General features: G+C 32.3%; 4 protein-coding genes and 1 pseudogene across 4 annotated transcripts in view; 2 read left to right on the forward strand and 3 right to left on the reverse strand.

Moving 5' to 3' along the window:
• LOC137806719 (probable F-box protein At4g22030) overlaps nt 1-785 on the reverse strand; it is a 1542-nt gene extending 757 nt beyond the window's left edge. The window contains exon 1 of the mRNA XM_068606971.1: nt 1-785. This exon is cut by the window's left edge and continues 757 nt beyond it. Within this exon, the coding sequence (XP_068463072.1) occupies nt 1-662 (662 nt within the window). The 5' untranslated portion in view covers nt 663-785.
• Nucleotides 786-20902: 20117 nt separating this feature from the next.
• On the reverse strand, nt 20903-21008 carry LOC137808866 (small nucleolar RNA R71; annotated as a pseudogene).
• A 647-nt stretch (nt 21009-21655) lies between these two features.
• On the forward strand, nt 21656-22849 carry LOC137839140 (uncharacterized). Its single transcript, XM_068648266.1, has 2 exons — nt 21656-22459; nt 22529-22849. The coding sequence occupies exons 1-2, from the start codon at nt 21656-21658 to the stop codon at nt 22847-22849; spliced, it is 1125 nt and encodes a 374-aa protein (XP_068504367.1).
• Nucleotides 22850-31333: 8484 nt separating this feature from the next.
• Nucleotides 31334-33025, reverse strand: LOC137806720 (probable F-box protein At4g22030). The gene has a single exon (XM_068606972.1). It carries the CDS (start codon nt 32900-32902, stop codon nt 31643-31645), a length of 1260 nt encoding a protein of 419 aa, XP_068463073.1. The 5' UTR covers nt 32903-33025; the 3' UTR covers nt 31334-31642.
• A 19246-nt stretch (nt 33026-52271) lies between these two features.
• Nucleotides 52272-53826, forward strand: LOC137806721 (probable F-box protein At4g22030). Its single transcript, XM_068606973.1, has one exon. It carries the CDS (start codon nt 52395-52397, stop codon nt 53652-53654), a length of 1260 nt encoding a protein of 419 aa, XP_068463074.1. The 5' UTR covers nt 52272-52394; the 3' UTR covers nt 53655-53826.
• Nucleotides 53827-72089: the final 18263 nt, after the last annotated feature.

Here is a 72089-nt window from a genome sequence, read left to right on the forward strand (position 1 = left end):
ATGGCTCCCAACAAGGGAAGTGGGTAAGCTCTGTCGATTGCCAGCACCTTCTCCATTGAACTCTTCACATCTTTCTCTGTGGGATTTCCAAGAGCGATTATGGTTTGGATTTGGGTATGAAGCTGTTTGAAAAGCCTTGTAGCATTGCGTTGCTCCTCGGCGAGTTGTGAGGGCTGAATTTTGTTCATGATGAGTGACATTCCAGTGGCCGCAGAAAACAAGAGAGTGGATGATAGTTTCAAGGCCAAAAGAGGTGTCTCAGTGTCACCACTGGTGGCTGCAGCAACACCAGCCATGGCTGTGGCAGTGAGAGTGATCATGTTGACGGAGTTAAGAAGAAGAGTGTTCCAGTTGTTTCTTTGTTCGCCAATGTTTGTGTGCATTTGAATTCTGTCAGCGACTTCCTCTAGAATTGCGTAGAGTTGAACTGTGAGGTTATTAGATTTGTTGGTGGGACTGTATAAATCTTCATATATCTGTGTGGTAATCAGATTCTTCTCCAATGGAATAGTGTCTTTGGATCCATGAAGTTGATGAATCTTGAGTGTTCTTGATGGCAGTTTTGGAACGGAATAAGTGAGTGGTGAAGGGATAGAAGCGTTGACTTTTCTTACCGAAGAAGAGGATAAAGAGAGTATAGGTGTGGTTCGTAAAGAAGCCATGGGATGTGTCTCTACTGTTTGTGTTGATGAGATTGAGTTTGGAAGTATTGGAGATGAGAATGGAGATGGGAATGGAGATGAGATTGGAGATGAGAAGAATGGAGATGAGAAGGAGAGATAAGGGTAGGGTTGGCGTGTGTGTGTGTATATATATATATATATATATATATATTGAGAGAGAGAACAGATCCAAAGGAAAAAGTCACGTATAAGGAAAACGTTGACTAATGAATATTTAGGAAAAGAAAAGTAGAAGAATAGACTTGGCCTTGGTGTGATGGCGGACTCTTTCAGCTCTCAGATTTTGGTGAGTTCGAAATTTCAACATCTTGGCTTTCAATGTGAGACGCAGTAAAGCCACCAACAACGCCATCAATATTAGAATGTCAAATCAAACTATCTAATACTTCTTCATTCAGCACAGGGATGATTTTTTGTTTCCTTTACTTATTCTTAAATTCTTTCTTTTCATTTATCACTCAGTACTCTTCCATAATGACAAATGTTTATTGTCTTCATCAGAACCTATGGAATCAAAAAAACACTTACTTGAGCTACTCAATTAACTGTCAAGTCGTTTTCTCTCTGGAATTTCAATATTCTTTTATATTTCAAAACACATCTCTCTATATATTTATATTAAACACATCCATGAGGGCTATCTATATTTTACATCAAGAGGAAAGGTTGTTGAAATTAATTTCAACTTGCTCATATAATAAATTAAGATATTCAAATTATTTTATAATCAAAAAGTTATTATACTTAATTCTTAGAACTAAATATTATCGTTAGAACAATCGAAATAGAATATGTATCGATCGGTGAGGGCGGGAATAATTCTATAACTTTTGATATTGGATGTCGACCAACCGACTTGTATAAAATGCATTAAGATAAAAAAGATAATTAATACATGATAAATCAAGTATTACTCTTTTAATTATGATTATGTATATTAATTCCAATCAACATCATGATCCATTACAATGGTATAAATAGACACCACATAAAGGTACGTCAATATTATTACATCATTAATAATACCAAATATTTCTACAAATAGATACTCATTTCACATCATTAAAATATCTAGTTAGGTGAAAGGAATCATGACCAAGGTTATCAAGAGTTAATATAGATTCGTGAGATGTCTCTAAACTTGATTTGTAAATCTGACTTGTACACTAGTGTAAGAGTCTATTAATTATTGAAATATAAATATTTATGATACTAATTCTATAATATTGAAATAAAAATACTAGTTCTCAAAGTGATAATATTTTATCTCAATCTTATTTCATCCACACACTATGTAAAAAAAAAAAAAAAAAAAACCCGAGATAAGAATAACTTTAAAAATCAACCTCGGATAAGAATAACCTTAAAAATCAACCCAAAATAAGAATAAATTTAAAAATCAACCCCAAATAAGAATAACTTTAGAAATAATTCCTAAATTGTTATGTCAATAGACTATCCAATACCTATCAGACAACTCATGGTATAAGTGTTTATGTGTTTTGATGATAACATATACAATAGTATGTGTTGTTATATATAATCAATCTCACTCATGTACATAATCATTAAAAATTATATATCAAAAGATACATGTGATAGATGTTGCAAAAAAATACAAGTGCGGAAGAAGACTATATAGAAAGTGTACATTAGACGATGTACTAGGAAAGTGAAAGGTGATGACATTATCAAATAGTGTACACCTATGAAAAACGATGCAAATGATGCATGTGCTATATAGTGAGTACACATCAAATATTGTCGAAAGAAGAAAGATGATGTTACACAAAAAGTGAGACTATGACAGACGATCAACAGACAAGTTTGAAAAATTAATCGATTCAATTAATCAATTAAACCAACAATACAAATAAAAATAAAATATCATTCAATCTAATGTTTATCAAATCAATTCAATTAATTCCTAATTTGATTTCTAAAATTAGAAACATAAATTAAAATCATAAAGTGAAAATTCGATATATGCTCTCTAATATGAAGAAACATAGGCCTAAATGTGAGCTCTAATTAAGTCCACAAGTCAAATTAAGAGTTTAAACTAAAATAAGGAAAATAATAAAAAAAAAGCATAAAATTATAAATTCAACAAATCATATGCCCATTTTGAAGTCCCAGAAATGTAGAATCCAAGCTACTAATATTAGTCGAAAATAATATCTACAAAAAAATTGTGGCCAAAATAGTAAGTTAGGTTATGTTAGCTGAAAATGCAAGATTAAAGCAATTATGTACATTGAACCCAATTTATTACTTCTACAAGAAAATGATTTAGAAACTAAAAATAAAGCATATTGGAAGTGTAATATTTGTCATCAGGAAGATGACTACTTTTTTTATTATTTTATTATTCTCAAGTACTTTAACATTACAATACATTCTAAGAATGTTCCAAAAGTGCTAATAGGACAACGAAATCCTCCAGGCATAAGCAATTTTAGATGCAATATTGATGGGGCTACTCATGACAATCCTAGTGTAGTACCTTGTTGAGGTATTTCAAAGGTAGCAATAAAGAATATTTGGGAGGTTACACATCTTTTATTGGTAATGTTTTTGCCTTGAAGGAAAAGATTATGATCATGTTAACAATTGATTTTGTCATGGTGAAAAGTGGTCATCCATTTTAAATCGGCTAGGACTTTTTTCTTGGAACCAGGAGTTCCTTATGGTTGGGGTAAATTTATTTGGTCTTCAGATATCCCACCTTCCAAAACTTTTGTCCTTTGTAAAGTTTTTCATCGGCGGCTTCCTATAGATCAACATATTCAAAATAAAGGTCTCCATTTTTGTTCTATGTGTACACTTTGTGAAAAACATGAGGAATTTATTAATCATTTATTTTTTGAATGCCCTAATGCTTTGTATATTTGGAGTTGGGTTCGACGGATTTTTCCTACTTCTCATTTCTCTAATAAGGAGGATCTTCTTTCTTTTATTAAGAGTGATGGTAGTCCTTTGGTTAAATTGATTAAGCTTGTTGTGATAACTTTTTTTATTTGGATGTTATGGCGTATGACGAATTATGCTCGTTTTCAGGATAAGATTGAGGTTTCTAGGGCCATTTCAGTTATTAAAGATTTAACTTGTCTAGTGGGAAAGTCTTATAAAGCTTAAATGAATAATGATATGATGAATTTCAGTGTGATTAAGTTTTTTTGTATTAATACTTGTACTGGTAAAGTTCTTCGTCCTCTTCCTGTTAGATGAGAGTTTCCTTCACCAGGTTGGTTTAAAGTTAACACTGATGGGGCTACTAGGGGTTATCCAGGTTTTGCCACTTGTGGAGGTATTTTCCATGGAGTACGGGGGAGTTTATTGGAGCGTTCTCTGCGTTTCTTGACGTTCAGACTGCTTTGGTTGCTAAATTTTATGGAGTAATATATGCTTTGGAGGAAGCTCAAAAGTTGGGACTTACTAATGTCTGGCTGGAATGTGACTCTGCCTTCGTTTGTGCTGTGTTTACTGCTAGCACAAATGTTCCTTGGATGCTTCGTAATCGATGGAATACTTGTCTTAATTACTGTGGAAAAATCAGGTTAGGGTTACTCATATTTTTCGTGAAGGGAATACGTGTGCTGATAAGTTGGCTAATTTAGGATTTATTCACAGAGAATCATTTTATTGGTATAGTAGGCTTCCATATAGTCTGTTCTTAGAAGTCTTTATTAATAGGTATAGTCTACCTATGTATCGTTTTTGTTAACATATGGGTTTTGGTCTAGTCCTCCCATATTTTTGTATTTTCTTTCTTTTTCTTTTTTAATAATACTTTTTCATGTAATGGAAAATGATTGTTGTTACTTGAGGTGTCAGCCTAGTTTAGATGTCAAGTAGCATAGTGATGCCTAACATGAAAGCTTTTTATAAAAAAAAAATGGTCATCCATTTAATTGGAAAAATATTTTATGCTAGTGGTTGAAACCATTAAGAAACCTGCTATGCTTTTTTGACATATATTTTGTGCATACATTTATAGTTGTAGACTGAAATCAATTTTCCTATGTTTTATTTTTAATTTTAAACTTCTCTCCTTTTAGTAGTAATAAATTGGGTTCAATGTACATATTTGTTTTAATTTTGTATTTTTAGCTAATTTGACCTATGCTTACTATTTTGGCTATAATTTTTGTGTATATATTATTTTTAGTTGATTCCATTTGCATTGAATTCTAAATTTCTAAAACTTCAAAATAGATATATGTTTTCCTAGATTTTGAGTTATGTGCTATTTTCTATGGTATTTAGAAGTTGAGGCAGATTTGCCAAACTTTTGTAAACAAACTCATGAATTTTATTTTTTCTTAGACTTTTGTAGTTTAACTTATGAATCTAATTAGATCCCACACTTGGGCTTATTTTTACTTCAGATTATAGATCATATATATATAACTTAAATGTGCTCTAAACAAAGAAAGAAATCATTTGTTTAGTTTTCAATTTAAAAAATTGTCTTTTCATCTATTTTTCTCTTTAAGTTTTGAGATTTCCTCATCCTTGTCTCCTCTCATTTGCATTTTTTGTTTTTTTATCCATGAAGAACTAATTTTTGAAGATCAATTCACGGAATCAAAATCAAACAGTTCTAATTAAGATTTCCCCAATCATTTAATGTTGAGTTTTTCTTTCTCTCTCTAGTTTTGGATTTGACTTTATGATTATAATTTGCATTTCTGATTTTATAGTAGTCAAATTAGTCAAATTGGATACAAATTAAATTGAATGATATTCTGATTTAATTTTGTATGACGAACTTAATTGATTAATTGAATCAATTAATTGTTCTAATTTGAATATGAATGTTTGGAGAACTATGATAAGAGAATTTTTTTTGGTTCTTGAATATGTGAATTGACGTTTTGCCTTCTTATATTTTGTTTGTCATCTTTATTTCCATTTTTGTATTTAATTTAATTTCTATTTTACAATTTTTTTCAATACCTAAAATACAAAATTAATTTATATAGGAAAATATTAAAAATTAAATGCAATTAATATGTGCCTTTATGAATTTTCCTTGGTCGTGCCCTATATTGCAAAATTGTATATAAACATAGAATATTTGATTTCAAGAATGACATTGAATATCATGATTGTATCATGGATTTGGTCCTCCATGTTCATATTTGTTCCTATTTTTTTTTCTTTTTAATAATATCATTCTCTCTAAGGGAAAAATGATTGATGAACTTTGAGATGTCACAATTTCATAGTGATGCTTAGAAAATAATAACCTTTTTGGTAAAAAAAGATAGGGATTACTAAACTATATTTATAATTGACTTTTTTTTTTTAAATGCCAACAAATTTTGTCCAAAATCTTTGACATCTCTTCAAAGGAAAACATTATATTCAAGAAATTGATATAAAGTGTCAACATGTCTTCTCAATACTATTTTTAAGATCAATTTTTACTATCAAATTTTTTGGCCTTTTTAATTTATTACTATTATTGATAAAAAAAACCTATATCGAAAATATACATAAATGAAGATTAGTGCGAGAAAAATGTTAATGTTAGAGTAAAGTCCAACCATTCTTGTTTTGATTAAGTTTTTTTCTCAACAAATTATAAAACATGAACATGCTTCCTTTATAAGACAATGTGTAAAAATATACTAATGTATGAAATACTTTTTATATGATTAAAATAGAATTTTCATAACCGTTTTAGACCCCTCATAGATACCGACAACATAGAAAGTCTGCACTTTCTATGATGGTTAATCAACATATTGTAAAAGATCCGCCATAGTAAATATATTAAAATATGTCATATTCCTATATACGTGCCTATTTCCTATGACGATTACTTTTTATGACAAAACTGTCATAGAATTTGTTACTTTCTATGATGGTAAAAAGGAAACCACTTATAAAAAAATAAGACTGTGTATCAAAGGTTTAGCCATAATCATAATAAAAAATGTTTTTTTTTTTTACATATTCATTACCTACTTGCATAACATACTATACATAATAAACACAGTTCTTAAGCAAATATATTCAAGTAAAATCTTAACGATCAACATATATAATTATAAACATTACTAAAACTTAATATGTTCAAGTTGATACAAAATTGTTGACTAGTTCTAATATGATCATTTATAGTAAATGCCTAAAAAAAGTTATGCACACGGATCTCAAACATCTTGTAACACTTCCTCCTTCAATGGAGATGGATCCTTGAATATCTACATAATCCAATATTTAAGATGAAATTAACATTTAAAATATTTAACATATTTGAGTTAATTCTATATATATATATATATATATATATATTATCTCATTCCATTAGTCCTTAATGTTAGCGGATATAATGCATATGTTTCATCACATAATACCCGCACTCATAACATCCCATTTGATGTGAGCACTACAAGTTAAATACAAATATTATAATATAATAATTTATACATTGCAATTTAATAGTAGTAAAATGAATTACTTATGTTTGGTGCAATGTGAGGGAGTTTTTTTATACAAGGGTTGTCGTATCACTTAAATTTCTTATTTATTCATTTTATTATTTGTTGATAAAATAATATTTGGTGCAATTTTTTTGTAGCTTCTTTCTAGTAACATATGGAAGCCCCTGCAACCTTAAATGAACTTCCATAGCTCTATAAATAGTTACATATATTAAAATTTTATTAATTATGAAACCATATAACATAGGAAACAAAGTAATAGAAAACTTACACATTCTAATAGTCAAAATATTAATTTTCTTGTACAATGAACAAAAGAGAACATAAGATATTTTTTAGGAATAATTACTATCAATTTCTTGTGACCCCTATAAGATGAAATAATATTAGTAACAATTAAATTTTACATAGACGTGCATTAAATATAAAATGTATACTTATTGATGCAAGTAAGGTTCTAAGTACACCTCTTTCCTTTCACTTTGAAATGTGTCTATTAAATATATTTGCACCTCACCGAATTTATTCCCAACACACTAAATGGCAACATAGTTAAAGAATCCATATACGCCAACATTCGTTTTCTCAATGTAGAGATAGTGTAAATACCTTGAACATTGAAAAAAAATATTATTATAATAACATATTGAATATATTAAAACTTGTTAAAAGTTAAGATAGGAAGCCAACTTACATTAACAAAAGTTGTATTACTGATACACATATCATATCATTACTAGTGAGAATATAAAAAAAAACATCCCTTTGAGAAAGTTAGAGGAAGACATTACCTAAATTTCTGAAATTAAATCCTGAAGCTCTTGAAAATACAAGATGAATGGTGTGGACCACATTTAAGAAAAACATGCTACTTATAGGAATCATACTACCGTTTGGAAGAGCAAACGGTACGCAACCTCAACCGTTAGATCTTCTAACATCAAATGATTCAGATTTAAGACCTTTGAAGTCATGCTGAAAATGTATCATTAATGTGCACAAGGCTCGAGGATGAAAACGATTGCACGTGCAAAAAATCCTTATGTTCCAATAAAGCAAGTTCAAACGACTATTTTTATTTCTTATTTTCGGCTATCTATTTGTTAAGCATTATCATTTGTGTCAGAAACTTCGAAGTACTGTCAAGTCAAATCTAAGGATCTAGATCATAGAAACAAGCATTACAAATAAAATGACAATACCAATAATCAATTAAGAATAAAATATTATATTTAAATATCACCTCAATATATAAGAGTTTGAACAGATTACTCCCAATCCCAAAGGGTATAATTAGCCACTCATGTTGGCTATTACAAGCATGGAGAGCAAGATAAGAAGGACAAAGATGTTTCTCCTTGACGGTTGCCTCCTCTAGGGTTTCTAACATCTTCTATGCTCTCAATTGGATTCTAATCCACTCAATAATGTCTAGGGTTGTGCCTCATGCCTCATATTTAACCTAGTTAGGCTTGGGTAAAGTGACTTCTCGCCTAAGCGTTATTGGGCAGGCATGGACGAGTTGAACAAAAAAGAGGACCAATGTCACTGGAGTTATCTCGCCTGGGCGAGATTGGGCTCGCTTGGACGAGACATCTGGGGGCTTTTGGCTTGGGCGAGTTTGGGCGAGCTTGGGTGAGTGCTGGTGCGTTCCAACTTTCCCCTTTTAGCTTTTTATATTCTTCTTTTGCCCTTTCATCTCCATTCTTCCCTAGAATCCTAAAATTAAGACAAATTTGGGAATAAATAGTTCTTATTGAAATTATAATTACAAAATGTGCAAAAAGGTTTAAATTCATAAATTAGGGGTTATTTTATAGTTATTTTATCAATTAATATCCATAAGTATATGTATTTTAATATGAAATATTACTTAAATCTGGCACTTATCTAAGTACCAAACCTGCAAAAAATATTCCTTTTAAGAAATTTAATGAATGTCTTAGAATCCGCGTTTTATGCTGGAATTGCTTCAACCCATCTAGAGACATACTCAACTACCAATAATATATATTCATTTGAAAAAGATGGCAAAGGTCCTATAAAATCAATTCCCCAATAGTCAAAAACTTCAATTTGTTGAATGTTTTGTAATGGCATCTCATGTCTTCTAGAAATGCTTCTTGTTCTTTGGCACCTGTCACATCTTTGTACTAAAACATGTCTATATTTAAACAACGAAGGCCATAAAAAACCTGATTGAAGAATTTTTGCATTTGTCTTTTCCCCATTAAAATGTTCTCCATATGATGAATTATGGCATCACCATATAATTTTCTTAGCTTCACCTAGGGGCACACATCTTCTTAGCAAATTATCTGCACCAATTTTAAACAAATGAGGGTCATCCCAAACATAATGATTGGCATCTTAAAAAAAAATCTTCTTTGGTGCGAGTCCAAATTCTCATGGATTGCTCCAATAGCTTTCAAATTGGCCATGTTTACAAACCATGGCCTCTCCTTGATTACCAGTAGATTCTCATATGGAAATTCAGTAAGAACTTCAGGTTCTAATGTGGTTACCTCATCATTTTCTAATCTTGATAAATGATCACCTACATTGTTCTCACATCCCTTCTTATCTTTGATTTCTAAATCAAATTCCTGCAACAAAAGTATCTATCGTATCAGCCTTGACTTAGAATCTGATATATTTAATAAATATTTAATTGCAGCATGATCAGTAAAAGTAATAACTTAGAGCCTATTAAATAAGACCAAATATTTTCAAGTGAATACACTATAACAAGTAATTATTTTTCTATTGTAATGTAATTACTTTGAGTTTGATTTAAAACTTTACTTGCATAATGTATAACTTGAAAAATTCTTTCTTTCCCAATACAAGAAAAAATGGTTTTAATGGAGGTTTATTTTTACATTATTCAAGGTTAAAACCTCTATTAAGTCATTTATCTAGGGTTGCAGTTTCCCTCGCTAAACCATCCATGGGGTTTTTTTGAAACCTCAATAAAAGCTTTTAAGAACTCCTGTTAAATATCATGAGTTTAAGAACCTCAGTAAAATACTATGGGTTTCAAAACCTTCGTAAAATACCATGGATTTAAGAACCTTCGTAAAATACCATGGGTTTAAGAACCTCCGTAAAATACCATGGGTTTAAGAACCTCCGTAAAATACCATGGGTTTAAGAACCTTAGTAAAATACCACGAGTTTCAAAATTTACCTAAAATGACTTGCCATTTCAAATAACCTTCAACCCCATTTTCCACCATCTTTAACGATCCTCCTGACTTTCTCTTCTAGTGTAGACACACTACTCTCCGGCACAGGCTCAATTGTCACTGACGGTAGTCCTAACAAGGAATCACAAGTCAACCACCTTATGTCTATTATATATAAGGAGAAGAAACGCTAAATAAGGAAATGTCTTCTTCTTACTCCAATATTGCTTCTTCCATCACCTTACTGCCCTCCAACTTGATTCACAAGTCACTGTTACCTAACTCAACAACAACCGTGTTTATCACTCCTTTATATATCCTAAATAATTGCATTATCTATCAAATATGGACTTCAAAGCCATGTGTGTTCTTGGCTAAAGATTGCAAGAACATATTGCAAGGAGAAATTAACTTTAACACTTCTCACTTTCACAGTGAATTAATTATTATATGCATTTTAAAATAAAAACCTTAATTTAAAATATTTCAAAATTATGAAAATTAAATATTAACAATTATAACTAAAACTAAAATTGCACATAAAATATATGTACATCAAAAGCTAAAATAAAACAAGTCAAGTTTTTTGAAGTATATGTTCGTAACAAAAAAAAACTATGAATTATATAAACCAACTACCATCAATCATGAAAAATATGCAAAATATTTTTGAAATACTTATTATCCAAGATTAGTTGTCGATATACTTATTATTTAAGATTATTTTGTTGAGTTTTTAAAATGAATTTTGAAACTTTAGAAGACTTATTTTTAATGTAAAGTTCACTTTCAAAATGTTAGAGAATTTAGTTATAAAATATATTAAAACTATGTAGTTTTTAATTATTTATTTATAAATAGATTTAATTATATTTATTTATTTAAGTTTGAAAAACCTGAAGTGTTTTATTGAGGTTCTACAATAAATCATTGGAATTTAAAAAAAGGTTAAAAAAACCTCGGTTAGTTTGTTCAGGTTTTAGAAAAAAGCCTTTGGAATTTTTCGAAGGGTAAAAAACCCTCCGTTATTTTGCTAAGGTTTTAGAATAAACCTTTGAAATTTAATGTAGGTTAAAAGAACCTCAACTATTTTGCCGAGGTTTTAAAATAAACCTTTCGAATTTGACGAAGGTTAAAAAAATCTCCGTTATTTTGCTAAGGTTTTAAAATAAACCTTTCAAATTTAACAAAGGTTAAAAAAACCTCCATTATTTTGCTGAGGTTTTTGAATAACCTTTGGAACTTAACAAAGGTTAAAAAGACCTCCGTTAATTAAATCAATTCCTAAGGTTATATCAACCTTCGCTAAATAACCTTCGTTAAAACCTTTTTCCTTGTAGTGTCATTTGTCTTAAAACTGCTCCTACTACATAATCACTAGCGTCACACATTATCTCAAATTTAAATTTTGAATCAAGAGCAGTTATTGATGTGAGTTGATTTTTAGATGGTTCCATTTTATGGTGACACTTTACTTAGAGTTGGGATTTTAGCAATTTAATGGTGAAACCTAAGGAAGATTCTCACTGGACACGAACTTAACCAAATGGTTAAGTAAGTGTGAAGGTTCACTTCACAAAGGCAAAGATGAAAAATCAATATAAAGTGATAGATGGAATGCAATGGGGAATGGAAATGGCAACAAGGTAGACATCAATGGTGGTCATGGCCGAAGCAAAAGATGCACTATAAGCATATAACAAAAGCATAACAAAAAAAATAAGAATTTAAGACAAATACATATATAAAATGGAAATGAATTGAAAATAGTGGAAGAAGAGTAGCTTATGGAGTGGTTGTGAGAGTGGTTCACGCCACTTGGGGTGTGGTAGCCAGCAGGATGAGTGAAGGCCCTCTACTTGAGAGTCTCACACCACTCAAGATAAGACCTAGCCAAGAGGATTCAAACCTCACACACTTCTCACACAATTTGTGCAGAGTAACTTTTCTCTTCAAAATTTGACATGTAATACATAGAGTAAGGCGCCCTATTTATAGGAATGAGTGTCTTGGTGGCCAAGAAGGGTTGGCTAAGGTCAAAATCGCACCTTGAGGTTCTCATTCTAGAAACTAGGTCAAAAACCCTAATTTTAGGTGCCTTGTCTTGAAAAAGTGGGCTTTGATTAAGCCCATTTCGGTATGAGCACTCCTATTTAAGCTAAAGGAACCTATTATATCCTATCTTGCTATTTGGACCCCTAAAGAGAGCCCAAATTATTTCCAACTAGATGCTCTGGTTTGTGTCCATTTCTCAACTATTTTGATGAAATGACTTCTCATAGTGTGAATGGTAATTTGCATCCTTGGTCATCACCTTGTTGGCTTGGTTTGTATCAGTTATGATAGGTGAAGAAATAAGTTTTTCTTTCAAGGTCTTTCTCAAGAGGGAGGGAATGATGGGGACATCCAAGCCCAAGGGCCACACACAACAAGATTGGAATATTAAAATAAAATAATATTACTATTTTATTTCGAGTTAGGATTTGAACTCAGGACCAAGTACAGAGTATCAACCTAACCACTGAGAAAAATGATCATTCTTGAAATATAAGGATTGTAGTATTGTGTTATTTTCTTACAAACAAGAAAAGACCTTTGTAATTTATACACTGTTGAAACTCAGAATAGGGAACAAATATTTTTATAATTTTAGAGAGTGTTTCTCTGTTAGGGTTTTTCCATGTATCTTGCGATCTTATCAAGAATCCACCAATTCTTGTGGCGATCATCCTTAGGCTTATCAAACTTTGTTTGTGGCGCCTTCCTTTATCCAGGTTTCTATTGTTACTGTTTTGAATTTATTCCGTCCCGTAACCCTAAATTCCCAATTTTATTGTCATGTCTATTTGGATTCATATCAGTTGGTATTCAGAGCAAAGGTTTGAGTCATAATATAATTGTGCATCCTGAAATTTTTTTTTCTTCCCCTCATTACTGTTCACGTACTGTTCACGTTACTGTTCACGGGTACTATTGACGACACTGTTCATGGTACTGTTCACATGTACTGTTCACGGTACTGTTCTTTTTTTTAAAAAAAAAAAAAGCAGAAACAGAAAAAAAGAAGAATAAGAAATAGAAAAAAAAAGAAAAGAAAAGAAAAGAAATAAAAAGGAAGAAGAAGAGGAAAACAGAAATAGAAAAAAAAAATAAGGAAAAAAAAAATAGTTCTTATTCAGTGCATACTTGGTGTTTGTTAAAAGTTCTAAAAGTGTCTTGTCTACATATTTTATTTTCTCTATATATTGTTTTGCTTGCTGTTTTTTAATTGTCTTGCTTGTTTGTTGATAGTGAATTTGTTCTTCATTATTTTATTCTTTACTATTATTTTTAATTGATTCTGATTGCTACTTTTGAAAGTGATTCTGGATTATTGATTGTTTGATTCTTGTAAGAACCTTAATTAGAGAAAGAGTGGTAAAAGGCAGTGTGATCATTAGAAAAAAAGCCTTATTGTGTGAAACACGAGTGTTGAGTGTAAACACGTGAGAAAGTGGTGTGAGGCCCAAACTTATTGTTATTTGTAATCTGTTTACTTGAGCATGGCAGGGGAACCGTCAGATAGTGGATTGTCTCAACTACAGATGCAAGCCTTAACACAACACTTGGAAAGGATAATGAAACAACAAAGTGATGGACTCCATGAGAGGTTGGATCAAATGGAGCAAGCACAACAAGTAAATCTAGAAAATAGAGCGGGAGATAGGAGGAGGAGAAGAGAAAATGATTGAGAATTGGTGGAATAAAATTAAATATTCCCACATTCAATGGGAAAAGTGATCCTGATGCTTACTTGGAGTGGGAAATTAAAGTGGAGCATGTGTTTGCTTGCAATGAGTACAATGAGGAGCAGAAGATGAAGTTGGCAGCAACTGAATTTTCACATTATGCCTTAACTTGGTGGAATAAATACCAAAGGGAGAGAATTAGATATGAGGAACCCATGGTGAATACTTGGACAGAAATGAAAAGGATTATGAGGAAGAGATATATTCCAACAAGCTACAATAGGGATTTGCAGCTCAAACTTCAAAAAATGACTCAAGGAAATAAAAGTGTGGAAGAGTATTTTAAAGAGATAGAGGTAACCATGATTAGAGCTAGAAAGAATGAAGAAAACAAAGCAATCATGGCAAGATTTTTGAATGGATTGAATCATGATATTAGGGATGTTGTGGAGCTGCAAGAGTATGTTGACATGAAAGAGTTGTTGCACAAGGCTAACCAAGTAGAACAACAACTCAAGAGGAAGGGAATCATGAGGAGTTCTAACAATAATAAAAATTTCTATTGGAAGGATAAGGCGATGAAGGATAAAGGAGTTCCCTCAAGTTCAGTCACTTCTTCAAGTGGGAAGTCACCTCATAGATATAGTAACTCACCACCTAAAAGGAAAACAAGTGAGGTAAAATGTTTCAAATGCTTGGGAAAAGGACATTATGCTTCAGAATGTCCAACAAAAAAGAATATGATCAATTTATCAAAGACACAAATAGTCAGTGAACCTTCAAATGAAGAAGAGAAGGAAGAGGTAGAGGTGGAGTTGGATACATTGGAGGGTGATTTGTTGATGATTCGAAGGCTTTTAGGAAGCAAAATGCAAGCTTTGGACCAAACCCAAAGGGAAAATATTTTCCATACTAGATGTTCCATTCAAGGGAAAATATGTTCACTCATAGTTGATGGAGGAAGTTGCACCAATGTAGCTAGCTCAAGACTAGTTACCAAATTGAATTTGGAGACAAAACCGCACCCAAGGCCATACAAGCTTCAATGGCTTAGTGAAGATGGAGAGATGACAGTGAGTAAGCAAGTGGAGGTGAACCTATCCATAGGACAATATAATGACAATGTCTTGTGTGATGTGGTTCCAATGGAGGCAACTCACATTTTGTTAGGGAGGTCGTGACAGTTTGACACCAAGGTTATTCATGATGGTTTCACCAATAAAATCTCTTTCATGCAGAATAATAAGAAGATCATTCTCAAACCCTTATCTCCTAGAGAGGTGTGTGAGGATCAAATCAAATTGAGAGAAAAGAGAGTCCAAGAGAAAAGAGAGATGAGTGAAACACCTAAATAGAGCAAGAGTGAAACACTTAAAAAGAGAGAAACACATGAGAGAAAAATGAGTGGATTACTGAAAGTGAATGAAGTGAAGAAGTTGCTACTATCTAGCAAACCTCTTTATTTACCTTATTGCAAAAACAACACTTTGGTTGTTGACCATTCTAACCAAATTAATTTTCTTCCTAGTGTTGATTCTGTTTTGCAGGAAATCCAAACTCAAGTTGAAGAATTGATGAATAAAGGATGGGTACAAGAGACCATGAGCCCATGTGTTGTTCTAGTAATTTTGGTGCCTAAAAATGATGGTTATTGGAGGATGTGCACAGATTGTAGAGCACTCAATAACATTACCATCAAGTATAGACACCCTTTTCCTAGGTTAGATGATTTATTGGATGAACTGTACGGTGCTTGTATATTTTCAAAAATTGACTTAAGAAGTGGTTGCCATCAAATTAGGATTAGGAATGAGAATAAATGGAAAATTGTCTTTACAACAAAATATGGATTGTATGACTGGCGTGTGTTGCTATTTGGGCTAACAAATGCCTCAAACACTTTTATGAGATTAATGAACTATGTTTTGAGAGAATTTTTGGGCAAATTTTTTGTGGTCTATTTTGATGACATTTTGATCTATAGCACTAGTTTGGAATTACATGAGGAACATTTGTGTGTTGTTTTAAATGTTCTTAGAACGGAAAAGTTGTATGCTAATCTTGAGAAATGCACATTTTGTACTGAACAAATTGCATTCTTGTGTTTTTTAGTAAGTACCAATGGAATTCATGTAGATTATGAAAAGGTGATGGCTATCCAAGAATTATGTTTACATCAAATTGATTTTGCTTACAATATGGTTGTTGACAACACATCGAATTGTGATCCATTTGAAATTTTGTATGGATTAAATCCTTTAACTCCAATAGATTTGTTAACTATGCCTAGCATTTCTGTTTTAAAGCATAAAGATACACAGGCTAAGGTTGACTATGTGAGAAAGAAATAAAAAGGTTGAACACAAGTTGAAGAAAAAGGTGAAGGTTATTCTAAACAAGTTAACAAAGGAAGAAAGAAAGCAATCTTTGATCCTGGAGATGGGGTCTGGGTACACATGAGGAAATAAATGTTAACTAGACAAAGAAAATCCATGCTCCAATCTAGACAAAGAAATGATTAATGACAATGCCTACAAGATTGATCTTTCAAGTAAGTACAATATGAGTAGCACTTTTAATGTGTCTGATTTGTCTGTGATGAAGCTTTGGATTTAACTTCAAGGTCTTTCTCAAGAGGGAGGGAATGATGCAGACATCCAAGCCCAAGGGCCACACACAACAAGATTGGAATATTAAAATAAAATAATATTATTATTTTATTTGGAGTTAGGATTTGAACTCAGGACCAAGTACAAAGTATCAACCTAACCACTAGGACAAATGATCATCCTTGAACTATAAGGATTGTAGTATCGTATTATTTTTTTACAAATAAGAAAGGACCTTTGTAATTTATACACTGTTGAAACTTAGAATAGGGAACGAATATTTTGATAGTTTTAGAGAGTGCTTCTCTGCTAGGGTTTTCCCTGTATCTTGCGATCTTATCAAGAATCCACCAATTCTTGTGGCGATCATCCTTAGGCTTATCAAACTTTGTTTGTGGCGCCTTCCTTTATCCAGGTTTCTATTGTTACTATTTTGAATTTATTCCGTTCCGTAACCCTAAATTTCCAATTTTATTGTCATGTCTATTTGGATTCATATCAAAGGCCCTATTGGTAACAGGAACTTCAATACTAGAAAAATGCTTTGACCCTTGTTGCATTGCATAATCTCCAAGGGTTCTCCTAGGAGGTGGTGCTTACTCTTCTGCAATGTTGCTTTCCTCGTAAAAAATATTAATGAGAAAAGAATAAGTGGTTGAGGATTCCTTTCTAGTATCTCCTTCTCTTTCTTTTGTCTTTGTCTTACTGTTTCGTTTAGCTATCCTTTCAGTATCTGCTTCAAATAATAATTGGTCTTTGGGAATTTGATCTCTTAATATCATATAAGATAGCTAATCCACGGGTTAGTAACATAAGTACTCACTAGCAGTAAACAAAATAATTTAAAAAAAAAAACTAAATTTGAAAATAAACAAAATAAAATAAATTCAAATTAAATATGAAAATAAAATAGAAACAAATATGGAATTAAAATAAAATAAAACAATAAACAAAAAGAAACAATCTTTAGGAATTTGTACTAAAAAATTCAATTGTTCTCCGACAATGGCGCCAAAAACTTGATGACTACTTTACGACAAGTGCACCGTGTTTTCAGAAGTAATAATTTGTCCCTAAGGATGAATATTGAACCCATAAGGAACAATTGAATAATCAAGTAAAAGATTCACTAAATAGAAAACAAAATAATAAAGTTTGTTATGATTGCAATAACTAAAAAGAAAACAAGTTAAAGGGTTTGTTGGTTAAATTGGGAAAATTGGGTTTGGGGCTTATCCTTCTTACTCTTTTGTATTTTCATTAGCATGATAAAATTCTATCATTTAATTGATGTTATTTCTCGTATAAAAGTCATTTATATCGATTCCTCACATACAAAAACTATTAAGAGAGTCTCCTAAATATTGATTTCTCGCATATTTATAAAAAAACTTCTTATCACTATGATTAGACGTTGATAGCAATTAATATTTCAAATTTATTCCTAGCATTCAAATATGTTAAGCATTATAATTTGAGTCAGAAACTTAGAAGTACTTTCCAGTCAAATCTAAAGATCTAGATCATAGAAACAAGCATTACAAATAAAATGACAATACCAATCATCAATCAAAAACAGAATATTATATTTAAATATCATCTTAATACATAAGACTTTGAACAGATTACTCTCAATCTCAAAGGGAACTATTACAAGCATGGAAAGCAAGAAAAGAAGATCCAAGATGTTTCTCCTTGACCGCTACCTCCTCTAGGGTTTCTAACACCTTCTATTCCCCAGTTGGATTCCAATCTACTCAATGGTGTTTAGAGTTGTACCTTGATAAATGTCTAATTTCAGTAATACCCATACGAAAATTCATTTAGTCCAAGTCTAACCAGGTTAAATATGAGGCATGAGGCATGATAAGTGTCTAATTTCAGTAATATTTCATATTAAAATATAGGCACTTATGAGGATTTATTGCTAATTTACATATAAAATAATCCCTAATTTATGAATTTATACCTTTTTACATCTTTTTATGAGATTTATTTGAGTAAGAGCATTTTATTCCCAAATTTGGTGTTAATTGCAGATTTTTAGGGAGGATTGAAGATTTGGAGTAAAGGAGAATAATTTGAGCTAAAGAGAGAAAGTTGGAAGGTCCCATAATGGAAAAAGATGCAAAGAAAGATTGGGCCTTTTTTATGTTTTATCACTTAGCCCATTAGCGCGACACAGGAAGTGACATAACCATAGAAAACTAGGATAAATAGGGGGCTAGAGGCTTAACCCTAGTGTGCCAGATTGAGAGAAAAACACCATAGAGTGAATTGTAACCCAATTGGAAGAATGGAAGGTGCTAGAAGTATGCGTAACTAATTCTACCCTTTGAGATTAAGAGTAATATGCTCAAACTCTTATGTATTGAGGTGATATCTTATATATTAATATTCAATTTTTGATTGATTATTAGTATTGTTGTTTTATTTTTAACTTTTCGTGACAAATTGAGAATCTTAAATCTGACCGAGAGGTATTTTTAGGGTTCGGACCTAAACATCAATAATTGACATATTTGAGTGCTAGAGATAGACTTGATATGTTAATTGCCATTAACGTCTGATTGTGATTTCTAAGTTGTTTTTATAAGTATGCGAGAGATCGATATTTAGGAAACATTCCTAAGAATTTTTATATGCGAGAGATCGGTATAAAAGAAATTTCTATGGGCATCAATTTCAATCAAAGAACTTAATATTGACATGCTAATCAAAATACATGAGAGTGAGAGAGATGAAACCTAATCCCTATTTTGCAACTGAAGCAACTAATGTTTTGTTTGTTTTCTTATTGATCATTGCCAACACACTCAATTCAATACTTTTTTTTTATTGTTCTGTTGTTATATGTAGCGAATATGGTACTTGATAATTCACTATTCCTTGTGGGATCAATATCCGTTCTTAGGGACAATTATTACTTCTAACAAATGCAATGCACTTGCCGTAAAAAGTCATCAAGTTTTTTGCCCCGTTGCCGGGAGCAGGTTTGATTTGTTGAGTATAGTTTCCTAAATATTGTGAATATTTTAATTTTTTTGATTTGTTTTAATTTTTTTTAAATATATATTTTTTATTTCATTTTATTTTAATTTGCTGTTATCATTTTAATTCTTATTTTGATTTTATTTGTTTTTATTTATAATCAGATTTATTTTGATTTTTCTTTTAATTTTGTTTTTATTTTATTATATTTTATTTTAGTTATTTTTAGGTTTAGTTACATAGTTTTATTTGGTTAAGGTAGTTTTTATTTATTTGTTTTAATTATTTATCATTACTAGTTTTAGTTTTTATTTTTACGTAAACTTAGTTTAGGTAGTATCTTTTAAGTAAGTTGGTTAGATTTTTACGATTATAATTTTCTGTTTTATTTTGTTTTAGTATTTCTTGTTTTTATATTGTTTTTTTTTTTCTGTTTTTAGTTTTTATTTTATTTATATTTTTTTCTTTTCTGAATATTTTTGTTTTCTCTTAGTGTCATGTTAGTGTTTTTTTATCTTTAAGTTTTAATTTGTAGTTTAGGCGGTTATTGATTTTATTTTAGTTAGCTATTTAAATTCTTGTGTATTTTTTAATTTTTGAAAAAAAATATATAATATAAAATATAAAATTTTGGTTATTAATTGTGAATTGTTCTTGCTAACCCTTGCATTACCTGCTTTTATATGATATTGAGAGGTCAGGTTCCAAAAGATCACTTGCTATTTGAAGTAGAAATTGAGAAGGTGGCAAGAAAAAATCGAAAATCAAAGGCAAAAGAGAATCAAGAAGATAATATAGAGGACTCTTCAACATCTTTTTCTTTTTCAATTGATATTTTTCAGGAGAATAACAACATGGCGGGGGAGGAAACACCACCTCCAAGGAGAACTCTTGGAGATTATGCCATACATCAAGGGCCTAAACACTTTTCTAGCATTACAGTGCTTGCAACTAACAGGGCCTTGGAGATGAAGCCTGCGTTCCTTACCCTTATTAGTACCAATCAATTCATGACAATGGATCATGAGGATCCTCATACACACTTGGCTACATTTTATGAATTGGTGGGAACTATGGGTTTCTAGTCAGGTGATCTTGAGAGTGTATATATGCGTTTGTTTCCTTTTTCTTTGGCAGGGAAAGCAAAGGAGTGACTTATATCTCATCTTAATCAGAGTTTAACTAAATGGAAGGATGTGGAAGAACAAATTTTGTAAAGATTTTTCCCAATCTCTCGTTACATCAAAGCTAAGTCTGAAATATCCATGTTAAGACAAGGAGTAGAGGAGTCTTTCTGTGAGACATGGGAGAGATTCAAGAGAATGCTGAGAAAATGCCCAAATCATGGGTTTGAAGATATTGCTCAACTGTGCATATCTATTAATGGTCTTAGATCGAATACAAAGATGTTCCTAGATGTCGCGGCTAGTGGCACAATGATGGTTGTTGATGCAGATCAAGCAACGAGGATTATAGAAGCTTTGGCCACGACTGACTATCAAGTTCAACATGACAGACAAAATCATAAAAAAAAGGAGTATTGGAGTTAAACACTGCAGATGCATTGCTAGCTCAAAACAAAATTCTGACACAACAACTTGAGCAACTAACCGCACAGATGGCCCAATTGCCCCAAAAGTTGCATGTTGTTCAATCACTCCAAAGTCAAAATGTACCTCTCAGGTGTGTTTTTGTGGAGGAGATCATCCTAATGGTCACTGTTCTTATCAGAACAACGCATCTGAAGCTGAGGTAAATTATATGGGCAATCAAGGAAGGAAATGCGGTTTTTCCAACAATTATCCTCAAGGTTGGAAAAATAATCAAAAACAGAATTTTGGATGGAAGCAAGACTATAATTCATCCAACAAGAAAGGGTCTTTCCAATAGCAACATCAATCGAATTCTCCATCTATTCCAGACAGGATAAATAAAGTGGAAGATGTTTTGTCAAAGATTGTGAGTGGATAGGAAAATAGTATAGCCTCGATTAGGAGCATGGAAACACCTATAGAACAACTAGTTAAACAAATGTCACAACTCACACAAACTGTAGATGGGAAAATTGGCCAATTCTCAGCTAACACTACCACCAACCCCAAGGAGCATTGCAATAACATCACTACCGAGGGTGATGAGAAAACCAGAGAAGAAAATGGTGAGATGGTGAAGATTGAGAAGGAAAATGGAGAAAATAGAAAAGAGGGAGAAAAATGTGAAGTTGTAGAGAGTAGAGTTTCAAAAGAATTATCTCATTCTCTTATGCATGTAAGAAAAGAAAAGAAAAGATTATTTCCTGATAAATTGCTTCCAAAAAGTTATTTTGCAGGATGGCCAGAGAAAAAGTCATTTTTTGAAGGAATTAAAATGAAGATATGTTGTTTTGAAGATAGAGATATAGATCTAGAAGTTGAAAGCAATTCTTTTAATCTAAAAGACTTGCCAAAGAAATTCAGGGATCCAGGAAGTTTTACTATTTCTGTGTCAATGGGTGATTTATTTGTGGGTAATGCCTTATTAGATTTAGGGTCAAGTATAAATTTGATGCCACTAACCATGTTAAGACAGATAGGTAACTTGGAGGTTAAACCCACTAAGATACAATTACAATTGGCTGATAGAACGGTGAAACATCCTTATGGTATGGTTGAAGATGTCCTTATAAAGGTAGACAAATTCATGTTCCCGGTAGATTTTGTTATATTGGACATGAAAGAAGATGAGGAAGTCCCTTTAATTCTCGGCAGACCTTTCATGAAGACTGCTAAAGTTATAGTAGATGTAAAAGAAGGAGAAGTTAGAGTAAGGTCTCATGATTAAGAGGTAAGATTTAATCTTTTTGATGATGTAACTAACTGTATTACAAATAAGAATGGGAGACAAGAGGAAATATCAAAAGATGGTGAGCAGTTGGAGGTCTCAAAGCCAAAGGAGGAAGTTACTCGTCATGAAAAGTTAGAGGCAAAAGGAGACTGGAATAATCAAGGGAAGCCAGTGGAAGAAGATGAATATCGGCCAGGACAACCTATCATGCTCACTGCAGGTAGGGGGAAAGGAATGAAGAAGGCAAAGAAATTGTGGGTCATTAAGGAATTAAAGCTGGATGGAAAAATTGAAGTGAAAGAGCCATATACAAGAAAAACGAAAGTGATAACAAGAGCTCTGGTCAAGTGGAATAATTATCCCCCTTGATAAAAACTTTCGTCAAGCTATATGACGTTAAAAGAGCGCTTACTGGGAGGCAACCCAGTCCAAATTTTAGTTTTATATTGTTTTATTACCTTTGTTGATTTTATTTTTAAAAAATAAAAATCTTATATGCCTCCTAATCATTTTTTCAGGTTATGTATTTTGACCTGGGGACATGCTCTATTATTCATGGGGGAAAATCTAGCAAATACAGCAAGACTATAGATAAATGTACTGGCCAAACCTCAGGCATCGGCGTTAGACTTTGACATCGGACCTCGGTGGTCTGGTCGCATTAATGGGTCACGTAAGTGGGCCCCAGAAATAATAAATGTGTTATCATCCAGATGTAAGGACCTAAATCACGGGAGGGTTCATGCATGTGGTGTGTATAGTACGTTCAGGTCTAGCACAAGTAAATAATCCTTGGAGGCGCTAAGGCCCGTAAGGGTTAGGGTTTCCAAGGAAAGACTGCATGCATGGCACGTGAATAATTAAGGCACCCATAGAAAAGATGGTCCCGCAGCGCTGGTGTATAAGTTGGTACCCTAGCGGCCATACCGTTAAGATTTTGCACTCCAGAAGAGGAACGTCATGTGCAGCGGCTGCGCTAAGATTGTGCAATGCATCACAAGATGCCTCGCCAGTAACCCTAATTCCACTTAAGGAAAGATCCTCGTGGGACAGGGAGTTGACCTAGATACAACTTATATAAAGAGTGGTAAAAATCCTAGAAAGGTACGTCGTTTCTAAGACTGAAACTGCTTTACATACTTATTGTTTCTTAACATAGTACTGACTTGATCGTCGGAGTGCAATCAATAGGTAGGGCCCCCTCGGTTTCAACGGAGCCACTCTCGATCACCCAAGGAGAGACTAGAAACCACCAGGAGATGGCGGAGCCACCATCTGCCATTGGAGTCAACGACGGCTGAGTCAATCGGCGAGAACATTTGGCGCCCACCGTGGGGCCCGATAAATTTAGGTCCCGCTCGCAAGTGTGAGCTATCCAGCGACATGAGGAATACAAGACAAGGTGCATCTGCACTTGAAGGAGGAGACAACGTCTCCATGCAACAACTCATGGAGACCATTCGCGCTCTTCAACAAGCAGTGGCGGCGTCCAAAGCTGACCAGGACAGGATTCTAGCTAAGGTTCAAGCTGAACAAGCGGCCAGCCAGGACTGATTTCAGGTTGATTTGGCCGCGTCACGCGCAAACGATGAGGAACTACGCAGAGCCAACGAAGAGCTGCGCAGAGATTTACAATGCATGGGTGAGTGTACGACTGATGAGCAAACTCCTCCCATACCAGTTAGGGCTCGCCCCATGCCGTTTTCGCAAGCAATTATGGACACTGTGATACCAACCAGCTTCATGGGTCCAAAGATTGCCTTCACAGGCGTTGAGGGCCCAGAAGCTTATATCACGGCTTTCCACACCCAGATGATGATCTCGAGAGGCACCAACGCCATGCCCTGTAAGTTGTTTATGAGTACGTTCTCCGGCACAGCGTTGGACTGGTTCATCAGTCTTCTTGATGGACACATGACCTCATACGACGAATTCTCAAAATTATTCAGAGAGCAGTACATCGTCAACCAAGCTCCCACTCTTGTCTCTTACGATTTCTTTTGAGGTAAAGCAATACCAGGGAGAGCTTTTGAAAGACTTCTTAAACAAGTTCGGGGCATTGGTGGTGAAGCTACACACCAAAGATGAAGATATGACGGTACACGACTTCAGACGAGGGGTGCTATCAAGACCCTTTAGTGATTCTCTGATAAGGTGTCGCCCAAAGACGTTCAACGAGGTCCGCCACAAAGTCGTAGCCCACATCATCGCAGAAGAAGAGGTCACAGAAAAGCGCGGAAGCATCGGCCCTGTCAGACCTCGGGGAACTGGTCGTCCTCAACCCATGAGGGTACACGAGGCCACGACAGAGAAGAAAGCCTCGGGGAAGTAGCCGCCATATGAGGCAAGGAAGCCTCATACCAAGGCACGTACAAAGGAAAATGCCCCCACCAGACACAACTTTCAAATGGACCTCAAGGAGCTGATTGTCATCCCTAACATGGCAGACAAACTGCCCTAAACAGAACAAGGGCAATAGCCTCAACAAGGCACATGAAGATTGGCCTGAACCAGCGGAGGAGGTGCTGGAAAAGGAGATTGGGGGAAGGAAGTTCAAGCTTGGCAGATCCCTAAGCCAGGAGGCACAGGACCAAATTGTCGAGGTGATAGCACGGCATCTAGATGCCATCGTATGGACTGCCTCAGACATGCCTAACATCGACCCATATTTCTTATACCACCGTCTCACCATGGACCCCCAAGTACGACCAGTGCGCTAGAGGAGAAGAAAGTTCAACGAGGAAAGGCGTCTGGTCATCAGGTAGGAGACTAAGAAGTTGTTGGATGCTGGCCACATAAGGGAGATCCAGTATCTCGAATGGCTGGCCAATGTAGTATTGGTCAAGAAGGCCAATGGAAAATGGAGAATGTGCGTTGACTTCACAAATTTGAATAAAGCTTGCCCGAAGGACTCATATCCACTACCCAGTATCGACGCCTTGGTGGACAGCGCGTCGGGCTGCAAGTTCTTAACTTCCTGGATGCTTTATCTGGATACAACCAGATTCGGATTCATCCCAGGGACAAGTGCAAGACAACATTCATGACGGAGCTCTCCTGTTACTGTTATAAGGTGATGCCTTTTGGGTTCTAGAATGCAGGTGCCACCTATCAAAGGTTAATGGATAGAGTGCTCGCCCCCATGATAGGGCGAAACGTGCAGGCATATGTGGATGACATGGTGGTCACCTCCCAAGTGAAGGATCAACATGTCGCTGATTTGGAGAAGCTATTCACCACAATAGCCAAATACAAATTGAAGCTAAACCCTGAAAAATGTGTGTTTGGGGTAGAGGCAGGCAAGTTCTTAGGGTTCATACTCATTGAGCGTGGGATAGAGGCGAACCCTGAGAAGTGCGCCACAATTATAGCCATGAGGAGTCCAATCTTAGTGAAGGAAGTGCAATAGTTAACAGGGCGGATGACTGCTTTGTCCAAATTTGTATTAGCAGGAGGGGACAAGGGGCATCCCTATTTTCAGTGTTTGAATAGAAACAATAGGTTTGTATGGAACAAGGAATGTGAAGATTCGTTTCTCAAGTTGAAGGAATACTTAGCCAGCCCACCAGTACTGTGCAAGCCACAACTAGGTACCCCACTTCGTTTGTACTTCGCCATCACAGATTGGGCGATCAGTTCAGTCCTCGTCCAGGAGCAGGACCATGTGCAAAAGCCAGTATATTTTGTCAGCAAATTTATGCAAGGGCCTGAGGTAAGATACTAGGCCATAGAAAAAGGCGGCCTTGGCAGTAGTGTTTTCAGCGCGAAGACTTCGCCACTACTTCCAGAGTTTTACCATGATAGTAATGACAGACCTCCCCATTCGTAAGGTCTTACAGAAGCTTGATGTGGCAGGTCGAATGGCGCGTTGGGCGGTTGAGCTATCAGAGTTCGACGTGCAGTACGAACCAAAAGGACCTATCAAAGGCCAGGTTTATGCTGACTTCGTAGTAGAGCTCTCCTCGGCAGCCGCACACCAAGAGAAAGCAGGTTTCAAATGGGTCCTCTCCGTAGTTGAATCCTCCAACCAACAGGGTAGTGGGGCTGACGTCATTCTGGAAGGACCAAATGGGTTGCTAATCGAGCAGGCCCTACAGTTTGCCTTCAAGGCTAGTAACAACGAAGCTGAGTATGAGGCCTTGATTGCGGGAATGCTACTAGCCAAAGAGATGGGTGCTAAGAGTTAGTTGGCAAAGAGTGATTCCCTGTTAGTAACAGGACAGGTTATAGGAGAATACCAGGCCAAACACCCTTAGATGGTTGCATACCTGGAGTATGTGAAGATCCTAAAGGAGATTTTGCGGTGTTTGAACTAGTACACGTCCTCAGAGAACAGAATGCCCGAGCTGACTTGCTAGCAAAGCTCGCCAGTTCAGGTAAGGGGTGCAGAAAGAGGACAGTCATTCAGGAGACCCTGAGGACACCTCAAACCACCTCAAGTTGCACAACAGAAGTCCAGCAAATAAGCACCTAAATAAGCACTACGCATTAACAAGGGAGGAGTTGTTGCATGTTTCCCTAGTGGAAGAAGGAGAAACCTGGATGACACCCTACATGCGTTAATTGGCTGACGGGATACTCCCGCTAGAACCCACATAGGTCAGAGTAGTCAAGAAGAACTCGAGCAAGTATGCCCTTGTGGATGGGAATTTGTTCAGACATAGGTATTGATGACTTTTTACGGCAAGTGCACTGCTTTGTCAGAAGTAATAATTGTCTTTAAGGACGGATATCGATCTCACAAGGAACAATGAATTATCAAGTACAATAATCGCTAAATATAGAACAAAACAATTAAAACAATTATGTTAAGTATTGTATTATCAAGTACAATAATCGCTAAAACAATTAATGTGACAAATATGTTAAGTATTGTTGTTTAGATCCAAACCCTAAAAATACCTCCCGGTCAGATTTAAGATTATCAATTTGTCACGGAAAGTTAAAAGTAAAACAACAATACAAATAATCAATCAAGAACTAGGTATTAATGTATAAGATATGACCTCAATACATAAGAGTTTGAGCAGATTACTCTCAATCCCAAAGGGTAGAATTAGCCACACATACTTCTAGCACCTTCCATTCTTTCAATTGGGTTACAATTCACTCTATGGTGTTTTTCTCTCAATGTGACACACTACGGTTGCGCCTCTAGCCCCCTATTTATCTTAGTTTTCTAAGGTTAGGTTACTTCATGTGTCGCGCTAATGGACTAAGTGATAAAACATAAAAAAAGGCCCAATCTTTCTTTGCATCTTTTTCCATTTTGGGACCTTCCAACTTTCTCTTTTTATCTCAAATTATTCTCCTTACTCCAAATCTTCAATCCTCCCTAAAAATCTGTAATTAACACCAAATTTGGGAATAAAATGCTCTTATTCAAATAAAGCTCATAAAAAAATGTAAAAAGGTATAAATTCATAAATTAGGGATTATTTTATATGTAAATTAGCAATAAATCCTCATAAGTGCCTATATTTTAATATGAAATATTACTGAAATTTGACATTTATCATGCCTCATGCCTCATATTTCACCTGGTTAAACTTGGGCTAAGTAACTTTTCATCTGGGTGTTATTGGGCGAGTTGCACGAAAAAAAGGACCAACGTCACTAGAGAGATCTCGTCTAGGCAAGATTGGGATCGCTTGGGTGAGTGTTGGAGCATTCCAACTTTCCCTTTTTAGCTTTGTTTATTCTACTTTTGCCCTTTCGTCATCTAGTGGGATTCGTCATCTAAAGATTAATAATGAGGTTATTGAAGATCCTAAACTTATTAAGGATCATATTTTGGATTTTTATAAAAATATTTATGCTGAGTCTATTTCTAATGTTCAAGATACAAACAATATGGAAGATTTTATTGGTACTTATATTCCTGAGCTGGTTTCCTCCGAGAAAAATATGATGTAGATTAAATGTCCTGATTTTTGGGAAATCAGGAATGTTGTTTTTAATCTTAATAGTAATAATGCTCCTGGTCCTGATGGTTTTGGTGGTGTTTTCTATCATTCTTGCTGAGAAATTATTGGGACAGATGTTTTAATGTTGTTCAACAGTTTTTTAAACAAAACTGGGTTCTCCCTAGAATGAATAGTAATGTGACCTCTCTTATATGTTAATTGCTACAAGTACTACAACCCTGTGCGAGTTATACCGAGAAATGAGCTACCTATCATGTATTGCCGAGAAGTGAGATTAGAATATAAGATCAAGCAACTAGGAGTAAAGTGGTGGAAGGATAATGAAGGTTCAAGCTGAAGGTATTTTCCCCTACTAAGAATATTAATCAAAAGGAAGAGAAGAGCCAAATGAAAAGAAGGACATTGATGGTTGATCAATTGATTTCATTGACTTAGTCTGTTTAAGGCTTCCAACCACTAGCATGCTCGATTGGGCTATCAACATGGGACTAGTAAAACCATAATCTTTTTATCATACGTAAACCAAATATAAGAATTAGTTAATTGTATCATATAGAAGGTTAGTAATTTTTGTTTCTTTTCTATGCGGCTTCAGGACACTTCATATATGAAGCATAATCATGATTCTTGGGCTAATAAGGTTGTTGGTTGTCCTATGTTTATTTTGCAATATAAGTTAAAAATGTTGAAAATTGAGCTCCAAAACTAGAATAAAAATTCTATTGGTCATGTTCACAATGCAGTTCTTCTTAAGCAGAGTCTCCTCCTTGGTATTCAACAAACCTTAAAGACTGCTAGTTTATCTGATATTGATGGGTTTTTTTGTCAAGAAAAGATTGCTAAGGAGGAGCTTGGTCATGAGTATTTTTCTTAAAACATATGGTGATTTTTTGGATCAATATGTTAATAATTCTTAAAGTAGTTTTTTCACTTTGGATAATTCTTCAAGATTTGTCACCAAAATTCAATGTATTCTTTCATGTAGTCATGGTTGTTTGCCTTTCGCTTATTTATGAGTGTCTATCTTTGTTGGTGCTCCAAAGTGTCGATTTCCTCAACCTTTGACTCTGATAAAGTCAAATTAAAGCTAGCATCTTGGAAAGGTAAATCTCTTAGCATGATGGGTTGGATTTAGTGTGTCAATACGGTGACTACTGGATTTCTAGCTTATAACTTTAATATGTATAAATAACATGTTTCACTTCTTAAACAAGTTGAGCAGTGGTGCCAAAATTTATTTGGACTAGCGATATTCTGAAAAAAAAAAAAAATAGCTATTGTTAATTGGGCTACAATTTGTTCTCCTCTTGAGAATGGAGGTTTGAAGATTATTAACCTCGATCATCATGGAAATAATGTGTATCTTCTTAAGCTTGCTTAGAACTTTGCTTATAGCAACAAGCCTTGGTCTTTTCTCTTGAAAGTCAGGGTTCTTAAATTAAAATACGAGCTTAGAATGATTTATAGATCCTTCTTTTTTTGGTTTGGAATTAAGCCTTTTTATTCTACTATACTTGATAATACTTTTTGGACTATTGGTATAGGTACTTTTATTAACTTTTGGAATGATAAATGGGTTCTTAAATTAAAATGCGAGCTTAGAATGGTTTATAGATCCTCATCTTTTTGGTCTGGAATTGAGCCGTTTTATTCTACTATACTTGATAATACTTCTTGGACTGTTGGAATAGGTACTTTTATTAACCTTTGGAATGATAAATTGTGTTTTACTACTTCTTTAGCAAATATTGTAGGGTTATATGATGGTGTTAGCATTCCAAATACATTCTTCCATTTTTGGACGGGTTGTGATTGGAATATTCCTTTGTCTTTACAGCAGATTCCTCATTTGTTTAATCATATCATAATTTGGGAGGAACAGGATATTCCTAATTGGATTCTAGATGAGTCTGGTCGTTTCACTCTTAAATCGGCTAAGACTTTTTTCTTGGAACCACGAGTTCCCTGTGGTTGTGGTAAATTTATTTGGTCTTCATCTATTATGCCTTCCAAAACTCTAGTACTTTGGAAATTTTTTCATGGGCGACTTCCTACAGATCAGCATATTCAATATAAAGGTTTGCATATATGTTCGATTTGTATGCTTTGTGGAAAGCATGAGGAATATGTTCAACATTTATTTTTTGAATGCTCTACTGCTTTGCGTATTTGGAGTTGGGTTCGGAAGATTTTTCTTACTCCTCAATTCTCTAATAAGAATGATATTCTTTCTTTTATTAAGAGTGATGGTAGTCCTTTGGTTAAATTTCTTAAGGTTGTTGTGATAACTTTTTCTATTTGGATGATATGGTATATGAGGAATTATGCTAGATTTCAGGATAAGATTAATGTTTCTAGGGCTATTTTGGTAATTAAATATTTAACTTGTCTTGTGGGAAATTCGTCTAAATCTTCAATGCAGAATGATATGTTGGATTTCTATGTCATTAAGTTTTTTGGTATTAATACGTGTACTGGTAAAGTTTTTCGTCCTCTTCCTGTTACATAGGAGTTTCCTTCACCAGGTTGGATTAAAATGAACACTGATGGGGTTGCTCGGGGATAACTTGGTCTTGCTACTTGTGGAGGTATTTTTCCGAAGGAGTATAGGGGAGTTTATTGGTGGTTTCTTTGAGTTTCTTGACGTTCAGACTGCTTTGGTTGTTAAGTTTTATGGAGTTATATATATGCTATGGAGGAAGCTCAAAGGATAGTGTATGGCTTTAATGTGATTCTGTCTTGGTTTGTGTTGCATTTACTGTTACGACTAATGTACCGTGGATACTTCATAATCGGTGGCATACCTATTCTAATTACTGTGACAAAATTAGGTTTAGGTTTACTCATATTTTTCGTGAAGGGAATGTGTGTACTGATAAGTTGGCTAATTTAGAATTTATTCATAGAGAATCATTTCGTTAATATAATAGGTTTCTTATAGAATATTTGGTATTCCGTGCGCACAATTCATATATGCGTTCCATATATAGTTTGGGTTTGAATTCCTTACCCATGCATAAAAATATATGTGCCATCTCCTTACAAAACTTATGAGTTATAAAGATAGAGAGAAATGTGAGAATTAAATTTGAATTGTTGAGTGTGTATTACACGAAGGTACGTACAAAAATATGTGCATATTCTGAATGAATAGGGTGTGAAGCTATGTTAGAGGACTATACAAAATAATAAAGAATTAAAGAATATTGTATGGTGAGATGAAATGTTATCCTAATTAAAAGAGCTTGCTGGCGAATTCATCTACGACCATTCCTTCCATACCACAGGAAACAGATTTTGAGGCAAGGCGTCTCAGCTCCGAAACGCTTCTTCCCAACTTCATTGCCACCTTCATTTCAAATACCTCACCGTTTTCTCTTTTCTCAATGTCTTTTTCTTCAAGCGTGTCCCTAATCGTCTCTTCCAACAGCGTGAAGAATCCACCACAGTTTCTGTACATTTCAAACACCATGCCTACTTGGCCACCATGCTCAAATGCATTAACTGCTGAAGCCAATGAGCCAGCCATGAGAGGCACTAATGCCGCCAATGATCCATTCCCCACAAACGAAGACCCCACTGCTGCAATCCCACTCAGTAAAGGCCCCGCAATTGCAAAACTCTTGCTCACCTTCAACGCTATGTTTCCAAGCCTCTCGTAGTCCTCACAGTCTTTCTTCTTTATCACTTCAATCACTTCTCTCAATTCCTTTTCAAGGTCTTCACTCCATCCATTGTTAGTCCTTTTGCTCTCTTGTGTTTTGCTTCTTCTATGGGACTGAGACGAAGGCCACCAGACTGCAGGTTCATATTTTGCGGGAAACTTGTCAAGCATGGCTCCCAACAAGGGAAGTGGGTAAGCTCTGTCGATTGCCAGCACCTTCTCCATTGAACTCTTCACATCTTTCTCTGTGGGATTTCCAAGAGCGATTATGGTTTGGATTTGGGTATGAAGCTGTTTGAAAAGCCTTGTAGCATTGCGTTGCTCCTCGGCGAGTTGTGAGGGCTGAATTTTGTTCATGATGAGTGACATTCCAGTGGCCGCAGAAAACAAGAGAGTGGATGATAGTTTCAAGGCCAAAAGAGGTGTCTCAGTGTCACCACTGGTGGCTGCAGCAACACCAGCCATGGCTGTGGCAGTGAGAGTGATCATGTTGACGGAGTTAAGAAGAAGAGTGTTCCAGTTGTTTCTTTGTTCGCCAATGTTTGTGTGCATTTGAATTCTGTCAGCGACTTCCTCTAGAATTGCGTAGAGTTGAACTGTGAGGTTATTAGATTTGTTGGTGGGACTGTATAAATCTTCATATATCTGTGTGGTAATCAGATTCTTCTCCAATGGAATAGTGTCTTTGGATCCATGAAGTTGATGAATCTTGAGTGTTCTTGATGGCAGTTTTGGAACGGAATAAGTGAGTGGTGAAGGGATAGAAGCGTTGACTTTTCTTACCGAAGAAGAGGATAAAGAGAGTATAGGTGTGGTTCGTAAAGAAGCCATGGGATGTGTCTCTACTGTTTGTGTTGATGAGATTGAGTTTGGAAGTATTGGAGATGAGAATGGAGATGGGAATGGAGATGAGATTGGAGATGAGAAGAATGGAGATGAGAAGGAGAGATAAGGGTAGGGTTGGCGTGTGTGTGTGTATATATATATATATATATATTGAGAGAGAGAACAGATCCAAAGGAAAAAGTCACGTATAAGGAAAACGTTGACTAATGAATATTTAGGAAAAGAAAAGTAGAAGAATAGACTTGGCCTTGGTGTGATGGCGGACTCTTTCAGCTCTCAGATTTTGGTGAGTTCGAAATTTCAACATCTTGGCTTTCAATGTGAGACGCAGTAAAGCCACCAACAACGCCATCAATATTAGAATGTCAAATCAAACTATCTAATACTTCTTCATTCAGCACAGGGATGATTTTTTGTTTCCTTTACTTATTCTTAAATTCTTTCTTTTCATTTATCACTCAGTACTCTTCCATAATGACAAATGTTTATTGTCTTCATCAGAACCTATGGAATCAAAAAAACACTTACTTGAGCTACTCAATTAACTGTCAAGTCGTTTTCTCTCTAGCATTTCAATATTCTTTTATATTTCAAAACACATCTCTCTATATATTTATATTAAACACATCCATGAGGGCTATCTATATTTTATATCAAGAGGAAAGGTTGTTGAAATTAATTTCAACTTGCTCATATAATAAATTAAGATATTCAAATTATTTTATAATCAAATAGTTATGATATCTAATTAATTACCTGGTAGCTAATTAGATACCAATTTAGAAACTATTTATTAAAAATAGAAATTAATTTGAAAAGTAATAATTTTTTTTTAATTTTTAAAATTGTGTCTAATTACTATAACAATTAATTATTTTAATCTTTAAAATTAAGTTATTATTTAATGATTTTTTTAGTGTTTATTTTGTAAACGTTCAATTTTATTTTTTTTGTTGTCCCATAAAAAAAAACTTAAAATATATAAAAACTTCATTAGCTAGTATAATATTAATTACGTAACTAGAAGAACATATAAAAGTTATAATTTGAGAAAAAGCAGCAGAATACCTTCTTAAAAGGTTATTTCAATAATGTTGTCAATATATATATATATATATATATATATATATATATATATATATATATATATATATATTAAGAATAGTCTTTTTATTATAATAGATACATTGAAGACATTGGTCATAAAAATTAAAGTGTTTTCTTTTCACATTTTACCCACACCGATAATAGTTTTCTTATTAAAGTTAATAATAATCATTAATTATTTAATCAATAGGGAATTTAACAAAAAATAGTAATAAAAGAACGATTATTAATTCTAATAAAAAATAAACTCTTGCAACTCAAACTGTCCGAAAAATAGAACGTTAATTCTAATATGTTGGGAATTTAAATTCATTAAGAAAATATTGTCATGCTTGAAGATATTCGAATTATTTTCTATATTTTAGAGTTTAGTAATCATGCTACAATTAAATTTTGAATTAACTTTTTATTTTATTAATGAAAGAAGTGAATATAAACCATCGTAAATATATATCCTGATTCTTTAACCTTATGGAGAGATAAAATCATCACTCCAACCTAATTAATAATATTTTAAATATAATTATTATTATTAAGGATGTTAGGTTAGAATACTTAATTAAATGCAACCATCAAAACTAGATCACATTTCAATATATGAGTTGTTTTTACTGATAACTAGGTCCAGGTCAAATTAAAAAAATTGATATTTTATTTAGACTCATTTGAAATAAGTCATAAAATTTCACTCGTCAATGATTACTTTTTACTTAATTGGAAATTAAAAAAAAATTACAACTTGTTTATATAAAAAACATGTGAACGTGTTTTGAATAAGCGTAGTTGTTAGTAGCATCAAGGGTGTCTTTGAAAGAGAAACCAGGCAAAACATTGATGACATCCTTGAGTGTGTCTCCCTGTTGATAGAAGTACGAAGCTTCGACAAAAGTGTGGAGCTGGGATGGAGGCATCAAACTACAGTAAATGCATGACAACTGTTATGACAAAAGTAATACAAAGCATGCGGTGTGGTAGAGGAGATGGAGGTGCACGTGAAACAGGAAGAAATGAAAAGGAAAAGAGAGATGCTAGAGTTTCCTTCTTTCGTATGTCAACATAAAAATTAAGAACAAACAAATTTGACATAAAAAAACGAACTGGTCAGTTCATGGGTACAAGGTAGGAATGGCCAGTGAAGAAGGTGAATAGCAAATAGACATAGAAGGAAAAGAGGGAGTTGGAGAAAGTTGACATCATATACAAGTATGCATTAACTGAGTGAGCATCCGTGTTCTGTTCTTAGCCTGCAGAGTGGTCATGTGGTTCAGGACAGGATCTTTTTTACCATAGCATAGTGCCTGGCTCGGTATCAATCTTGGTTTTTATGTTTCCCTGTTTTTAAGTTCTTATGGAGATGTTCACATGCTATTATTCCAAAATCATGACATCTTATGTGTTCAAATTTTAAATAGGTGGACACTCTTAGAGTTTATGGCTTATTTTAGCTTTTGGTTTTAAAGAGAATAATACATTCTAAAGTGTCCTATATTTATTTATTTTATTATTGATAAGAAAAAAATGGGTCAATTTTCTAAAAATACATGTGGAACTTTGTTATTTCTAACATCTTCACATAACGACCCCATTCATTAATATTTCAATCCTTTCTTAACAATTTTCTAATCAATAACTTCTTTTTTTAAGCTTTTCATCTTAGACACTTTATATCTTCAATGAACAGCAACAATTAACTCACTAAATTTTTTATCTGTACTTAATTCATGATTCCTTTGAATTCATACTTGACAATTTTTTCAACCTAGTTATTTATCATTCTCTATATGATTTTATAAATGCACTTTGATGTACTTTGATTCTTAATCTTAACCGTCATCAAATGTTTTTTCGTGGGCTCTTTTCAACTTCAAAAAGTATATCGATGTTACTCTCATGAAACCAATAAATACTATATGTTTCTCAATGTCACATTTTTTTAACCAACTCCCTTTTTTCCTCCTTACATGATTCTAATTCTCTCCAACATATCCTTCTTGTGCCATTAGTTGAGTTTTCCATTCGTTCTTCTCCTAACACCCATAATACCTTACAAAATCCTCCTCAACCATCGTCACCACCACTTATTACCCATCAACCCAGGAACCAAATAGCTAGTTCATTATCCCAAGGTGAGTTCTTTTCAATAGGTCCTTCTCAATCATTACCTAATACCATGACTTTGATCATGATGACTCAAGTTGGCCCACTACCATTCACAAAGGTACTCAATCTACTCGTAATTCTCGTCTTATATGAAAATAGATCAAATACATAAGGAAAGATTGAATTATATATTTTAAATTTTTGAAATTTTTGCAAGATATCATCTTATGATATATAGTCATGTGATAGTTTTACTTGATAAATGATCTATCAATTTTTTTTCAAAAACTTAGTTCATAAAACTCTTCTTAATTCGTTCATATGTAATGAATTAGATATAAATGGAAAGAAATATTTACACTGGAAATTTTATATTGGTTCATCTAATAATACAGAGTACATCCAGTTTTCAATCAATTGATTGAGTTTTACTATGTAGAGTGATCCTGCCTGTTGACCGGAACGCTGGAAACTGCCTCGTCAAAGGATCGACGTGCGCACCGCTTCACACCTCCGTTCCTCTTCGAGATCCACCTCAAGAACCTGCAAAGAAACAGAGCGGCGCCGCTGCGGCCGATCGCACTCCAACGCCCAAGTCAGTGACCGAATCACCAAATACTAAGAGAACAAGAACCGTGCAAATCCTCTCTCACAGTCAGCTCTATAACTCGCAAGCGTAAAGAGTATAATCTGAACGTGCGTACCTCAAAAAGTTTGTTGAGAACTCTTATATACCTGGTTGTTTTCTCTCTCCTGGCAGTTACAGACCTGGACACGTGGCTCGCATCCAGTCGTACACGTGCCATCATCTGGAGCCTCCTTGACTTGGCGCTGCTTCTACTCTCATTTTGGCTAAGTTACTTATGCATGGTACTGCCCAGTGCATAGCTAACTTGGGAGTGCGATCTCTACTGGAATTGGCGAGTTAGGGTGTCCTCATACACCTTCCCTATGGTCTCGCCGGCCACCTTCATAATTTGCTTCTCCTTCATCTTCGGCGATGTGCTCTCTCTGGCGATCTCCAACCGCTTGGTCGCCTGAGTTCACATCTGGCGACTTCATCTTTAACCCGGTGATCGCCTATTCTGATATGCTGGAGATCGGAACACGCCAACTCAATAACTGGCGGCTTCACGAGCCCCCCAACTTCCTTCCCTTCTGCCAGCCTGGCGCCTTGTCAACACGCCTATACTGTAGCAGGATGCCACGTCATCACTCCCGACTACCAGGGCGGTACACAAAATTGATTGAGTTTTACTATGTAGAGTAACACTACAAGTTACAACACAAGTTACTATGTTAAGGTAGCAAGTCTTTTCCCCTTTTTTGAGCTACTGGCTTAGCAGTTATTTGTCTATTGTTTAGTTAGACCTTCCTTTTTGGGTAAGGGTTCTCTACATCTATTTTGGTCTATTTTATGGCTATGTGGTGAGCTAGGATGAGGTTTTTGCCTCGACCTTAAAATCGGTGAACTCTTTCTATGGCTTTTGTGTTGTTTGTAATGGGTTGGAGTACCCCTAGTACTCCCATTTATATTATTTTTTATTGCTAATAAAAAAAACACAAGTAATCTTGGACCTTAGCCACTCCTAATAACCTGAATATGTTTTAGAATGCTACCACTCTTGGCTAAACAACCCAGAGTAATTTTTTGGAACCCAATCACTCTTGGCTAAGATCGAGTATTCTTTGGACAACAACCAAACTTGGATAAACAATTAGTATTGGGAAAAAGATGTGATCTACATGATTATAGGTTCGATCACTAGAAAGAGAATCAATGCCTTTTGATGTATACAAAATATTAACATTCTTCTAAGTTTCTAATGAACACAACAATGTTCTAAAGAAGCTTTTAGAGCACAAAAGGACTTGAGCTTAGATATGAGTAGCATTTCAACATTTTAAGTTTGTTCACTTCTTTTCTCTTCTTCTTGAAAGGTAGCTTTATATAGAGCTTAGAAGAAAAAGGTAATTCAAATAATTTTTTAACCATTCCTAACTTAGGTACTCATCTTCTTACATCACAATGAACAATAATGTAAATATGCATTAAATACACTTCATGCATCATTAAATGTTAATCCATTTTTCAAGCAACATCTCGATAGTTAATAATACTTATCAACCCTAAGGCAATTAACTTTTTACTCACACTGGAGTAATATCATTCAATCTAATCTGTATCCAATTATAAAATAAAGATTCAATTGATTCCTAATTTAACTTCTAAAATCATAAATGCAAATTACAATAAGGGAAAATTAGAAACTAGAGAAGAAGAACAAACTCTGATCTTTAAAGGATTCATGAAAATCTCAATTAGAATTATTTAATCTTGATTACGTGAATTGATTCTCAAGAATTAGTTATTCATTGATAAAGAACACAACATAAATGAAAGGGGAAGAGAATGAGTCCATTTTGTGAAATTGAAAATTAAACAAGTGATTTCTCTCTCTTTGTTTAGAGAATAATTAAGTTATATATATGCTCTCTATGATGAAGTAAAAATGAGCCAAAATGTGGGATTTAACTAGATTCATAAGTTAAATTACAAAAATTTAAGAAAAAACAATGAAAAACAAATTCGAATGAGTTTCTTTACAAAAATTTGGCAAATCTGCCTCAACTTCTAAAAACCCGTAAAAAATAGCATAGAACTTAAAATCTAGGAAATAATGTATCTTTTTTGAAGTCTTGGAAATATAGAATAAAAGGCAATTGGAATAAACTAAAAATAATATCTACAAAAAATGTTATTGTCAAAGTAGTATAGGTCTGATTAATTGAAAATACAAAATTAAAACAAATATGTATATTGAATCCAATTTATTACTACTAAAAGGAGATAAGTTAAAAATTAAAAATAAAATATATGGAAAATATGTGTGCACAAAATATGTGTCATAAGAGGTTTCTTGAAGATTTCAACCACTAGTATAGAATAATTTTCTAATCAAATAGGGGACCACTCTTTCACCATGACAAAATCAATTTTAACATGACCATAATCTTTGTCTTCAAGAAAAAAAAATGATCGATAAAAAATTTGTAGCCTCCTATATATTCTTTGTTCCTAACTCTAAATATACCACAACAAACTACTACACTAGGATTACACAAGGAAACCATTAATATTGCATTTAAAAATGTTTACCTTTGGAGGATTCGGTTGTACTATTATCACTTTTGGAACCTTCCTAACATGTCTTGTAATGTTAAAGTACTTGAGAATAATAAAGTCATCAACACAATTAGTCATCACCATGATGATAATAAATATTACACTTTCAATATACTTTAATTTTAGTTTCTAAATCTTTTTCTTGTAAAAGTAATAAATTTGATTTAATGTACCTAATTTCATTAATTTTGCATTTTTAAGTAACATAACCTTGACTTACTATTTTGACCACAGTTTTTTTTAGATATTATTTTTGCTAATATCAGTTGCACTGAATTGTGCAATTATGTGACTTCAAAATGGACATATGATTTGTTGAATTTTTAATTTTCTTCTTTTTGTCTATGATTTTTAAGTTGAACAAGATTTACTAAATTTTTGTAGATTCAATTTTATTTATTTTAGTTTAAATTCTTAATCTGGCTTATGGACGTAATTAAAGTTCATGTTTAGGCCTATATTTCTTCATATTAGAGAGCAATATCAAATTTCCACTTAATGATTTTTATTTCTGCTAATTTTAGAAATAAAATTAGAAATCAATTGAATCTTGATTTGATAATTTCATACAAATTAAATTGAATGATATTTTAATTTTATTTGTATTATTGGTTTAATTAATTACTTGAATAAGTTAATTGTTTGAAATTTGGATATGAATCTTTATATATGATAACAAGAAATGTTTGGTTCTTGAACACGTGGATTGAGTTTTCATCTTCTTTGATTTTTGTTTTTCCCAATCTATTGCATTTTATTGTTTGAGTTTTCAAATTTATTTCAATTGATGTTTTGCTTAAAAAATTCCAAAATTAATTTGTATAGAAAAATATTAAAAATTGAATACAATATATATTTGTTTGTCTTTTGATAATCAACATAGGTTGTACTTTATATTACAACTCTTTTAAAAATTATAATATTTTATTTCAAGAATTACAGACAAAATTCAAATTACTTACAAATTTTTATCTATGGAACTGAATTTGTAGGTAAATTTAGCATTACCTATAAATATTAAATTGAATAATAATATGAATGATAGTATGAATAATGTTAATAATGTTTATATTATTAATAATGTTAATATTGATAATCACACTAATAAATATAATAATAATCTTATCATGACAATAAAACTTGATTAGTTAAAGCTTCTTAGGTCATTTAAGGGACATGGTTTCGAGTCCCACTCCTTACAGTCTATTTTTAACATTAATAATAATTATAATAACATATATAATAATTGTGAATAATAATCCTAAAAAGTAGCATAAATAATATTTGTAAATAATAATAAAAAAATTCAAATAATAATGTAAAATTTAAAAATAAAATATGTTGAATTATTTATGGATTTACTTATGAAGTGGGTGGATAACTCCTATTTTTGTTACCTACCAAATTGTTCCATAAATAAATTAATTTTATCTAGTAAAATAATTAAAAATAGCCCTCCTTTAAACCTATTACCTACAAAATCAATAAAACCAAAAAGCATTTCTCATGTGCCTAATTTTTTTTATCAAAAAAAAGTTAAATATAGTAAAACATAATATTTGAGAAATGTTTCAAGCCCGTATAAAAAGTTTGAAAGCTAATGAACCCTTAACTCTTATATAAAATAGACTCAAACTAGTCATCTCCTCCCCTTAAAGGTTGATCTTGTCCATAAATTTATCTAAATGCACAGTCCGTACAATACCACGATCCAGTCCCAAAGCAATCCAAAATGCATACAAAGAGCTCTGATGGAAAATTCATGGAGCTCTTCTTGGATGTTGTGAAAAATGGTGCGGAAGCTATGGATTGAGATGTGCAAGATCCTCCTAGGAGCTATGGTGACCTTGAAGGTGCATGAAGAGTGTGGAAATGGGGAGGTTCAGCCAGCCCCTTTGAAGGTGGTGAAAGGTTTGAAGATTAAAAGCCTATTCCTAAGAGAGTTTAGGCAAGGAGTGAGAATGGCACAATTTTGGCAGCATTTCACTATTCAATTAATCTTCAAAATACATGAGCCAAGCCCTCTTATTTATAGTGTTTAGGGGGCTGGAAATTAAAAAGAAAGTGGAGGGAAATTCAAATGAGAGCATTTGAATTTGGAGCCAATTCCTAGTCACAAGGGAAGTGTGACTTGGTTTCTATTTTTGGTACCTCCTAAATCTATACCTACACCTTCTTTTGTGTCACATGGAAGGTGTGACTTAGCTTTATACATTTGCACCTCTTATATTTATATCTACACCTTCCTTTATGTTCTACTAAAAATACTCAAAAGTAATTACAAAAGAAAGACATCCAATGATGCTTAGTTTGCCCATATCTTCTATTTGTTGGGCTTGAGTTAAAGCTTGAACTTGTATTTGGGCTTGGGATTGGGCTTTTTCTATCATGGGCTTGGGCCTCTTCCATCAAGCTCCCTAAATAACACATAACTCATATGTCACCCTCTAAAATTAGCATTGTAAAAAAGTTGTGTAGATAATAATTGATAATTTGTTTCTACAATATAAAGACTCTCTTCTCCAATTCATTCGTGGTTGTTCGTGGTCCATTTGTGAATTTCAACCCTTCTCTTATAATGTGGTACATCACATTTTTAGATCTATGATTTCTGTAGTCCTTGACGAACAGCTCCTTAAAATGCCCTATCACTACCTCCAACAATGTTTTCTAAAACTGTACTCCTTACAAAACAAGGATACCTTTCGTGTAGAAATTTAAATGCATATAGTATGATATAGTAAAATCTGGTGTATATACTACCTAGGTCGTTTAGACTTTCCATATGTTCATACCCACAAAAACTTACCAACCTCTCTATACTCTTAGTGTTCTTAAGAAGAAAATTAGACATTGGCACCTAACTTAGTAGGAAAAACTAATACATATTATTTTATGTTTTATCCTTAATCATGCATTCAATTTTTCCATTTTCCATACTTCCTCTCCCCTTGCGTGAAGATAACATTAGTATGGTGTGCCAAAACCAGCAGGGTATACTAGGTCCTCTCTTCTTGTCTTGGCCAGTTTTAGCATTACTCGAATGAAATTCCTTCACAGACACCATTGTATATGTCTCAAAACTAATCTTGGTACAATATATAATTGTATATCTTGAGTTGAAAAAAAAATGGCTGGAGGAGAATGACGTCCACGCAAAGGTGAATGGGGGAGGAGCAAAGGAGGAAACCAGTTTCACACATATATCATTCGCCTTCAAACTCCTGTACTACGTTTTTCTTTTCAAACTTTCCAAGTACCTATGGTGAATATGATATGCTGAAAATTTTCTAAAGATGGGATAGGGTGAAAGAGGTGTTCATTTCTGGACGTCGAAACAGGTGGGGAAGAAGGTTTGAGTTTGTGAGATTCTTCACGGTGCCAAATGAGCTCAGACTGGAGAAGGAGTTGGATCAGATATTTATTGGCAATATGAAACTTCATGTTAATCTGCCAAAATATAGGAGAACTGGGTTTTCTCAACAAGGCGGGACGCTATTTGCGGATGGTAATGGTAAGAACCAGCTAACCGTGCACAGGTGCAGTTGAAGAGCAAGGAGGTATGGTGAGAAATAAAAGGGAAGGGCGTGCGAAGGGATCATAACGTGAAGCACTCATATATTGATGTTGTTAAGAAAACACAACAGGATCAGTGGAAAGGCCCAATCATTGAGACTACATCAAAAGTTCTACCCTGTATGTCTAACAATGCAGTAGGGTGGATGATACCAGATCTGAACTTCGAGTCCTTATGTGAAGAGTTTATCAAAGGAGGGATGTCTATGGTTAAGGTGAGATATATGGGCGATAGTCTTGTCCTTTTGACCCCTAAGGAAGGTGAACGAATGGAAGATATTATCAAGTTAAACAACAACTGGTTTATGAGTGTGTTTGGGGTTATAGAACCTTGGTCTGTTCACTTGTAGTGGGTTAAAAGTTAGTTTGGGCTAGGTGCTACGATATTCTCATACCTATGTGGAATAAGGATTGTCTGTTTAAGGTTGTGGGAGAGGTGGCAGAGTTGATATCCGTTTATGAAGCTACTGAGTAGTGGGAGAACCTTGAGTATGCACGTATCCAAATAAGGGTGTTAAAATCGTGTAGAGTTGGTGTTTCAAAAGGGTACCGAATTAATGGCCAAATTTATAACATTTTTATTATTGAGGAGGAACCCAGTTAAAGGGGAGGAGTGTGTAATTGTCTTGCACATAATTATGCTTCCTCGAACAACATATCTTCAATGGATACTTTTATTGAGAAGACCATTTTTTCAGAAAAAAACATCTTATAAGGGGGATATCAACGATGCCGGTACTCTCCGGCGAGAAGAGGCTAAAGAGGAAGAAGAAAGATCACTAGAGAAAAAATTGAATCAAATGAAGGAATATGCTCAGTCTGAAAGGGGGAGGCAGAGTAAAGGCGTATTACCTAACGCAAATGAGGTAATGCGTGAGTAGGAGATTTCTGATGTTGAGGCAGCTTTATATGTACAAGAGAAGGTCAACGCTATTTGCTCCCTTATACATAATTCTTTGTCTGGCCTAGCCCACTGTGTCCAGTGTTTTAACTATCCTTCAACTGAACCGGAAATAACAGTGGCCTAGTCTTCTAAAGCCCAAGATGAAAATATTGGGTTATTGGGCCTATCGAAACAGGGAGTTAGGGTAGGTACGGAAGTGGTGTACACAAGGTATGGGCAAGGGAAACCGACGTTGTCGGTCGTAGGCTGCTCGAAATCGGCAACGGAGGCCTCTATCAATTTCTATGGAGGGTTGATTGCGGAGCTTAAACCTGGTTTCTCTCATCCAGGCGGCTCTACTCGAAGTGGCGAGGCTACAGGAGGATCATCGGCTTATCCTACGTCCAACCATATCTATTTTTCTAGTGAACCGAGCAGTGTGGGTAGCTCGATGTCGGAGAGGAGAGGTTCGACCAATGAAAAAGCTATCGCAAATGTAGAAGAAGGATCCAAAATGCTGGAGAATGTTTGCAGGTTGCGTGACCTTTGGGAGTAGGGTACGAAGCAATCTTGCCTACGGTGGAGATCCAAGGGTGGTTTGTAGCCCCTCCATTACGGAATTAATTCCTCATCCAGGTTAAGTCATTTCTCCTTTGATGAGTCTGATAGTGATATTGAACATTGTAATAACTGGTTAAGGTTCGAGGATAACGTGGCTGAATCTACTCGTATCTGGGATGCGGGTAAACATCTAGGCTTGAGGTGCTCGGGGGAGGAGGTGGATGTAGTAGTAGAATTGGAGTGTATGGAGGTAAGGGATAAGGAAGTTAAAAAACGTGTCGAGAAGGGTACTAGTCATGTTGTATAATGATCATAGTCAATATCAACATTTGGGGCCTTGGGGGGGGGGGGGGAACCAAAGGAAATTACTTGAAACATATTATTGCCAAGGAGGGTGCAAAATTTGTTTGTCTGTAGGAGACAAAAACTTTGTCTATCTCTGATAGTAGATGTTTCTCATTTTGGGGGGACAATAATATTGACTGGGTGCATTATGAAGAAGATAATAGAGCAGGGAGAATTTTATCTATGTGGCATAAAGATAAATTTTGCTATGACTCAGTAGTAAGGCAGCATATTAAATCAAGAAGTATGTGTTTCATGGTTAATGTTTATGCAACTTGCAACTACATGGATAAAGTTACTCTATGGGAAGTTCTTACGTCTCTTAAGAGGACTTATCAAAACATGGTAGGGTGTTTTTGCGGCGACTTTAATGTCGTAAGAAGGGAATATGAAAGGAAAGGAATTAGAGGTGGTTCTAGCCAGAAGAAGGAAATGAGTGGTTTTAAGTGCTTTATTGATACCAACTGTTTGGTGGACATCCCAAGTGTGGGAAAAAAATATACTTGGTTCAAGTCAAACGGTACAGCTAAAAGTAGGCTGGATAGATTCCTTGTTGCTAAAGAGTGGCTCCATATCTGGCCATTTTACAAGCAATATGTGCAACAAAGAAGAGTGTTAGACCATTGTGCTATTGTGGCAAAGTCTTGGGTCAAATATTGGGGTCCTAAGCCCTGTCGTTCTATAAATGCGTGCGTGGTTCATAGAGCCAGGGTTCATGGGGTTTGTGAAAGAGAAATGGGATTCATACAATGTTCAGGGAAATAACATATTTAGTTTCAAAGATAAACTTAAATTGTTGAAGGTAGATCTTAAAGATTGGAATAAGAATGTGTTTGGGTGCTTGCAGTTAAATCAGAAGCTAATCCTGAAGGAAATTGAGGTCCTTGATGTTAAGGACGATAATGAAGAACTTGAGGAGAATGGTCGACTGAGAAGAATGGATTTACTTAGTCAATTTCGAATGGTTGATAATAAGCTAGAGTCCCTTTCCAGGCAAAAAGCAAAAGCAAACTGGTGCAAGTTTGGGGACATGAAATCCAAATTCTATCATTTGGCTATCAGATTGAGTAGACTTAAAAATGAAGTCAAAGGTGTGGAGGTTGAGGGGCAATGGTGTGAGGAACCAGAAGTAGTTCGTAGGGAAGCTAAGTCTTTGTTCGAAAAAAGGTTCACGGCTACACAAGAAATTGGTGTAAATCTAGGCTCTATGGAGTTTAAATCTCTTCCTTCAGATACCAGCATAAGAATGGTTACAAATTTCACAGAGGAAGAAGTGAAAGAAGTTGTGTGGCAGTGTGAAGGATCAAAGAGCTCAGGACCAGATGAGTTTAATTTTACTTTTATCAGGAATTGTTGGGATTTTCTCAAATATGATATTTTGAAAGCTCTGCATCTTTTCCAGGAAACCGGGATTATGCCAAAGGGGCGTAATGCCTCTTTCATAGCTTTAGTACCTAAAGTGAGTGATCCCCTTTCTCTTGATCAGTTCAGGCCCATTTCCCTTGTAGAAATATTTTATAAGATTATTACTAAGGTGTTAGCGGTTCGTATGAAGGAAGTTCTTTCTTTGGTTATTGATGAAAACCAATATGCTTTTTTGAGCAACAAAGGTATGTTAGATAGTGTGCTCATGGAAAACGAGGTGGTTGAGGAGGTTAGGAGGAATCAGAGAACTGCACTATGCTTCAAGGTGGACTACGAGAAGGCTTATGATTCGGTAAGGTGGAATTTCTTACTTGATATGTTGTTACATAGGTTGGCCTTTCATAGCAAATGGATAAGGTGGGTTAGATGATGCTTGAAATCGTCCTCTATTTCAGTGCTAATTAATGGAAGTCCAACAGAGGAATTTAAACTGTCAAGAGAGTTGAGACAGGAAGATCCTTTGGCCCCGTTTTTGTTTCTTGTGGTCGCCAAAGGTTTGGTTGGGCTAGTGAGACAAGCGTCTAAGCAAAACATGCTCAAAGGTGTGAAGGTGGGGAGGAAGGAAATAAAATGTAGTATACTTCAATTTGCAGACGACACTTTTTTTATGTGTGAAGACTCTTTCTCCAATATCTTCACTATTAAGACGATCCTAAGATGCTTTGTACTAGTCTCCGGTCTGAAAATAAATTTTCAAAAATCGAAACTGGTGAGAGTAAATGTTGATAGGTTTACATTAGAAACCTATGCGAAGATGTTAAATTGCAACACCATGTAGATTCCTTTTAAGTACTTGGGGTTAGAAATAGGAAGTAACCTAAGGAAGGTACAGTTTTTGAAGCCTGTCGTCAATAAAATCAATGCTAGACTTAGCACATGGAAAGGGAGATGTTTATCAATGGCAGGAAAAATCTGCTTAATCAAATAAATCTTTACAGCCATTCCTCTCTTCTACTTGTCTTTTTTTAAAGCTCCGATCTCGTTTTGTAACAAAATCACGAGCATACAAAGGAGATTCCTGTGTGCTTGGGGCAGAGATAACAGGTCTATACCTAGGGTAAGGTTGGGGAACATTTATAAATCTCCTGAAGAAGGCGGGTTAGGGATCAAAGATGTCAGGAAGTTTAATTATGCTTTAATGGCGAAATGAAAATGGAGGTTAATGAGTGATGAGGAGGGGAATGGAAACATATCCTGGAGTCGAAATATATGGAGGTAACTAGTACTAGTCACGCTCGATCGTATTACCAATGTTGGTGGTGGAGAGACTTAGTTAATATTATGTAGGGAGGGGAGGGTGTAGGTTGGTTTCAACAAGCTTTAGTGTGGAATGTCAGATCTGGGAACTCAGTAAGATTTTGGGAGGACCCCTGGATTGATAAAAATAATCTCAAGGATTTATACCCTAGATTATTCTCTTTGTCCTTGAATCAAGGGATGACAGTGGGTGAGACTGGTTTTTGGGATGACTATGGGTGGCATTGGCACTTAAAATGGAGGATGGAGAGGTTCCAATGGGAGTTGGTCCTGGAGGAAGAATTATTATCAATTTTGTCTAGGAGAGTTTTGCATAAAGAATCCAAGGATTATCACTAGTGCAAAAAGAAGAAAAGGAAACGTTTTATTTAGTGTGGCTTTTTGCGCTACCCGCTTTCGTAAAAAACGCGGTAGCATTTTTGAAATTATTTTGATTTACGAATGCGGTTATTTGAATAGCCGCATTCGTAAATCAAAGCACTTGATTTACGAATGCGGTTATTTGTATAACCGCACTTGTAAATCAAAGCGTTTGATTTACGAATGCGGTTATTTGAATAACTGCATTCGTAAATCAAAATTCTTTGATTTACGAATGCGGTTTTACCTTTAACCACATTCGTAAATTCTTTTTTACCCTAAATTTTAAAGTGCGCCACACACAATTTCAAACTTTATTTCTCGTCTTTGCCTTAGTTTCGCGTTCGCACTCTGAGTTCGTCTCCTTCTGAGTTCGTCTCCTTCTGCTGCATCTGCATTCCATTTGTGCAATGTAAGTTTCTTGAACTCTCTTTCTTCCTCTTCATCTTCACAAATATATGCATAAATGTTTTTCGTTTTTCTTATATACGTTTTTTTCCTTGCATTGGTGGTCTCGAAGCACTGTTTCGTTGGCTGACATTCGTTTTTCTTACATTGTTTGGTTTCTCGCATTGCTCAGTACTCTTTCATTGTCTTTGTGGTTTCTTATGGATTTTTTGGTTTACTCCGTTGCTGCTTCCCTGTCCGCCGTCGCTTCTGCTGCCGCCACCGTTGTTGGTGCTCCCGTGACTCTTCATCAACGTTGGCTTCACACAAGATTGACGATGTTTTAAAATTTTTAATTTTTTTTAATGATTTGGCATATACAAGTGCAGTTAAAGCAAATAACCGCACTTGTAAATGGTATTTATAAATGCGGCTATATATCCGCATTTATATTTCTTGATTTACACGTGCGTGTTGATCAAATGCGGCTATAAAGCCGCATTTATAAATTCGAAATAACCGCATTTGTTTTATGTTTCTACACTAGTGTATATTACATGGAGAAGGGATGTCAAGGGGGTCTTTTATGTGAAATCAGCATATACTATTTTGGCCAACCAAGGAACCGGACCAAGTAATGATGTATTCAGGCTACTATGGAAGTCCAAAGCTTTACCAAAAGTTATAATCACTGCCTGGAGAATCCTTCTGGACAGAATTCCAATTAGTCAGAATCTTATGACACAAGGAGTTGTTGTGAACTCCCCTCTCTGTGCATTTTGTAACCTGTAAGAAGAATCCACCCAATATCTGTTTCTGGATTCTTTCTTTGCACACGGGGTTTGGACGCTTTGCTTCAGATGGATAGGTGTTTTGGGGGCTCAAAACAAGGATATCTGTAATCACTTTGTAAACTTTCATTTAATTAATACGTCCAAGAAACAGAATCAGGTATGGAAGGGAGTGTGGGCGGTGATTGTATGTTGCATATGGGAGCACAGGAATAATGTGATCTTTAGACAAGGGGTTCCTGATTATGAGGAAATCCTTCAAGCGGCCCAACTCCTGTCCTGGCTATGGTTGAAACATAGGGAAGGTTCTTTCTCTTACTCTTTCTTCGATTGACTTTTGAATCCTATCCAATGCCTTTTATGTGTGCGCTGAGTATGTTATGGAGCATAAGGGAACAGTCCTGTATTGAGTACGCAAGTATCTAAGGGGGTAAAGATAATAGATACCATCCTTGTTGATGGGCAACTATGGAATCTAGCTAAGGAGGCAGGGGTGTTTATACACTGAATCTGTATAGTAGTGAGATGTACTGGCTAGTGGTTGGGTTGATGGAATTTTATACACTTTTACAAGAAACTATGAAGTCTAGTAGGCAATTTACATGGAAGGTTTGGAATGTGTGAAGGAGCTGCTGGGAAGCCGCTGGGAAGGTTGGAAGACGTTGGAACTGTGTATCTATGAAAACCAACAATCTGGTGTATGGTTTTAAATGCTATTGGATGCTTTCTTTCTCGGTCTATCTCACTACACAAGGGGTATCACACTACATAGCAGAAATTCGAAGATGTGGTTATGCCAAAGCTGATGGAAGAGGCCCAAGCACAAGCCCACATGCAAGCCCACCAAAGGGTAGATTTGGGCCAACCATAGAGTTATGGCCAAGAGGATCCAAGAAGACGTTTTTTTACATGTTCAAATGCCATAAACTCTAGTGTAGAGTAGACTTTAATTTCTTGTCAAAATTAGCATAGGAACTTTATTTGTAATTTTCTTAGAATTAATTTTGGCACCTAAAACACCAACCTAGGTAAACTTAGAGTTCCTAAAAAAACCTCTAAATTTACCAAGGCCGGTCTAGAAAGCCCATGGAGGGGGTGAGCATAAAAACTAGACACACCCCTCCCCATGTGCTCATTTGTGCACCCATGTGCCATGTGCACCCATGTGCTTCACATTTACATTTCATTTGACTAGCATTAGGGTTGCATTATGGTCCTCCTTAGCCTATAAAAGGAGGAGCCTACACCTTATTTTCAAGTTTATTGTGAGTAAAGTTATGCTGCCATTTTGTGCCAAGCTTTGCTTCTCCCTAGAACTCTAGGCTCTAAACTTCACATCCTTCACCTTTCCTTGGGCTAGCCGAACCTCCCAATATTCATACATACCATGCACCTTCAAGATCAACATCACTCTTAAGAGGATCTTGCACACACACATCCATAGCTTCCGCACCATCTCTTACATGATTCAAGAAGAACTTCATAAATTTTGCCATCAAAAGCTGACTTATGTAGATTATATGGCGAATCAATAGCACCTGTCTTATTTAACATTTGTTCATGTTGGTGTATGGAGGAGAACTGACAGGTACTATGGGCGCCTTATTAGTATTATCAATACAGATTTCCTGTTGGAATTCTGCTCTGTTTAAGGGGACGACTTCCTGGATCAAACTGGTGCGGTGGTTTAGTGTATTGCTGCATATAATGCTGCCTTGTTTTTAATGCAGATGTGAGATGAGTAAAGGTAGCCAAATGGAGTTGGAAACAGTTTGGTAACAGGGCCAGAACATCTATATGGCAATACAAATGATGTATCAGCTAAGTTGGTTCTAAATAGAAGTAATGGGGTGCAGTGGAAGTGTTGGGTTGGGGAACAAGTTGGTAATGATTCTGTACCGGGCTCAAGGAGGGGGGCGGTTTTCTGCAGGTTATGGGGGCTTGGTTCTGTAGGCTCTGGAGGCATTGGTGTAAACAAAGAGTTCTGATCTTTGATTGGAGCAAATCTTTGTTGTGACTTAATAAATATAGCCGGGAGCTAGGTGTAACATAGGCTTTGTAAGCTGCTGGTTTATGTATGTAAAGCTGGTGGTGGAAGTGGTGCACGTGCTTTTTTGCATTCTTAATATGATGCAGTTTTGGTGTTTAATTGTTTTTTGGTATGTGGGACTTATTCCAAGCAGGTGAAGATGAGGTTGTTTAGTTTGGCCTAGCCTATATGATCTTTTAGGCGTGCCAATCCCCTTCTCTTTTACCAATAATATGCATGATTATGCAGCTGTCTACCTTCATGGGGACTAGTAGGGTGCTTAGGCCAGAGTTTTGAACAACAACTGTTACATTAGTTTTAGTATCTTTATCCTTTCTCTCTGATTGGAACTTTCTAAGGGTTTGTCTTTTATTTTCAAGATGAACTTTGTATAAGGGTTGGGACACCCTAAAGTGTCACTTTAAATCCATTTATTCTTTGCTAATAATAAAAAAAAAAGTGAATAGAACAATTCCTACATCCTAAATTTCTGAGTTGGTGGAGTATATGATACTCTTAATCTCTATTTTTAATTTGTTATAATTTGTTGTTTCTATAGCAATAAGAGGTTATATAGATGTTTTTCTGTAATTGAAGCACTTCCCGTAAAATTTCGCTTAAAAAGGCCAAGGGATAAATTAAAATATTAAGTCTTCCACTACTTTTCTAACGATAATATTGTTATACATATGGTGCTAAGAATTAAGTATAATAACTTTTTGATTATAAAATAATTTGAATATCTTAATTTATTATATGAGCAAGTTGAAATTAATTTCAACAACCTTTCCTCTTGATGTAAAATATAGATAGCCCTCATGGATGTGTTTAATATAAATATATAGAGAGATGTGTTTTGAAATATAAAAGAATATTGAAATTCCAGAGAGAAAACGACTTGACAGTTAATTGAGTAGCTCAAGTAAGTGTTTTTTTGATTCCATAGGTTCTGATGAAGACAATAAACATTTGTCATTATGGAAGAGTACTGAGTGATAAATGAAAAGAAAGAATTTAAGAATAAGTAAAGGAAACAAAAAATCATCCCTGTGCTGAATGAAGAAGTATTAGATAGTTTGATTTGACATTCTAATATTGATGGCGTTGTTGGTGGCTTTACTGCGTCTCACATTGAAAGCCAAGATGTTGAAATTTCGAACTCACCAAAATCTGAGAGCTGAAAGAGTCCGCCATCACACCAAGGCCAAGTCTATTCTTCTACTTTTCTTTTCCTAAATATTCATTAGTCAACGTTTTCCTTATACGTGACTTTTTCCTTTGGATCTGTTCTCTCTCTCAATATATATATATATATATATATATACACACACACACGCCAACCCTACCCTTATCTCTCCTTCTCATCTCCATTCTTCTCATCTCCAATCTCATCTCCATTCCCATCTCCATTCTCATCTCCAATACTTCCAAACTCAATCTCATCAACACAAACAGTAGAGACACATCCCATGGCTTCTTTACGAACCACACCTATACTCTCTTTATCCTCTTCTTCGGTAAGAAAAGTCAACGCTTCTATCCCTTCACCACTCACTTATTCCGTTCCAAAACTGCCATCAAGAACACTCAAGATTCATCAACTTCATGGATCCAAAGACACTATTCCATTGGAGAAGAATCTGATTACCACACAGATATATGAAGATTTATACAGTCCCACCAACAAATCTAATAACCTCACAGTTCAACTCTACGCAATTCTAGAGGAAGTCGCTGACAGAATTCAAATGCACACAAACATTGGCGAACAAAGAAACAACTGGAACACTCTTCTTCTTAACTCCGTCAACATGATCACTCTCACTGCCACAGCCATGGCTGGTGTTGCTGCAGCCACCAGTGGTGACACTGAGACACCTCTTTTGGCCTTGAAACTATCATCCACTCTCTTGTTTTCTGCGGCCACTGGAATGTCACTCATCATGAACAAAATTCAGCCCTCACAACTCGCCGAGGAGCAACGCAATGCTACAAGGCTTTTCAAACAGCTTCATACCCAAATCCAAACCATAATCGCTCTTGGAAATCCCACAGAGAAAGATGTGAAGAGTTCAATGGAGAAGGTGCTGGCAATCGACAGAGCTTACCCACTTCCCTTGTTGGGAGCCATGCTTGACAAGTTTCCCGCAAAATATGAACCTGCAGTCTGGTGGCCTTCGTCTCAGTCCCATAGAAGAAGCAAAACACAAGAGAGCAAAAGGACTAACAATGGATGGAGTGAAGACCTTGAAAAGGAATTGAGAGAAGTGATTGAAGTGATAAAGAAGAAAGACTGTGAGGACTACGAGAGGCTTGGAAACATAGCGTTGAAGGTGAGCAAGAGTTTTGCAATTGCGGGGCCTTTACTGAGTGGGATTGCAGCAGTGGGGTCTTCGTTTGTGGGGAATGGATCATTGGCGGCATTAGTGCCTCTCATGGCTGGCTCATTGGCTTCAGCAGTTAATGCATTTGAGCATGGTGGCCAAGTAGGCATGGTGTTTGAAATGTACAGAAACTGTGGTGGATTCTTCACGCTGTTGGAAGAGACGATTAGGGACACGCTTGAAGAAAAAGACATTGAGAAAAGAGAAAACGGTGAGGTATTTGAAATGAAGGTGGCAATGAAGTTGGGAAGAAGCGTTTCGGAGCTGAGACGCCTTGCCTCAAAATCTGCTTCCTGTGGTATGGAAGGAATGGTCGTAGATGAATTCGCCAGCAAGCTCTTTTAATTAGGATAACATTTTATCTCACCATACAATATTCTTTAATTCTTTATTATTTTGTATAGTCCTCTAACATAGCTTCACACCCTATTCATTCAGAATATGCACATATTTTTGTACGTACCTTCGTGTAATTCACACTCAACAATCCAAATTTAATTCTCACATTTCTCTCTATCTTTATATCTCATAAGTTTTGTAAGGAGATGGCACATATAATTTTATGCATGTGTGTAAGGAATTCAAATCCAAACTATATATGGAACGCATATATTGTCTACAATAACAACTAGAAGGAAACCTATTATACCAACGAAATAATTCTCTATATCCTAAATTAGTGAACTCCTCAGCACACGCATTCTCTTCACGAAAAATATGAGTAAATCTAAACCTGATTTTACCACAATAATTAAGATATGTATGTCATCAATTATGAAGTATCCACGGTACACTAGTCCTAATAGTAAATGCAGCACAAACCAAGACAGAATCACATTCAAGCCATACACTATCCTTTGACCTTCCTCCATAGCATATATATAACTCCATAAAACTCAGCAACCAAAGCCGTCTCAACGTCAAGAAACAGAGAACCCACCAATAAACTCGCATATACTCCTTCGGAAAATACCTCCACAAGTAGCAAGACCAGGATATCCCCGAGCAACCCCATCACTGTTCATTTTAACCCAACCTGGTGAAGGAAACTCCCATCTAACAGGAAGAGGACGAAGAACTTTATCAGTACACGAATTAATGCCAAAAAACATAATGACATTGAAATCCAACATATCATTTTTCATTGAAGCTTTAGACGAATTTCTCACAAGACAAGTTAAATCTTTAATTACCGAAATAGCCCTAGAAACATCAATCCTATCCCAAAATCTAGCATAATTTGTCATACACCATATCATCCAAATAGAAAAAGTTATCACAACAAGCTTAAACAATTTAACTAAAGGACTACCATCACTTTTAATAAAAGAAAGAAGATCGTTCTTATTAGAGAATTGAGGAGTAAGAAAAATATATCGAACCCAACTCCAAATACGCAAAGCAGTAGAACATTAAAAAAATAAATGTTGAATATATTCCTCATGTTTTCTACAAAGCGTACACATCGAACATATATACAAACCTTTATATTGAATATGTGGATCTTTAGGAAGTCGTCCATGAAATTTTTTTCAGAGTATTAGAGTTTTGGAAGGCGAAATAGTTGAAGACCTAATAAATTTACCGCAACACTAGTGCAGATATGTAAAACAAATGCGGCTATTTTAAATTTACAAATGCGGTCATAGAACCGCATTTGATCAGCACGCATTCGTAAATCTGGAATTTACAAATGCGGTCCTATGACCGCATTCATAAATCACATTTACAAATGCGGTTACCTAAAATAACCGCATTTGTATATTACTAGTACGTTGACCCGTGCAACGCACGTGAATTTTTCTAATATTTTATATTTAAATATTAATATTAAAAATAATAAATTTATTTAAATATATATAAATTATTAAGTTGATGAAATGAAATTAAATATATTGCAATAGTATAAGTTTCTTTTAGTATATTAATAAATTTAATATAATATAACATAAATAATAAAAAATTCATGAATATATTTTTGTCATAATAAATACAATATCAATATAATAAAATAATTTGAACAAATACATTATTATATAAACAATTATCTAATACTATGTATCTATTACGTATTTATGGTGAAGTCCTCTTCACCAACCTCATGCTATCTTCATACTATAATTTAATCTGCAAAAAAAACTTTCCAAAAAATCTTTGCAATTAAAAAATATAATTCAATAGATTATACCAAGTACAATTATTACATAAAAAACTATCAGTAAATGTGTGTTTCTTCCCGTAACAGATTGTAGGCAAAATCATATTAAATTATGAATTCACCTTTTATGATATAAATTAAATTAAAATGTAATGTAATATAATACAAATAAAACATAATGAAATATAAATACAATGAAATACTATTATATAAATAACTAAAGATCTTAAAAACCACACAACAATAATAAACATATATACATTATCAGGTTTCTAGATAAAAAAAAGTAACAATTATAAATAATTTAAACAAATTTACATTATATAAATAATTATCTAATATTATGTTCCCATAAGATATTTACGAAGAAAATGAAGTATTCTTCACCAACTTCATGCTAAGTTAATATGCAAAAATCTCTCAGAAAGAATAATTATTGCAAATAAAAAATTAATTCATTATATTATACCAAGTACAGTTATAATAAAAGTAATAAAAAGATGTGTGTTTCTTCCAGAAACATATTGTAGGCAAAAATCATATTAAATTATGAAGTCACATTTTGTCATATAAATTAATACTTGTGCACATAAATCTTTATTGTCAATTTATATAATTCATAATTATATAATATATAGATTTGTGTCTCCGTGTCCCCGTGTCAGTATCTATGCTACATAGATTAGTAGTCCACAAATTAATTATAAATAAAAAGGAATGAATAAATTTTTGCCATAACAAACACATTACAATAGAAAAAAATAATTTGAACAAATTTACATTATATAAATCATTATCCAATATTATGTTCCCATAAGAAATTTACGAAGAAAATGAAGTACTGTTCATCAACTTCATGTTAAGTTAATATGCAAAAATATCTCAGAATAATTATTGCAATTAAAAAATTAATTCATTATATTATATCAATTACATTTATAGTAAAAGTAATAAAAAAGGTGTGTTTCGTCTAGAAACATATTGTAGGCGAAAATCATATTAAATTATGAAATCACATTTTGTCATATAAATTAATATTTGTGCACATAAATCTTTATTGTCGATTTATATAATTCATAATTATATAATATATAGATATGTGTCCCCGTGTCCCGTGTCCCGTGTCCCCATGTCTTGTGTCCACCCGTGTCCCCGTGTCAGTGTCTATGCTACATAGATTAGTAGTCAAAAAATTAATTTTAAATAAAAATAAATGAATAAATTTTTGGCATAACAAATACATTACAATAAAAAAAAATTGAACAAATTTACATTATATAAATAATTATCTAATATTATGTTCCCATAAGATATTTACGAAGAAAATGAAGTATTGTTCACCAACTTCATGCTACATTAATATGCAAAAATCTCTCAGAATAATTATTGCAATTAAAAAATTAATTTATTATATTATACCAAATACAGTTATAGTAAAAATAATAAAAAATGTGTGTCTTTCAGAAACATATTGTAGGTGAAAATCATATTAAATTATGAAGTCATATTTTGTCATATAAATTAATACTTGTGCACATAAATATTTATTGTCATGTTATATAATTCATAATTATATAATATATAGATTTGTGTTCGCGTGTCCCCGTGTCCCTGTGTCAGTGTCTATGCTACATAGATTAGTAGTCTACATATTATTTATAAATAAAAAGGAATGAATAAGTTTTTGCCATAACAAATACATTACAATAAAAAAAATTGAACAAATTTACATTATATATACAATTATCTAATATTATGTTCCCATAAGATATTTACGAAGAAAATGAAGTATTGTTCTCCAACTTCATGCTAAGTTAATATGCAAATATCTCTCAGAATAATTATTGCAATTAAAAAATTAATTCATTATATTATACCAAGTAAAGTTATAGTAAAAGTAATAAAAAAAATGTGTTCCTTCCATAAACATATTGTAAGTGAAAATCATATTAAATTATGAAATCACATTTTGTCATATAAATTAATACTTGTGCACATTAATCTTTATAGTCAATTTCTATAATCCATAATTATTTAATATATAGATCTGTGACCCTGTGTCCCCGTGTCAGTGTCTATGCTACATAGATTAGTAGTCCACAAATTAATTATAAATAAAAAGGAATGAATAAATTTTTGTCATAACAAATACATTACAATAGAAAAAAAAATAATTTGAACAAATTTATATTATATAAATAATTATCTAATATTATGTTCTCATAAGATATTTACGAAGAAAATGAAGTATTGTTCACCAACTTCATGCTAAGTTAATATGCAAAAATCTCTAAGAATAATTATTGCAATTAAAAAATTAATTAATTATATTATACCAATTAACGTTATAATAAAAGTAATAAAAAATGTGTGTTTCCTCCAGAAACATATTGTAGGAGAAAATCATATTAAATTATGAAGTCACATTTTGTCATATAAATTAATACTTGTGCACATAAATCTTTATTGTCAATTTATATTATTCATAATTATATAATTTATAGATCACTATCCACGTGTCCCTGTGTCAGTGTCTATGCTACATAGATTAGTAGTGCACAAATTAATTATAAATAAAAAGGAATGAATAAATTTTTGTCATAACAATTACATTACAATAGAAACAAAGTAATTTAAACAAATTTACATTATATAAATAATTATCTAATATTATGTTCCCATAAGATATTTACGAAGAAAATAAAGTATGTTCACCAACTTCATGCTAAGTTAATATGCAAAAATCTCTCAGAATAATTATTGCAATTAAAAAATTAATTCATTATATTATACCAAGTACTGATATAGTAAAAGTAATAAAAATTGTGTATTTCTTCCAGAAACATATTGTAGGCGAAAATCATATTAAATTATGAAGTCACATTTAGTCATATAAATTAATACTTCTGTACATAAATCTTTATTGTCAAGTTATATAATTCTTTATTATATAATATATAGATACGTGTTCCTTTGACTCTGTTTCCTCGTGTCAATTTTATGCTACATAGATTAGTAGTTCATAAATTAATTATAAATAAAATTGAATGCATAAATTTTTGCCTTAACAAATACATTACAATAGAAAAAAAATAATTTGAACAAATTTACATTATATAAACAATTATATAATAGTTTGTTCCCATAAGATATTTACGAAGAAAATGAAGTACTGTTCACCAACTTCATGCTAAGTTAATATGCAAAAATCTCTTAGAATAATTATTGCAATTAAAAAATTAATTCATTATATTATACCAATTAAAGTTATAATAAAAGTAATAAAAAATTTGTGTTTCTTCCATAAACATATTGTAGGCGAAAATCATATTAAATTATGAAGTCACATTTTGTCATATAAATTAATACTTGTGCACATAAATCTTTATTGTCATGTTATATAATTCATAATTATATAATATATAGATTTGGGTCCCCGTGTCCCCGTGTCCCGTGTTCCCGTGTCAGTGTCTATGCTACATAGATTAGTAGTGCAAAAATTAATTATAAATAAAAAGGAATGAATAAATTTTTGTCATAAAAAATACATTACAATAGAAAAAAATAATTTGAAAAAATTTACATTATATAAATAATTATATAATATTATATTCCCATAAGATATTTACGAAGAAAATGAAACATTGTTGACTAACTTCATGCTAAGTTAATATGCAAATATCTCTCAGAATAATTATTGCAATTAAAAAATTAATTCATTATATTATACCAAGTACAGTTATAGCAAAAGTAATAAAAAAAATGTGTGTTTCTTCCAGAAACATATTGTAGGCGAAAATCATATTAAATTATGAAGTCACATTTTGTCATATAAATTAATACTTGTGCACATAAATCTTTATTGTCAATTTCTATAATTCATAATTATTTAATATATAGATCTGTGTCCACGTGTCCCCTTGTCCCCGTGTCCACGTGTCCCGTGTCCCCGTGTCATTGTCTATGCTACATAGATTAGTAGTCCACAAATTAATTATAAATAAAAAGGAATGAATAAATTTTTGCCTTAACAAATACATTACAATAGAAAAAAATAATTTGAACAAATTTACATTATATAAATAATTATCTAATATTATGTTCCTAGAAAATATTTACGAAAAAAATGAAGTACTGTTCACCAACTTTATGCTAAGTTAATACACAAAAATATCTCAGAATAATTATTGCAATTAAAAAATTAATTCATTATATTATATCAATTAAAGTTATAATATAAGTAATAAAAAATGTCTGTTTCTTCCATAAACATATTGTAGGCAAAAATCATATTAAATTATGAAGTCACATTTCGTCATATAAATTAATACTTGTGCACATAAATATTTATTGTCAATTTATATAATTCATAATTATATAATATAAAGATATGTGTCCCCGTGTCTATGCTACATAAATTAGTAGTGTGCACAAATTAATAATAAATAAAAAGGAATGAATAAATTTTTGTCATAACAAATATATTAAAATAGAAAAAAATAATTTGAACAAATTTACATTATATAAATAATTATCTAATATTATGTTCCCATAAGATATTTACGTAGAAAATGAAGTACTGTTCCCCAACTTCATGCTAACTTAATATGCAAAAACCTCTCCGAATAACTATTGCAATTAAAAAATTAATTCATTATATTATACCAAGTAGTGTTATAGTAAAAGTAATAAAAAATGTGTATTTATTCCAGATACATATTGTAGGCGAGAATCATATTAAATTAAGAAGTGACATTTAGTCATATAAATTAATACTTGTGCACATAAATCTTTATTGTTAAGTTATATAATTTATAATTATATAATATAAAGATCCGTGTCCCGGTCTCCCTGTTTCCACGTGTCTCGTGTCCCCGTGTCAATGTCTATGCTACATAGATTAGTAGTCCATAAATTAATTATAAATAAAAATGAATGCATAAATTTTTGCCTTAACAAATACATTACAATAGAAAAAAATAATTTGAACAAATTTAAATTATTTAAAGAATTATCTAATATTATGTTCTCATAAGATATTTAGGAAAAAAATAGAGTTCTATTCACTAACTTCATGCTAAATTATTATGCAATAATCTCTCAGAATAATTATTGCAATTAAAAAATTAGTTGATTATATTATACCAATAACAGTTATAATAAAAGTAATAAAAAATGTGTGTTTCTTCCAGAAACATCTTGTAGGGGAAAATCATATTAAATTATGAAGTCACATTTTCTCATATAAATTAATACTTGTGAACATAAATCTTTATTGTCAATTTATATAATTCATAATTATATAATATATAGATTCGTGTCCCAGTGTCCCGTTTCCCCGTGTCAATGTCTATGCTACATAGATTAGTAGTCTACAAATTAATTATAAATAAAAAGGAATGAATAAGTTTTTGCCATAACAAATACATTACAATAAAACAAATAATTTGAACAAATTACATTATATAAATAATTATCTAATATTATGTTCCCATAAGATATTTACGAAGGAAATGAAGTATTGTTCACCAACTTCATCCTAAGTTAGTATGCAAATGTCTCTGATAATAATTATTGCAATTAAAAAATTAATTCATTATATTATACCAAGTACAGTTATAGCAAAAGTAATAAAAAATGTGTGTTTCTTCCAGAAACATATTGTAGGCGAAAATCATATTAAATTATGAAGTCATATTTTGTCATATAAATTAATACTTGTGCACATAAATCTTTATTGTCAATTTCTAGAATTCATAATTATTTAATATATAGATCTGTGTCCCCGTGTCCCGTGTCCCCGTGTCACTGTCTATTCTACATAGATTAGTAGTCAACAAATTAATTATAAATAAAAAGGAAAGAATAAATTTTTGCCTTAAAAAATACATTACAATAGAAAAAAATAATTTGAACAAATTTACATTATATAAATAATTATGTAATATTATTTTCCATAAGATATTTACGAAGAGAATGAAGTACTGTTCACCAACTTCATGCTAAGTTAATTTGCAAAAATCTCTCAGAATAATTACTGCAATTAAAAAATTAATTCTTTATATTATACCAAGTACTGTTATGGTAAAAATAAGAAAAAATATGTATTTCTTCCATAAACTTTATAAGCGAAAATGATATTAAATTATGAAGTCACATTTTGTCATATAAATTAATACTTGTACACATAAATCTTTATTGTCAATTTATATAATTCATAATTATATAATATATAAATCCGTGTCTCTGTGTCCCCGTGTCCTTGGTTCCCCGTGTCCCGTGTCCCTGTGTCAGTGTCTATGCTACATAGATTAGTAGTCCACAAATTAATTATAAATAAAAAGGAATGAATAAATTTTTGCAATAACAAATACATTACCACAGAAGAAAAAATAATTTCAACAAATTTACAATATATAAATAATTATCTGATATTACGTTCCCATAAGATATTTACGAAGAAAATGAAGTACTGTTCACCAACTTCATGCTAAGTTAATATGCAAGAATCTCTCAGAATAATTATTGCAATTAAAAAATTAATTAATTATAATATACCAATTACAATTATAGTAAAAGTAATAAAAAAATGTGTGTTTCTTCCAGAAACATATTGTAGGCGATAATTATATTAAATTATGAAGTCACATTTTGTCATATAAATTAATACTTGTGCACATAATTTTTTTTTGTCAATTTATATAATTCATAATTATATAATATATAGATCCGTGTCCGTGTGTCCCCGTATCCTCGTGTCCCCATGTTCGTGTGTATGCTACATAGATTAGTAGTCCACAAATTAATTATTTGTCATAACAAATACACTACAATAGAAAAAAATAATTTGAACAAATTTACATTATATAAATAATTATCTAATATTATGTTCTCATAAGATATTTACGAAAAATATGAAGTATGTTTCACTGACTTCATGTTAAATTAATATGCAAAGATCTCTCAAAATAATTTTTGCAATTAAAAAATTAATTCATTATATTATACCAAGTACAGTTATAATAAAAGTAATAAAAAATGTGTATTTTTTTACAGAAACATATTGTAGGCGAAAATCATATCAAATTATGAAGTCACATTTTGTCATATAAATTAATATTTGTGCACATAAATCTTTATTGTAATTTATATAATTCATAATTATTTAATATATAGATCCGTGACCTCGTGTACCTGTGTCCTCATGTTCCGTATCCCCGTGTTCCGGTGTCCTCGTGTTCCCGTGTCCGTGGCTATGCTAAATAGATTAGTAGTGCACAAATTAATTATAAATAAAAAGGAATGAAAAAAAAAATTCCGTAACAAAATACATTACAATAGAAAAAAATAATTTTAACAAATTTACATTATATAAATAATTATCTAATATTTTGTTCCCATAAGATATTTACGAAGAAAAGGAAGTACTGTTCACCAACTTCATGCTAAGTTAATTTGCAAAAATCTCTCAGAATAATTATTGCAATTAAAAAATTAATTCATTATATTATACCAAGTACTGTTATGGTAAAAGTAATAAAAAATGTGTATTTCTTCCAGAAACATATTATAGGCGAAAATGATATTAAATTATGAAGTCACATTTTGTCATATAAATTAATACTTGTGCACATAAATCTTTATTGTCAATTTATATAATTCATAATTATATAATATATAAATCTTTGTCCCTGTGACTCTGTTTCCCTGTGTCAATGTTATGCTACATAGATTAGTAGTTCATAAATTAATTATATATAAAAATGAATGCATAAATTTTTGCCTTAACAAATACATTACAATAGAAAAAATTAATTTGAACAAATTTACATTATATAAATAATTATCTAATAGTATGTTCCCATAAGATATTTACGAAGAAAATGAAGTACTGTTCACCAACTTCATGCTAAGTTAATATGCAAAAATCTCTGAGAATAATTATTGCAATTAAAAAAATAATTCATTATATTATACCAATTAAAGTTATAATAAAAGTAATAAAAAATGTGTGTTTCTTCCATAAACATATTGTAGGCGAAAATCATATTAAATTATGAAGTCATATTTTGTCATATAAATTAATACTTGTGCACATAAATTTTTATTGTCATGTTATATAATTCATAATTATATAATATATAGATTTGTGTCCCCATGTCCCCTTGTCCGAGTGTCCCGTGTGCCCGTGTCAGTGTCTATGCTACATAGATTAGTAGTGCAAAAATTAATTATAAATAAAAAGGAATGAATAAATTTTTGTCATAAAAAATACATTACAATAGAAAAAAAATAATTTGAACAAATTTACATTATATAAATAATTATATAATATTATGTTCCTATAAGATATTTACGAAGAAAATGAAGTATTGCTCACCAACTTCATGCTAAGTTAATATGCAAATATCTCTCATAATAATTATTGCAATTAAAAAATTAATTCATTATATTATACCAAGTACAGTTATAGCAAAAGTAATAAAAAAATGTGTGTTTCTTCCAGAAACATATTGTAGGGGAAAATCATATTACATTATGAAGTCACATTTTGTCATATAAATTAATACTTCTGCACATAAATCTTTATTGTCAATTTCTATAATTCATAATTATTTAATTTATAGATCTATGTCCTCGTGTCACTGTCTATGCTACATAGATTAGTAATCCACAAATTAATTATAAATAAAAAGGAATGAATAAATTTTTGCCTTAACAAATACATTACAATAGAAAAAAATAATTTGAACAAATTTACATTATATAAATAATTATCTAATATTTTGTTCCCATAAGATATTTACGAAGAAAATGAAGTACTGTTCACCAACTTTATGCTAAGTTAATTTGCAAAAATCTCTCAGAATAATTATTGCAATTAAAAAATTAATTCATTATATTATACCAAGTATTGTTATGGTAAAAGTAATAAAAAATGTGTATTTCTTCCAGAAACATATTATAGGCAAAAATGATATTATATTATGAAGTCACATTTTGTCATATAAATTAATACTTGTGCACATAAATCTTTATTGTCATGTTATATAATTCATAATTATATAATATATAAATCTGTGTCCCTGTTTCCCCGTGTCAATGTTATGCTACATAGATTAGTAGTTCATAAATTAATTATAAATAAAAATGAATGCATAAATTTTTGCCTTAACAAATACATTACAATAGAAAAAAATAATTTGAACAAATTTACATTATATAAATAATTATCTAATATTATGTTCCCATAAGATATTTACGAAGAAAATGAAGTACTGTTCACCAACTTCATTCTAAGTTAATATGCAAAAATCTCTCAGAATAATTATTGCAATTAAAAAAATAATTCATTATATTATAGCAATTAAAGTTATAGTAAAAGTAATAAAAAATGTGTGTTTCTTCCAGAAACATATTGTAGGCGAAAATGATATTAAATTATGAAGTCATATTTTGTCATATAAATTAATACTTGTGCACATAAATCTTTATTGTCATGTTATATAATTCATAATTATATAATATATAGATTTGTGTCGCCATGTCCCCTTGTCCCCGTGTCCCCGTGTCAGTGTCTATGCTACATAGATTAGTAGTTTAAAAATTAATTATAAATAAAAAGGAATGAATAAATTTTTGTCATAAAAAATACATTACAATAGAAAAAAAAGAATTTGAACAAATTTACATTATATAAATAATTATATAATATTATGTTCCCATAAGATATTTACGAAGAAAAGGAAGTATTGCTCACCAACTTCATGCTAAGTTAATATTCAAATATCTCTCATAATAATTATTGCAATTAAAAAATTAATTCATTATATTATACCAAGTACAGTTATAGCAAAAGTAATAAAAAAATGTGTGTTTCTTCCAGAAACATATTGTAGGGGAAAATCATATTAAATTATGAAGTCACATTTTGTCATATAAATTAATACTTCTGCACATAAATCTTTATTGTCAATTTCTATAATTCATAATTATTTAATTTATAGATCTGTGTCCCCTTGTCACTGTCTATGCTACATAGATTAGTAGTCCACAAATTAATTATAAATACAAAGGAATGAATAAATTTTTGCCTTAACAAATACATTACAATAGAAAAAAATAATTTGAACAAATTTACATTATATAAATAATTATCTAATATTATGTTCCCATAAGATATTTACAAAGAAAATGAAGTACTCTTCACCAACTTTATGCTAAGTTAATACACAAAAATCTCTTATAATAATTATTGCAATTAAAAAATTAATTCATTATATTATACCAATTAAAGTTATAATAAAAGTAATAAAAAATGTGTGTTTCTTCCATAAACATATTGTAGGCAAAAATCATATGAAATTATGAAGTCACATTTTGTCATATAAATTAATACTTGTGCACATAAATATTTATTGTCAATTTATATAATTCATAATTATATAATATATAGATATGTGTCCTGGTGTCCCCGTGGCTATGCTACTTAAATTAGTAGTGCACAAATTAATAATAAATAAAAAGGAATGAATAAATTTTTGTCATAACAAATGCATTACAATAGAAAAAAAATAATTTGAACAAATTTACATTATATAAATAATGATCTAATATTATGTTCCCATAATATATTTACGAAGAAAATGAAGTACTGTTCCCCAACTTCATGCTAACTTAATATGCAAAAATCTCTCCGAATAATTATTGCAATTAAAAAATTAATTCATTATATTATACCAGGTAGTGTTATAGTAAAATAAATAGAAAATGTGTATTTCTTCCAATACATATTGTAGGCGAGAATCATATTAAATTAAGAAGTCACATTTAGTCATATAAATTAATACTCGTGCACATAAATCTTTATTGTTAAGTTATATAATTCATAATTATATAATATATATATCCATGTCCCTGTCTCCTCGTGTCCCGTGTCCCCGTGTCAATTTCTATGCTACATAGATTAGTAGTCCATAAATTAATTATAAATAAATATGAATGCATAAATTTTTGCCATAACAATTACATCACAATAGAAAAAAATAATTTGAACAAATTTAAATTATATAAAGAATTATCTAATATTATGTTCTCATAAGATATTTATGAAGAAAATGAAGTTTTATTCACCAACTTCATGCTAAGTTAATATGCAAAAAATCTCTCAGAATAATTATTGAAATTAAAAAATTAGTTTATTATATTATACCAATTACAGTTATAATAAAAGTAATAAAAATGTTTGTTTCTTCCACAAACATATTGTAGGGGAAAATGATATTAAATTATGAAGTCACATTTTGTCATATAAATTAATACTTGTGCACATAAATCTTTATTGTCAATTTGTATAATTCATAATTATATAATATATAGATTTGTGTCCCAGTGTCCCGTTTCCCCGTGTCAATGTCTATGCTACATAGATTAGTAGTCTACAAATTAATTATAAATAAAAAGAAATGAATAAGTTTTTGTTATAACAAATACATTACAATAAAAAATTTTTTTTGAACAAATTACATTATATAAATAATTATCTAATATTATGTTGCCATAAGATATTTACGAAGAAAATGAAGTATTGTTCACCTACTTCATGCTAAGTTAATATATACAATACATGAACATAAAATGATACACAGAGATAAATAATTAAAGTATAACAAACTTACAAAATTTGTTTAGAAAATTAGTAACAATAAACAGTTATGTGTAAACAGTTATAATAATAATTATTATTTTGATATTTAGAATAATGAAAAAAAAAATTATTTATTTAAGTAGGACATTAAATAATTTAGGATTTTTATATGTTTAAAATTCTTAAATTATTTAAAAATATTATTATTATAAAATTTTATCGAAGTATGACATTGAATAATTTAAAATTTGTGTTTATTTATATTTTTAAATAATTTAAGAATTTTATGTATTATAAATTTTTATTTAAGTATGACATTCAATAATTAGAATTTGTATTTATTTCTAATTTTCAATAATTTATGTATTTTATTTATTGCAAATTTTTTATTTAAGTACTACATTTATTAATTTAAGATTTGTATTTGTTTATAATTTTAAATAATTTAGGATTTTTTTTATTTCCATTAAATTAAGTATGACATTTTTTATTTCCATTTAGGATTTTGAATAATTTAGGAATTTAATTTATTTAAAATATTAAATCATTTAGATTTTGTATTTATTTAGGATTTTAAAAACATTATAAATGTTATTTATTATTTAGGATTTGTATTCATTTAGAAATTTGAAAAACATAAAAATTTAATTAATTTATATTTTCATTTAAGAATGACATTAAATAATTTAGAAATTTTATTGATTTTCAGTTTTAATTTAAGAATGAGATTAAATGATTTAGGAATTGTATTATTTTGAATTTTTATTTAAGAATAACATTAAATATTTTTTAGACTTATATTTATTTGATTTTGAAAAACCTATAAATTTCCTTTATTTTAGTTTTTTATTTAAGTTGGAAATAAAATAATTTAATATTTTTTTATTATTGAGTATTTTGAAAACTTATAAATGTTTTATTTATTTGAGATATGTATTTATTTAGAATTTTGAATAATCTAGTAACTTTATTGATTTTCGATTTTTATTTAAGAATGACATTAAAATTGAGTGAATTTATATTTATTTAGGATGTTAAAAAACTTATAAATTTTATATTTTTATTTAAGTAGAAAATAAATAATAGAACCAGAAATAGTAAGAAAACATAATGAAAGTATTGTCAGAAAGGTAATTATTGTTGTTGAAATTTTAAAATTTTAAAATCTGAAAAATTAAATATTTGAAGATTAATAATAATAATAATAATAATAATAATAATAATAATAATAATAATAATAATTTTGGAATTGGAAATAAGTGTGCAGCAGAAGAAGTCAGAAAAAGAAGATATGAATCAGAAAAGTAATCAATGATCTTGGAATTGTAAAATTTGATAATATGAAATATTAAATATTTTTAAATTATTATTTTTAATAATAATCTTGGAATTGGAAATAAGTGTGCAGCAGAAGAAGTCAGAAAAAGAAGATATGAATCAGAAAGGTAATTAATGATATTGGAATTATAAAATTTGAAAATATTTTAAGATTAATAATAATAATAATAATAATCTTGGAATTGGAAATAAGTGTGCAGCAGAATAAGTCAGAAAAAAGAAGATATGAGTCAGAAAGGTAATTAATGATCTTGGAATTGTAAATTTTGAATATTAAATACATTAAAGTTTTGAATTTGAATTTTGAATTTGAATTTGAAATTTGAAATTTGAATTTTGAATTTGAATTTGAATTTTGAATTTTGAAGAATAATATAATGCGAATAATCTTAACGTTAAAGTTTTTCGGAGGAATACATTAATGCGAATAATAAAATTAAATACATTAAATATAATTAAATACATTAAATTGAAGAATAACTTTTTATGAAGTTTAACTTATTTATGCCAACACATTATTATAAACAAATAACACATCTCTTTTCAAAGTAAACTATAAAGTAACATATTGAAATAAAAAATACAAAATAACATTCCATAATAATATTTAATATGAAATTACAAAACTTGATAACTAAAATAAAGTAAACAATTAATTTTCTCCGGTGGACATTACAACAATTTGCAAATTACATAACTCTATAATAGTAATGAAATCTCTATAATCAGAACATTGTCTTTGGAAAATTAAATTCAGAAGAATACAATCCTGAATTTTCCCAGCACTTACAACACCATCATATGAATCCCACTATGAAAGATCAATTTGTGGTCTTCACAAAGTGCATGGATCTGACAAAATTTCCTCCATCCCAACAAAATTTTGCCGCACATCTTTGAGAGGAAGTCAAAACCCTAAGTAGCCCAAAAATAACTTCATTAACGATTTTATCAGAAAAAAAAATGAACAATGAAAACAACTCTGAGAAAAGAGGAAAGAAAAGATTTCACCTTGATGCTTGAAGGTACTATTGATATGAACGAAAATTCATTCCACTTCCACTACACGAAGCTGCACAAACTGAAATATAGATGAAAAAAAGGTGTAAAAAATTTGCCAAAGAAAGTTTAACAACAAAAAGGAGATCTCTTTGAGTGGAAGTCCAAATCCTAAGTAAAAAAAACTCCATTAACGATTTTATCAGCAAAGAAACAAAGAGGTGGTAAAAGAGATGAAAAGAATAAGCAAAAACATGAAAATAATGAAACTTTGATAAGAAAAACCAAAAAAAAATATCATTTTTATGCTATGAAACGTAACAACAAAACCCAGGATCAACAATGTGAAGAACAAAGAAGCAAGAAACGGTAAAAGAGATGAACATAATCAACAGAAACATGAAAATAATGAAACTTTGATAAGAAAAACAAAAAAAAAATATCATTTTTATGCTATGAAACGTAACAACAAAACACAGGATCAACAATGTCAAGAACAAAGAAGCAAAGAAACAGTAAAAGAAATGAAAAGAATCAGCAGAGACATTGAAAAAAAACGAAACTTTGATAAACAAAACCCAAAAAAATATCTCTTTGAGTGGAAGTCCAAACCATGAGGACAGACAAACTTACCCTGGAAAAGATTTTACCTTGGTGCTTGAACATACAATGAATATGAACGAAAATCCATTTCACTTCCACTACTGGTTGCGGAAGAAACTGAAATGAAATGTAGATGAAAAAAAGAAACTGAAATGAAATGTAGATGAAAAAAAAAACAGCAGAAACATGAAAATAACGAAACTTTGATAAGAAAAACCCAAAAAGAATAAATAATAACCTGGAGAAATAGGAGAGAACCACAGGAAACCAAGAGAAGAACCGTGCAGGAAACCCAAAGAAGAAAAAAATATCAGAAACATGAAAAGAGCGAAACTTTGATAAGAAAAACCCAAAAAGAAAAAATAATAACCTAGAGAAATAAGAGAGAAGGAAACCCAAAGAAGAACCTGCAGGAAACCCAGAGAAGAAAAGAAAAAAAAATCATCAGAAACATGAAAAGAACGAAACTTTGATAAGAAAAACCCAAAAAGAAGAAATAATAACCTGGAGAAATAGGAGAGAACCGTAGGAAACCCAACCCAGAGAAGAAAAAAATCATCAGAAACATGAAAAGAATGAAACTTTGATAAGAAAAACCCAAAAAGAAGAAATAATAACCTGGAGAAATAGGAGAGAACCACAGGAAACCCAGAGAAGAACCGTGCAGGAAACCCAAAGAAAAAAATCATCAGAAACATGAAAAGAATGAAACTTTGATAAGAAAAACCCAAAAAGAATAAATAATAACCTGGAGAAATAGGAGAGAACTGTAGGAAACCCAGAGAAGAACCGTGCAGGAAATCCAGAGAGAAAAAAATCATCAGAAACATGAAAAGAACGAAACTTTGATAAGAAAAACCCAAAAAGAAGAAATAATAACCTGGAGAAATAGGAGAGAACCACAGGAAACCCAGAGAAGATCCGTGCAGGAAACCCAAAGAAAAGAATCATCAGAAACATGAAAAGAATGAAACTTTGAACAGAAAAACCCAAAAAGAAGAAATAATAACATGGAGAAATAGGAGAGAACTGTAGGAAATCCAGAGAAGAACCGTGCAGGAAATCCAGAGAAGAGATACCGGGGAAGTTGAAAAATAGGAGAGAGAAGGAAACAAAGAGAAGAACGGTGCAGGGAACCAGATAAGAGAGATCGGGGAAGTTGAGTAATAGGAGAGAGAAACGCTGAAAGTGTGTATAAAGAAAGGGAGTATTTAAAGAAATGGAGTTTTCACACGTGTAAGTCATATAGAGTGCCACTTGTCACTCCCAGAATGAGTTTCAGCTTGCTATTTTTAGTTAAAATTTGAATTTTTTTCTTTTTGAATTTTTTTTAAAACTTACCCTGGAAGTGCCTTCTATTTGTTATATTTATAGATTCTGAATTAGGGAGTGGGTTTGGGGTTTGGGATTTATGAATGCGGTCTTGGTAAAAACCGCATTCATAAATCACTATTTACAAATGCGGTCATTTACCAAGACCGCATTTGTAAATAGTGCTTTTTTTTTAAAGTACACTCTGTTTTGTGCAGAAACCATATATTTAAATAACCTGCATAATGATCAAACCCAGCCAGACAAATACAAAAATATAGTAATCAATTGAAATCATCAAAATGTACATTTACAAGTGATCAAATTACATATAATAAAACCACTATTGTTTACCTATGCTAGAGTTATAAAAATTAATGAAATATGCGGACCAAGAATCTCTAACATATGAAATGCCTTCCTCACTCATTGGTGTTTCTTCTGTGAATAACTGCATTGCAAAGTTGACATAAATTAGTTTCTAGATATATATATGTTCAAGAATTATAAAAATGATTTAACATATACCTCTTTCCAACCAGTTTTAACACCTAGTCTTATAATGGTAATCATCCATTGCATAATGTAATAGCCACACTCATAGCTTCCTGGTTGTTTATTACACTATAATTCAATAAAAAGTAATATGTTAGTATATTGATAAACAATGATAATAGAGAAAGAAAAAAATTACAAACCTTTACTCTTATGTAGTTCAAATTAT

Source organism: Phaseolus vulgaris, chromosome 3 (genome assembly GCF_000499845.2).
Source record: "Phaseolus vulgaris cultivar G19833 chromosome 3, P. vulgaris v2.0, whole genome shotgun sequence".
In the NCBI taxonomy this organism is placed as follows: Eukaryota; Viridiplantae; Streptophyta; class Magnoliopsida; order Fabales; family Fabaceae; genus Phaseolus; species Phaseolus vulgaris.

Excerpts from the sequence above, each read along its gene's own strand:
- LOC137839140 (XM_068648266.1), top strand. The coding sequence starts at position 21,656 with ATGGAAACACCTATAGAACAACTAGTTAAACAAATGTCACAACTCACA. Across the intron at positions 22,460-22,528 it reads TAAAAGAAGGAGAAGTTAGA|AATGGGAGACAAGAGGAAAT; the intron begins GTAAGGTCTCAT and ends ATTACAAATAAG.
- LOC137806720 (XM_068606972.1), bottom strand. The coding sequence starts at position 32,902 with ATGGCTTCTTTACGAACCACACCTATACTCTCTTTATCCTCTTCTTCG.
- LOC137806721 (XM_068606973.1), top strand. The coding sequence starts at position 52,395 with ATGGCTTCTTTACGAACCACACCTATACTCTCTTTATCCTCTTCTTCG.